The 72,089-nt window shown below is 35.5% G+C and overlaps 1 protein-coding gene across 3 annotated transcripts; it reads right to left on the bottom strand.

Annotated features, from left to right (window-relative positions):
* Window positions 1-17,537: 17,537 nt before the first annotated feature.
* On the bottom strand, window positions 17,538-68,577 carry EMC2 (ER membrane protein complex subunit 2). Of its 3 annotated transcripts, XM_025394889.1 has the most exons (11): window positions 68,468-68,537; window positions 59,147-59,260; window positions 58,581-58,645; window positions 55,937-56,022; window positions 53,147-53,204; window positions 35,302-35,387; window positions 35,091-35,150; window positions 29,310-29,391; window positions 28,375-28,485; window positions 26,124-26,228; window positions 18,438-18,847 (listed from the first exon to the last, which is right to left on the bottom strand). In XM_025394889.1, the coding sequence occupies exons 1-11, from the start codon at window positions 68,505-68,507 to the stop codon at window positions 18,761-18,763; spliced, it is 894 nt and encodes a 297-aa protein (XP_025250674.1). In that variant the 5' UTR covers window positions 68,508-68,537; the 3' UTR covers window positions 18,438-18,760. The 3 variants fall into 3 exon arrangements, with proteins under 3 accessions (XP_025250675.1, XP_025250674.1, XP_025250676.1); XM_025394890.1 differs by lacking the exon at window positions 26,124-26,228 and having other exon boundaries at window positions 17,538-18,847; XM_025394891.1 differs by lacking the exons at window positions 18,438-18,847; window positions 26,124-26,228; window positions 28,375-28,485; window positions 29,310-29,391 and adding an exon at window positions 34,058-34,363 and having other exon boundaries at window positions 68,468-68,577.
* Between the last annotated feature and the right edge of the window lie 3,512 nt (window positions 68,578-72,089).

Genomic DNA, 72,089 nt, shown 5'->3' with positions numbered 1-72,089 from the left:
TTTACTACACTCAAATTTCTCTACTTTCTGAACACAATAAGATACTGTTATTTTGCTTATCTTAGAGCTACACAAACACAGACTTGTGCACCCTAGTACCACTAAGCTTTATCTTCTGCAAAAACTTGGGATTAGGCCGTAACTTTCTTCCCCCTGAATAAATTTTTCTCCCTGAGTTAATATTAAAAAGAAAATGTAGAGCCAGCTAGATGCTTCAATAATGAAGAAAATTGTTTTGGTGTTATCCAAAGAGGAAAAAAGCCAGATTTGGAAACCTCAGGTCATTTTAGACCACACCCAGTCTGCAGCACATAGGCTGTGTGACTCCTTTTTGGTAACTTCCCAATCAGCTACATGCACTACGCAGGTTCAGCACTTCAGTCTTAAATATGTGCGGCCTGAGTTGGCTTCCACCAGCTGACTATCTTATTTCATGCAATCCAAATCATCCCTAACGTTAAACATCCTTCTAACTAAATCATACTCAGTACTAAACTGCCAGGCAAGCAAATGGCAGAAGAACAGGATTTTTAGCTTCACAGATGCAAGAACTAGTTACTGACTCATTTCAAAGAAAAAACTGACTGGATTTGTAACAAGGCTCCACTTGATTAAAGGGAAGCTGAATAATGCTAAGAATTCAGTAAACACCATAGCTAATCGGAGATGTACTAGTGATTTAGGAAGAGGAAATGATCAGTAACACTTAAAACACTTGGTAAGCTAAGGAGGTCATCTTTCACCATAGGTACAAATCAGATTCTACTTCATATTTCAGGTTCAAAGAATTTTGGAACCCTAAAGAATTTTAGGAGGAAAAGAATTTTGGAATTCCTTTTCTACTAATATCTTTGTTCATTGGGAATTAACATTATTAAAATTATAATGCTTTGTGGTATAGAATATTTTCTATAAGCACTACAATTTCTGTTACAGAACAATATATTTTATTTTGCCATATGGGAAAGTGAGGTTGTGCATAATTTCAGTGTTTTACTTTACTTCATTTACTCTGCCGTTCTAACTTACAAAAGTTTTCTGCCCTGTTGCTTATGAAAAACATGAGGCTCTTGGTTTACGTAAAAGTGGAAGGCAAGTATTTTGGAACATGTAATATGTAACTCGGGTCCTAAAAGACATTTATCTGTTCCAGATTCCCTTAGATGTAATTTGTTCCTTTAGTCTACCTGTATTTTAATGTGAAAAGAATCAGTCTGGATTAAAGTATTAAGAGAAGGCACATGCAAACGGGGCACTAGCTCCTACTCCCACTCTATAAAAACACAGATCTTATGCTATCCTTTGTTCTTTAGAAATGACGGTCTCATAATATTTTATATAGTAATATATTGACTCATTTTATTCATTTTCAAAAGCAAGGCTCTGATTGAACAAAGTGTTTCTAATTTTTTTCCTTACCCTGCATATAATCAGCTTTGTATTTTCCCAATTATATTTCGTTTCAGAGCTTTGTTGCAATGCTAATAATCTGATTCATTTCCTTGTTACCAGGATTCAATAATTTACTTTGAGCCATATTAAGTATTGCATCTAAAAGCTAAAATGAAATGAAACTGTTTATTAAGCTTGTAATAGAATGTCATCATTTACAGATGTGACACTGGCATTGCACATTGGTGTTGTTGCCTACCTTTTATTCAGTTTAATCTACTTGATAGTATTCTAAATGAAGTTAAACGTGAATATTCACAGATAGAATTTCTATCAATTACCTTTCTATCGACTCTGAGTAAGCGGCAGTGCCAAAGTAGAAGACATCAATCACTTTTCAGCATATATTTTCATGTTATTAAATGGATTTTTCAAAATGTTTTACATAGTTTTCTGAAAGAGCATTTCCATATGCCACAAAAACTAAATGTTAGAACGTTTTCACATAGGATAACATTTACATATCTGAAATGAGCTTCTTTATTAGAATCTCTAAATTTAAAACTGTGTTTACTAATACAAAATGGAAATGTTCAATGGGGTATGTACCCCTTCTAAGTTCTCTAAGTAAAATATAAATAAATATTTTTCTTATTTTAGACACCAACTGGAACTTAATATAATGGCTAGACCCTTATAATAACTGTATTTTTTAACCACATTTAAGGAAAATATTTTACCATGTCTATTATTACTATAGATAATTAATCAACATTTACTCTTGAGCTATTTTTTAAATTGTCTCCAAATTTTATTTTGTGATTTCAGTTTGGAGGATGGATGGCATTCCATATACAACTAATTGACTAATACAAAACTTCTTAACTCCACGTAGCACCAATTTGAAAAACAAATACATTTTCACTTTTTTTTTTTTTTTTTTTTTAAATCAAGTGCAGTGGCTCACACCTGTAATCCCAGCACTTTGGGAGTCCGAGGTAGATGGACCACTTGACCTCAGGAGTTGAGACCAAGACTAGTCCGGGCAACATGGCAAAACTCCATACACACACACACGCCAGGCATGGTGGCGCTGTGCTACTCAGGAGGCCAAGGTGTGAGGACTGCTTGAGCCTGGGAGGACGAGGCTGCAGCGAACTATGACTGTGCCCCTGCACTCCAGCCTGTGTGACAGAAAGAGACATGATCATAGCTCACTGCAGCCTCAACCTCCAAAGTCAAGTGATCCTCCTACCTGAGCCGCCACATCTGGCTCATTTTTTATTTTTATTTTTTGTAGAGATGGAGGTCTCACTGTGTTGGCCAGGCTGGTATCAAACTCCTAGGCTCAAGTTCTCCCACCTTGGCCTCGCAAAATGCTGGGATTACAGGCATGAGCCACCACACCTGGCCCAGAATTTATTTTTTAAAGTAGCTTTTGAAGCTCAATTTCAAAAACTTGTAGTAGATCCATGTGCTATCTCATGTTTATTTCCTATCAAGCTTTGTGTCATCGAGGCAGTCACATGAGAAAAACAGAATTTTTACTAGACTCCATGCTATCTCTTATCTAACACATCTAGTTCATCATCAAGTCTTAGTCCTAATATTTCTTAAATCTGCTCCTTTTCTCTTCTCTCTTTATCCTCACCATAGTTTCATTTTTTTTCTCACTTGGACAAGTCTGCCTACCTACTTTCTCTACTGGCTCAAGTCTGTTTTAGGTACGTCAACTACAATGCTAGTAAGATAATGGGTTCAATGTAGATAGCACTTTAGCAGACTTCCCTCATCTATGGAATAAAGTCCTAGCTCTATAGTGTAATATACAAAGCTGTTTGTAACCTGGCTATGTTCTGTTTCTCCATTTCAATTCTTACCACAGGCTAATTTTTATTTTAAAAAATATTTATTGAACTGCATTTGCCAGATAACTTCTTCTATGGATTATGCAGTCATATACTTTGCCCATTTTTATTGATCTTTTGAAATTCATAAATGTACACTGAATTACACTAAAAGACTTTTTCTTCATTGAAAAAAATGCTGGAATAAGCACATTTTATACAATAAATTATTTAAGATTCATAAGATGTCATCAATTTAAGATAGACCAAAATTTCTGTGACCCCACTTAGTCTAAAATTGTGTTTTTCAATGGCATTACTGACCCATGTGGCTACAATAGGAAGAGCCAGAGTAAGGGAGAGGTAGAAGGAATAATATTATTCTTGGACTCCAGAGGCCAATCCAAATGGTTTATTTTCCATCCAACTTTATTTTTCATCATTTAACATCCATGTTGTCTTTAGTTACTAACATCTTCAAATCATCTGTCCTTCTGTGGATCACTCCCAGAGTTCCATCATCCTTTGAATCTTCAATACCCATCAAGACCTTAAACTGGTCATTTCAAGTCTTTTTTGATCTGTAATCATCAATAGTCATGTACTACCAAGACCACAGTCTGGTGCCTGCTATAGGAAAATCTCTGTGCTTAGCAATACAAGGAAAAGTAATACACAACATTCACCCCATAATGCACCAGTACAGTGAGAAAGAGGTAAACACATCTACTTACCTTCAAAGAATGTGGCTTTACCTCTCCTGTATGCTAGACTCTGCCCTTCAAGGCCTTTGCCAATTCCAGTGATCTTCTCTGAAATATCTTTTTGCTTGTTCTCCCGGTCACATCTAATGCAGAGCTCTCAATTATTATATTTATTTAGTTAGTTCTCATTCCTTTACCATGTTTTTTACTTCTGCTTCCAACTTTCTTTTTTTTTTTTTTTTTTTTTGAGACAGAATCTTGCTCTGTCACCCAGACTGGAGTGCAGTGGCGCGATCTTGGCTCGCTGCAACCTCCACCTCCTGGGTTCAAGAGATTCTCTTGCCTCAGCCTACCAAGTAGCTGGGATTACAGGCGCCAGCCACCATGTCCGGCTAATTTTTGTAGTTTTAGCAGAGATGAGGTTTCACCATGTTGGTCAGGCTGGTCTCGAACTCCTGACCTTAGGTGATCCACCAGCCTTGGCCTCCCAAAATCCTGGGATAAGAAGCCTGATACTTTAGCCCCTTAACCTGCTCTTCTCTCTCTACATTCCCTCTTTTCCTTAAGAATTACATGGAAACCAATGCCTTCATCAGCTCCTATTTAGACATTTTCCAAATAGTAATCCTTAAGGGCTCAAGAAGTTCTCCTAGAGGATCACGATGTTAAAGTTAATAATAGTATCTGTTTCAGTACTTACTTTTTAATGTAAATAAAAATTATTTTTAAAATACTCATCTCAAATGGAGCATTTGGAGAGCCTGGGAGTGGAAGCACAGTGAAAATAACAGTAATCATCAGAAATCAAAGGAAGGTGCTCCAAGTGCAGTCACTGCCAGACTCAACAGAGCACTGCTGGTCACGACAATGGCATTCATCATTACTTCGTTTTAAATCATCTATTTCCGGTCCCTTAAGACATAATTTATATCCATAAGCAGTCAATGACTGAAGAAAGATAATTCGAGAAAATGTTGAAATATATGATAATGAGGGGTAGAAATAGGATAAATGTGCAAATTTGCCACAAAATGATCTTCCTTGGACCCATTAGCTTAATTTATCCGATTATAATTCTTTAAAAGTGTATCAATATTTCCTGTACTCCCCCCGGAAAACAATATTAATAAGATAAACTATAGTGACAATAATACCCAATATGATCTAATTTTAACTGGGAGTAAAAGCTACTAATATCTACTGTGTGTTATTTGTGAAGATATACTAATAAGTAGCAACCTTCTCTCATATGTCATCATATGAGAGTAAAGTATAATAAGTATAAAAAGTTTTTTCCTAAATCACTTTATTACATGCCATATAAAAATTGGAAAATAATTTTTATTTGGCAGGGTCATACATTATTGAGAAAGAGATCATTCATCCAAAAAGGTTGCAAAATAATGATAAATAGCAGTGGTCCCCAAAGTATATTCCTCAGAACATCAGTTGCATGAAGTTCTTATTTTAAGAATAATGCCTTTATTATTTTAGGAAAAACTGATGCACATTCAGGTTAGAAAGTACACTAAAAAGTGCCAAGAAAAAAACTCTAACAATCTACAAATATCCCATCACCTAAATATAGCCATTGCCAACTTTTATTAAGCATCTTTACAAATACATAGTTTATAAAAGGAAACCTCAGATGAGCAGATATAATTTAAGAAAAATTGAATCATGATTATTGTAAAAATAAAATTTAAAAATAAAAGGAAAACAATACTGAAATTCAGATAAAGTTTCACCTCCACAGGAGATATGGTTGCTAAATAAAGAATCTTTCTAAGGCTAAGAAAAAAATGTTAAGAGTCTTTGATGTCACTTTTGAAACCATGTGTTTTAACTTTAATCAGTCTCTTTGTAATGAAAGATTATCACACTCTACCTTGTACCTACCCTCTGCCCCACCCTAATTTTTGTTATATTTTTCTCTTTAGCTCATCAAAGGTTAAATTTATGTTTTGCTCATTTATATTTTATAACAATAGTTCCCTATTGCTTCCGCGCTATATTTATTTTTTACATAGGAGTAATAAAAATACTAGATAACAGGTATTTCGATTAAATGGGAATTATACAGAAATCTCTTATAAACTGTAAAGTGCTAGATAAAGATTTGCTCTAATATAGTAATATCTCCCACCCTTCTTTCTCTCTACTTGCTTTTTAAAATTCTTCATCCTAGTAAGAAAAATCTACTCAGTGTGCCTCTAAAAATTATTGTTTTCTCATCTTTAAGACTGATGCATAAGTTGCTCCCTCCACTGAGAATGCCAACACTCTTATCTAAAAGTATCTGACTTTTGGTTGGGTGCAGTGGCTCACGCCTGTAATCCTAGCACTCTGTGAGGCTGAGAAGGGAAGATTGCTTGAGCTCACGAGTTCGAGACCAGCCAGGGCAACATGGTGAAACTCCATCTCTACTAAAATACAAAAAATTAGCCTGGTGTGGTGGCGCGTGCCTGTAGTCCCAGCTACTTGGGAGGCTGAGACAGGAGAATCGCTCGGACCCAGGAGGCAGAGGTTGCAGTGAAGGGAGATCGGGCCACTGCACTCTAGCCTGGGTGACAGAGCGAGACCCTGTCTCAATAAATAAATAAATACTATCCAACTTTCAATATCAAGACCAAGCCCCTTCTCCTCCCTTGTCTTTACAGAATCCTCCAATCTTTAGTGGCATCTTCATCTGAAGATAAATATCACAAACATATTAATTCACTAGGCAATTAAAAGTCACTCTTCCAGCCTGGGTGACATGGCAAAATCCCGTTTCTACAAAAAATACAAAAATTAGCTGGGCATGGTAGCACGCACCTGTTGTTCCAGCTACTCAGGAGGCTGAGATGGGAGGATCACGTGAGCCCAGGAGGCAGAGGTTGCAGTAAGCCGAGACTGTGCCACTTCACTCCAGCCTGGCTGGACCCCATCTCAAAAAAAAAAAAAAAGTAAGACCCCATCTAAAAAAAAAAAAAAAAAAAAAATCACTTTTATACTGACCTACTTACTGGAAAGCTATAGGCTGATTATACTGAAATAATTTTCATTCTTATGCCTTGTCTACAAACTAAATTACAAGGTCCTTGAAGGCAAGCTCTAAGTATTAGATTTTTGTCTCCATGCAGCCTTCTGTTTTATACATACCAGGACCACTGGTATATTCATTTTAGAAGCTTCCAGAAGCCAGGGAATATAATTGTGTACCATAGTTAGAGCATATACAGTGCTCTACATTAAGTTAGTAGATATTTAACTAAACTTTGCCTCTGAGACTGCCATTGTTCAAAAGATAAAAAGAAATACACAATTACAATGAACATAATCTGCAAATCTACAAATTATGGAGAATATAATTTAATATGTGAGCATTTGGGAGTTCATTCCTCATATTTAGAACCAATACTAAGAAGGTGCTTCTATGTCCTCAATATTAAAAAGGCACTTCTCAGGATGACTGAGGATAATCTTTATGAACATCATCAAGCATTATAGGTCAATGTAGTAGATGCAGATTAATTTACAAGATGGGCTTGAGCTAAATGTGTAGTAAAACGAAATCTAAAACATATACTGAAAACATTTTTAAGAAGAAATACCAGATACTTATGAGTTTACTTTTTATTCTGTTTCTCTCATAAAAGTTGAAGGGACACAATTTTTAAATTAGTTCATTTAGATTTTCACTTGTTCTAATAAAACTTACATGATGGCATAGGTGATGATAGTTTTTCTTGAACTAAAAAGAAAACAAAAAACATCATTCTACATAGTTTAATTTCTCATATTAAAATTCCACTTGAAAACATGCCATGTAAACTGACAAAACATAATACTCTTTTTAACTTTTGGGTTTTAACATTATTATAAAATTTTATTATACTGCAAATGTAGTCAGTTATATGTAGAGTAAGTATGGCACACAACTGCAGTTGCATTTGGTGTTCTTGGAATATAATGATGCAAGTAACAAGAAGCTACTGCTTCGTTACCAAGAAGTTTAATTTGCTTTCTTTTCCCCTCTCTCTTCAACTGGCCAAAATACAAGTTCCACTGCAAATGCAACAACCAGAAAACACAGATGCCATCATAAATATATAATGCTGCCAAGTAGGAAACCCTACATTGACAAACAACAGAACTCCCCATAGCAACTGGAAGACATTCTAGGCATCATATTCAGTCTTGAGGCTATACTATAAATAAAATTTATGCATCCCTTATAACTGAAAAAAACATTTTTTGTTTTTTGTTTAACACCGACATTTACTGTTACCCAATGGGTAATTTTTCTGTCTGGTTCATATTCTTAATGGATTGAGAAATTTCCTATGTCTTTCATTCTGAACTGCTGCAATAGATAACTGCTATCACAAAGTTCCTGCTGAGCCTTAAATAAAATTGGCCACATTCAATTAAAAAAAAAAACCACAAACAACTTTCCAACTTTACTAACCAAATTCATAGTCTGATAACCTAATTTGAGTGTCAAAGTTTAGCAACTGAATGACACTCCTTACCATTAGCTGGCTTGGAGACAAAATATGAAATCAACAAATATTCATAAGCATTCACTGTGGGCTCAATATATGTTAGATGTTGTAGGGGAAAGGAAATTGAAGACAAGTTCCCCTCGTGTACAGGAATTTTTCTTCTAGCTTTTAGAAATTATTAACTCAGGACACTAATAAATCAAAGCAGTACTTCCTTAGAGAATCTGATCTCTTGTGGCCCATCTTGCAGGAAACATTTGCCTATAACTGTTCTAAAGTCTGAACATCTAAAAGTAAAAATTTCAAGCATTACATACCAACAGATATAAAAACCAGAAGAGAACAGAATCTTTTAAAGCAGGAACAAGATAAAGGCTGTTTACCTCTGCAAATAGCTTTGGTTTTAAATCCAAACAAAGTTTCACAATTTTTAAAATATCTTTCTCCATCATAATCACTATAACATCTCAATACTTTTTGACACTGCCTAGTTGAAGAAGCCTGTAGCCTTCAACATCTTATGCATTATCTTCTCAATAAAGATATTTAGGTCTATGGATAAATTATAAAACCAGTTCTTTCTAGATTTTTTCCTAAGAAATATGCATGTATCATGTCCACCTGAAAACCATAAGAAGCCAAATAAAAAGTTATTTTCATCCACAATTTATTAGCATTTGAAAAACGTTACCGGTATGTTCGGATCTCCAGTATTAAAGTTTACTCAATGGCTATGTCATCTGCAATTAAACTTCTTAAAAATCCATCGAAAACAACAAGGGTAACATACACTGTGATTGTATTTATATATATACATATATATACACACATACAATGCACTATTTATATCTTTCAAGTATTTATAATATTTTAATTGGTACAGACAACATATTAAAATTAGTCCCAACATCATTGAATCAGACTTGACAAATTATAATTCCTGGGCATGATTTATTGTCTATCTTATGTGGGCATATAGGTGAATTGTTTGATCCGGAAGTATTAAACAAAAATATTCTATCCCCTATATAGCAATCTCGAGAAAGTTACATGTAAAAACCAAGAATACATTTATGATAAGATTCCACAATTATAATAATATTTGGCTTGATTTTGATTAAAATATGCCTACTTCTAGTTTAAAATAACACCCCCCCCCCCAAAAAAAACCAAGAAACACCAGCCTGCAGTTTCTATAATTAAAAAAATTTTAAACTCTAGGTGGCGTACTACTACAAGCTTGTAGGAGGAAAATTATCCAATTGAAAAATCAAACTTTTTTATTATTTCTAATCAATGACTGTTAAAACTGAATTGAAAACTTGTCCACTGACATTTGAAGTTTGTTAATAGAAAAAATTAAGTACAAATTCATGGCCGGGCATAGCGGCTCACACCTGTAATCCCAGCACTTTGGGAGGCTGAGGCAAGCAGATTACCTGAGGTCAGGAGTTTGAGACCAGCCTGGCCAACATGGTGAAATCCCATCTCTACTAAAAACACAAAAATTAGCCAGGTGTGGTAGTGCACGCCTGTAAGCCCAGCTACTACTTGGGAGGCTGGGATGGGAGAATCACTTGAACCTGGGAGGTGGAGTTTGCAGTGAGCCGAGATCGTACCACTGCACTCCAGCTTGGGCGATAGAGCAAGACTCAAAAAAAAAAAAAAAAAAAAAAGACAAAAAGAAAATATTAAGTACAAAGTCATTAAACTAAAAAATTAGGCCATAATTTAAGCCACAAAATACCTAATTATGAGTCTTTTCAGACTAGTAAATATTTCCTTCTGGGGAAATCTTTATTATTTAGAGAATAATAAAGTAAAACAATGAAATATTTAGCAGTATGCACCCCCAAGTTAAAAGAAACAATATTGTCTTAAACTATTTTTACATCTTCAATGTTTGTATTTTCAGAAATTCTTTCTAATATTTGAAAGACTGCATTTGTGTAGGCACTGAAGTCCTTTCCAAATACATATATTTCATTGCTCTTAATATTTGAGAACAATTCTGCTTACATGAAAAGATAGCAACATTAAATCTGCCAGGTGACCGTCAGATTACTCTCCCCAGAGTCAGCTGATACCACAGGGCCTGTTTCTAAGTACAGCTGTGACTCCTGGGTATTACTTAAGAGGTAACCATTTGTTTTGTACCATGTCTATGTCCCAGCGGCTGCAACTTCTCTTAAATCATCGTATCAGTGGTGCTATCTGAAGTTCGTTTTAGTAAGACATTCTTATACAGTCTTTCCAAATGCTTTTATTTGGAACTACTCAACTTTTATTCCTCTCATAAGAACTATAGACATATTTATCTGTGCAGTTTGGTTTTGGTCAGAGTAGGTGGGTCATTAGAAAATTACCAGCCAATGGGGCTGTGTTGTCTCCTATGTTCTCTGGCATACTACGTATGACAGGTCGATCAGTATAGTGAAACTAAATCCAAAATCAGCTGTCATTTGAGTCCAACTCTTGAAATCACTGGTATTGTTACCACTCTGGAGACCTCCAATTTCATTTCAAACAGATATGATGCTGATTGTACACATTTTTACCTAGGGTTTTCAAAAGATGACACACATATGTTTTCACATAATTCTTACCCATGTTTTCATGTAATATTTAAGTTGCCTAAAAGGGAACTGAATTCACAATTAAAAGAAATTCTTAGTATTATATCTCTCAAATTAGTTAGGCATGAGCTCAGATTTCTTCAGTTATGAATCCATTCTGTCTGTTCGGAAATACTCACCATTACTTGGTCTACTGCAGGTAGATGTTTCCCCAGTAGTGACTTACTTGCAAGATTAATGTCTCCAAGTTTATTGTTGGTGGCAGCAGTTTGTTGAGCTGGAAACATTTTTCAGGGTTCTCATGATTTGAATATAAATTGTATTACTTATAATGTTTACACATTCTTATATGGAGTAGGAGAGATGTAATGACCCTACTGGAATTCACCTATTTATTTGTGGCTGCAAGTGGTTTATAGCAATATGCTTCTAATTTAACTTTTATTGGCATCCAAATCTAATTATTAATCAGTTTTTTGAATTAAAAAACAATCTGTATAAAAGTCTTTATATTAAGACACATGCACACGTATGTTTATTGCAGCACTATTCACAATAGCAAAGACTTGAAATCAACCCAAATGTCCATCAGCGATAGACTGGATTAAGAAAATGTGGCACATATACACCATGGAATACCATGCAGCCATAAAAAAAGATGAGTTCATGTCCTTTATAGGGGCATGGATGAAGCTGGAAACCATCATTTTGAGCAAACTATTGTAAGGACAGAAAACCAAACACCGCATGTTCTCTCTCACTCATAGGTGGGAATTAAACAATGAGAACACTTGGACACAGGGCAGGGAACATCACACACCTGGGACTGTCATGGGGTGGTGGGTTGGGGGAGGGGGGTGGGGGGAGGGATAGCATTAAGAGAAATACCTAATGTAAATGACAAGTTAATGGGTGCAGCACACCAACATGCACATGTATACATATGTAACAAACTTGCACGTTGTGCACATGTACCCTAGGACTTAAAGTATAATAATAAAACAAGCAAATAAAAGTCTTCATATTATTCTTGTCTTCTACTATGCTCACTATAATACAAAGTTCATACTTTCTGTTTCCACTATGGTTATTACAATTGGGTTCTAAAATACATACCAATATGCATATATGCATAGAGAGATGCATATATGAACATATGTGTATAGATAAATAAATGATTTCTTTTTCTAAAGACCACAGGCCTGGCAGGATGCAGTGCCTCACACCTGTAATCCCAGCACTTTGGGAGGCCAAGGCAGGTGGATCACGTGAGGTCAGGTGTTCAAGACCAGCCTGACCAACATGGTGAAACCCCATCGCTACTAAAAATACAAAAATTAGCTGGGTGTGGTGGCGGGTGCCTGTAGTCCCAGCTACTTAGGAGGCTGAAGCAGGAGAATCGCTTGAACCTGGGAGGCAGAGGTTGTAGTGAGCTGAGATCACACCACTTGCACTCCAGCCTGGGTGACAAAGCTAGATTCAGTCTCCCAAAAAAAAAACAAAAACAAAAACCAAAAAACACTGGCCCATCTTCACTCCCTTCTCTTAAGAATTGTTAAGTTTTTTTTTAAAAAGCTGTTGAAAGCAGTCAATACAAATCAAGTGAATTCAGCTTGGCTTCTGAGAAAGAAAATAATAGTATAATTCTGTGTACTAATTTTAAAATTATTAAGAGAAAGATATTCAATTCAATATACAAAACAAACATGTGTAACTCAGTTCTTTACTATAGCATCTAGGGAGAATATGGCTGCCTCCCCTCATCCAAAAAAAATAGAATAGGAGATGGGGAAAAACATACAAATAAGAATAGGGGATAACTTAAAAAATGCCACACACAATCATAACGTAAGAAGCAAAGTAACATGCAGATCTCCACGAAATCATTTGCTTCTTTCAATCACTGTTTTCAAAATACAGTCTATTTGACACCAATGGTTCTCAAATTTTAGCGGGCCTCAGAAACATATGACAGGCTTGTAAAAACACAAAGAGGACCCCACTCAAGTTTCTCATTCAGTAGATACAGGGTGGGATTCAACAGTTTTCATTTCTAACAAGTTTCCAAGTGACCAGACTTTGAGAACCACTAACTAGACCTTTCTATAGTCCATCAACCTCTCTCGGCATTCACATAATCTTTAGTCGGGAAAAACTGGGGGCTAAGAATGCCTCCAGTTTGCATTTCTCAAACTAAACAAATTTCTAAGAATTATTTTTTCCTATTCTTTATGTGTTTTATATATAAGATCATCTTAGTTGTATTACTGTGTTGTTCATGATATGCAGATTAGATTTTGTTTTGTTTTGAGACAGAGTCTTGCTCTGCCACCCAGGCTGGAGTGCAGTGGCGTGATTTTGGCTCACAGAAACCTCCATCTCCCGGGTTCAAGCAATTCTCCAGCCTCAGCCTCCTGAGTAGCTGGGATTACAGGCATGGGCCACCTTGTATTTTTAGTAGAGACAGGGTTTCACCATGTTGGCCAGGCTGGTCTCAAACTCGTGACCTCAGGCAATACACCCACCTCGGCCTTCAAAAGTGCTGAGATTACAAGCTTGAGCCACCACACCCAGCCTGCAGATTAGATTTCTGAAGTGACTTCCTGATTGCAGTTTCTTTTACTAGAGAACTAAGTGCAGACGTAGAATTAAGCTACTTCTGCAAGTAAGGTTTGTTAAAACTATACTTAAATGTGCATAGTATTTTTAATTCATTCAAATACATACCATATGCAAGCACCATGGTAGAAACTAATAAGGTAAACATGGCCAAAAACATACAGGGTCTCTGCCCTCATGCAATTTAAGAATCTACTGAGGGAGACAGATAATCACCTGAAAATATAATTAAAGTGATAAATGCTCCAAATGAAAGGTGCATGATAGTTGTAATATAAAAGTGTATGATAAACTGATTTCCAGGGTAGCTAAACCTGTGTAATAAGTAATTCAGTAACTCTTATAGCTGTCTTAGTTTCTTTTTTTTTTTTTTTTTTGAGACAGTCTCATTTTGTCACCCAGGCTGGAGTGCAGTGGCGTGATCTCAGCTCACTGCAACCTCTACCTCCCAGGTAGCTAAACCTGTGGTGGAAATTTTACATTCTTTAGAATCAGAATTATTCAACAAAGAATCCTTCTGGGATTTTTATAGGAATTGTATTAAACCCATAAATCAACTTGGGGGCAACTTAGTTAATATATTGTCTTCCAATTCGTATAAATGGTTATGCTTCAGACTCTTTAAGTCTAGACATTTACAATCTATTATCTCTCTGAATCTATTATCTCTCTGAAGCATGTTATCTGGAGGATTCATCTGCATAAAACCTTGGTCTCTACAACCCACTATCCCAGACATCCCTTTCTACTGATAATAACCGACTGCCAATCAGAAAATATTTGGATTTGTCTATGACCTGGAAGTCCCTGCTTTCAGTTGTCCCACCCTCCTAAACTAAATCAGTGTACATCTTACCTGTATTGACTGATGCCTTACATCTCTTTAAAATGTATAAAGCCAAGTTGTAACCCAATTACCTTGGGCACATGCTTTCAGGATCTCCTGTGGGCTGTGTCACAGCCCATTAGTCACTCACATTTGGCTCAAAATAAATCTCTTCAAATATTTTAGAGTTTGACTCTTCATCAACAAGGTCCTGTAGGTGTTTTGTTGGATTTATACTTAGTATTACATTTCAAAACTGTAAATGGTGTTAGCATACAGAAACACAATTTTTGTGTGGTCGATCTTGTATTCTGTGATCTTATTAAATTCACTAGTTCTTGTAAGTTCTTGGAGATTTCTGAGGAATTTATATGTAGAAAATAATGTTAAATGCAAATATAAAGTTTAATTTTTTCATTTCCAATCTCTGTGCCTTTTATCCCCTTTTCTTACGTTATTGCACTGGATATCAAGTACTACATTGAATAGGAGTGGTGAGTGTGCATATCCTTATCTTGTTCCTAATCTTAAGAGGAATGCATTTAGTCTTTCATCACATTATTTTGTAGATGCTGAATGTTTGTGGAAGAAGGAAGTATAACAACTTCATGCACTTTAAGTGTAGCTGAATTCAAAGTGTGGGAAAGTGGAAGGACATTGTTTACAATTAAAGAAATCTGAATTCTCCCCTTGATTCTGATACTATACAGATCCTCGAAGGCCAATAAATGGAAAACAACAAGAGTTTTAATGGTGGGGGCAGAGGGGGAGGGAGAAAAATGGCATTATATTATATTCTAAATATTTCGAAATAGTTCTCATATTGAATGTAAATGAAATAATATCTTAAATAATTTAAACACAATTTAAATTAAAATATAATTTACCTTCTTATTCAATTAAAAATTGTTTTATAAATCAGAACATCTGAATTATAATCCCTGATCTGCTAACAAGTTATGACCCTTGCATATAACTGGCTCTCATTTTTGTCACTCTAAAATTGGAACATCACAAGATAGCCAGATGCAGCAGAGGATACCAGAAAAAATGCTGACTTGGAAACCCCCGACATCCTGGGTCTGGTCCATGCTCTGTAACATAAGAGGTTAATTTATCTGAACCTCAGATCTCCTCATCTTAACATGAAGTACAACAAAATCATCTCCAAAGTCCTGTCTAAAATCCTATGGTTCTATGAAATGAATTAAAATGAAGTTACTTTGACGGTAAGTGGGCTACAATATATAAGACAAAAAGATTACTTGAAATATTTATCAATAAAAAGTTGAAGTATATGCTTGCAGCATATTAAAATACTGGTCTTCCCTTTATATTTTTCTCTACATCCTCTTGTGCCCCCAAATCAGTATTATTTTTATGGTTAAAGCTGTGTAAACATGTCCCTTTTTCACCTCTGTTGGCTCAGAATGCTAGGTGCTGAGCTGCAATAAGACATTACTTCTTTTGTTATACGCAATTATCTGCTTGCTTTAAATGATTCAATTCTGAAATAGTATTCCTGACATGTCTAAAATAAGAATTTTACATGTTAAAAAAAGTTGAAGAGTGGATAAGCAGATATATTAGTCAGAAACATACATGGCTGAAGTAACAGGAAATCAAACAGTGTCTTAAACAATCAGGAGTTTATTATTTCTCATGTAATAACTGGGGAGTCTGGCAATTGCTCATCTTAGTTTGGGTGTTCAACAATTCCATCAGGGACCCAGCGGAGTTTGGCAATTGCTCATCTTGGTTTGGGTGTTCAACAATGCCTTATCAGGGACCCAGGATCCCCTTAATCCTCCTCCAGTTCCATCTCTGAAATGTAACTTTCATTCTCATATTTGCTGTTTCATGGTTATTTAAGATGGCAGCTGCACCTTTAGGCATGTTGTTGGTCAGAAAGAGGAGAAAGAGGCAAAGACTGTTTTCACACAAAGCTCTGATTTTTTAATTTGAAAGGAAAGCCCTTCTCAGTAGGGTTCTGTTCATTTCATTCAATTTCTCAATTGCACTGGCCACATATCAAGTACTCAATATCACATATGGTTAGTAGCTACCACAACAGACAGACAGAATAGATGGTTGATTTCCTTCACTGCAAAAAGTGCTGCCTTGTACTAAACAGACTATATGGAATAAAACTACCACTTCTGGTTCAGATCAATGAAGGTGCAGCCTCTGGAGTTGGGGTAAGGTCCTAATGTCTTTGAGGAAAAGGGATCCTTGCCACTATCGGATCAAATTAGGGTACTGTTAAACAAAGAAGAAATAAAGGTAATAGCTGTAGGCAACTGCCTACTGTAATGGGATTATCAGTACATTTAAGTTGAAGTTTATAAATTACTACGGAATGACAATGTGCTTAACAAATATAAAATCTTGGCAAGAAGTTATTAAAATTTTGAAAAAATAAAGTGATACTGGCCAGGCTCAGTGGTTCATGCCTGTAATCCCAGCACTTTGGGAAGCTGAGGCGGGTAGATCGCTTGAGGCCACAAGTTCGAGACCAGCCTGGCCAACATGGTGAAACCCCGTCTCTACTAAAAATACAAAAATTAGCCAGGCATGGTGGCACATGCCTGTAGTCCCAGCTACTCAGAGGCTGAGGCACAAGAATCGCTTGAACCTGGGAGGTGGAGGTTGCAGTGAGCCGAGATCATGTCACTGCATTCCAGCCTGGGCGACAGAACGAGACTGTCTCAAAAAAAAAAAAAAAAAAGTGAAACTAAGGCAGACAGCTATAAGAGGCACGGAATTACTTATTACACAAATATAATTGCTAGAGTAAACACTAATCCATGACTGATGCGGAGGAGGTTTGAAGGGGAAAAGGCAGTGAGACAACGTGCAGGCACTATTTTCTTTACAGAAAATGTAAATTTCAAATGGTTCATCATGTTGAAAATGCAGTTACTAATTTCATGTGTACAAAGAGTAGATCTTTGTTGTAACAAAGATTAGCAGAAAATTACCTTCATATGAAAAGAGTTCTTTCATGGAAGATATTAATTAGCTGCCTATTACTCATGGCAGAATAAAACAAAAATGACTGTAATATGAAAAATTAGACTAGATATGGAGAATAACTTATTAGCAGAACTATTCAAAAGGTTAAAAGCAGCTGATATTGACAATACTTTTCTTTCTAAACACTTCCAGATTGTCAATTCCTCTACAATCCCCACTTGCCCAAAGTGGTAATGGCAAGTCTGTAGATGCCTCTGTATATTTTTAGTAAAAATAAATTTAAATATATTTATTATAAATACCATAAATATTTGCCATGAACGGTTGCCATTTTAAAACCTGATTTGTGTCTAAATGAAATTTAACTTTCAAAGTCTTTTCTATTTTACTGAAACATGTCAAATACTGTTGAAGGTAGCCTAATGGTTGTTTATTATGAAAAGAGAAAAATAAAAAATTCTAACTAAGGTAATGATAGAACAGGAAAATTTTAATATTTTCATTTCTAAGAATAGTTTTAATTTTTCTTATTTTTTCAAAATTAAAAATAACTCAGCCACTAAAACCCCTTAATCCCTACTCTATATGATTCTTGAATATTCTTTCAAATAATTTACTATTAAAGGATTCAATAAATATAACTTGCATAAAAGTTAAATTTAAGTGTCATAACATATTTACCTTAAGGCATTTTATATGTAAAAATCTCAATTATGTCCTATATCAAAACAAAAATTTTACAAAGAAATATTGCTGAACTTTGGAGAATGACATGTTTTAAGCAAGATTCATCAGAAGGATATTACAGCAGATAAAACAATTCAAATAGTCCACTGGAATGTACAGCAAAATCCAATTGAACAATATAAACAAAGTCAAAATAATCTGCTTCTGTCAGCTACATATGCTGTGTCTTTGCTATCACCAGTAAGGAGTTAACTAGAAACTGAGTTCTTAAACAATATATCCACTGTGAGTATAATAAAATGAAGTTAGAATCTTCATACGCAAGTTTAATAAATCATCATGGTTTATTTAACAAGGTTATTCTACATTAGAGTTTTATATATATATATATATATGTGTGTGATATGAAGAGACTGATGTACAATCAATAAGTCTTAAATCTCTCTTCCATGGATTTCCCCCATCTTCCCACTTAGCAGTAAAAGGCATTTTTAGGTTTATATAAACACATTCTTTACAACTGCCTTCTTAACAGAAAATCACTGTAGTATATAAACAGCACTGGGCATTTAGTAAATAAGTTACAGGCCAATAAGTTCAATTGTGCAGTTGTGAAATCTAATGTCAAAGAGTTTTTGAAACCTTAAGACTGGGTGATCTGCAATGTTTCCAACATGTCTTCGACAGCCTTAAGAGAATATTTGGTTTCCTTCTTACTTCGACCTGCAAACTAATTAAAAAAAAAAAAAGCTCAATTAGGCTCAATTTCAATGGCAGGTTCAAAATGACAATCTTACCTTCACATTGCTAATGAAACTTAACATTGACTATTTTATAACTAGTAGGAAATCAAATATATTCTTTGTTATTTTCAGTAAGAATAAAATTTGGGTATTAAGGACATTTTCCTTTAAGGTCTTACCTTCAGTAGAAGTGTACAGAGACTTCACTGCACACTTGGCCAGTTTAAATGTTTACGTAGTATAATAACCTATAAAATCATAGATTTGAAACTATCCTACTCAGATCAAAAAAACATGAAATAAAAAGTATAATTTTAAAATGCAATTTAGCTTACATTTATGTAGGAATGTGAACCATTTCTACTCATCTGATGTCTAAACAGATTTTTACAATTTCAAACAAAGGTACAATATAAATACAAGTTATTTCACTAAACATTTTAAAGTTGCAAGTACTCTCTAAAATTATTTAAAGTAGCTCATAATTTAAGTTTCCAGATTTATTAGTTAACTAAATGATACGGTTCTGCAAACAGCTGTCAAGTAAAAACCTACGCTACACATTAAAACAACGTAAAAATGTTTTCAAGTATGCATTTCTACTTTATTAATTGTAATTTACTTACATTATAAAACTAATTGGGATTGGATTTTACTATGAAAACAAAATATAATACATCAATACATACACAAAATATACCCTATATTTGTGTATTTAAAAGCAAATCCATGGCATATTAAATTCAATATCGTACACATAATCGCTGGAGGGAAACACTGTTGAATACCACATGCTGATTTTAAAATGAGTTTGTTAACTGCATTGACAATTCCCATCATTTATTAGTCTGATTTAAAACAAAAGCTTTACTAGATAAGCAAGTGTTCCTTGTTGGAGATGGGAGAAAGTTTGTTTTATATATATATACTTTACCCATTTTCCCCCTGGTTAAATATGATTAAAATACTTGGTATTAGCAACATCTAGTGTTTTCAAGTTAACATCAAACCACTCAATACATTTTCAAGTGACTGATCATTTCTTCAAATAACAATGCTGTCTTAAGCACTTAGTACTTGATTTACGATGTGTTCCTTGTCTTTTGTAATTACCTTAATTTGGAAAACTTCTCATGACCTGTTCAGAAAGATTAAGTGATCAAGCACAGGTAACATCATAGAAGCAACAGGCTTCAGGAACTGGTAACCTGTCTCTGACCCCTCTGGCTACAGCTTTACATTATGATTCCCTCACACTTCCTACACTCTAAACCATTAGATTAGTTTCTGTAGTTGAATCCTGATTTGAAAAAGTAAATAAAGGATGTTTCTAGTGGAAATGCCAGAGGAAAAAAAAAACTTCTCATAAAAATCAATATCACCTTGCCTTTCAAAAGGCATCACGAATTTAAGGAATTCATATGTTAAATACGGTAACAGCAATATCACATTTAAAACTTTGTCCTTTTATAATTTCCCCTGAGGACGAAAGGCTGTGGGGCATGCTTACTACTTTTGCTACCCAGTCAATAAATTACACAATACACAAGGATTTACCAGAAATAGAAAGCTTTTCCTTTTATCACCATTTATGAAATATAAATAGGAATGGTCCTAATCAGATACTTAAAGGTCTGATTCTGAGAAAATTAGGGGTACAGAATAGGACATCACATAGTAACATTACCACATAACATTTATTCTAATTGCTTTTAAATAGCAAAGTAAAAATAAAAAAAATTCTGTAGAGCTAAAACCATAACATGTATTTTTAAATACAGTATTTTTCTTGGTTTATACTTAAACATAAAAATAATACAGTGTGATCTTTTAAAATTAGCTAATTTTAAAGAGTCACCTAAAATGGTGTCAACATTACTCACAACCAGTGCAATTTGGAAAAAACCAAATGAATTTACTTGTGTCAGAACAAATAAAAGAAAGTTGGAAATATAAATCTATCACTTCAAATTTAATGTGACATGCAATTATTCTGTCTATTCCAGAATTGTATGGCAATTTAACTGATTAAGTCAGAATCATTTTTTCTCCCAAATCATGATTTAATTTTCTGTTTCCCAAAAGGACAGTAACAGAATCACCGCTGCAATCATAAATAACATATAAATCACTAGCACAGATTTAACTGTGCACCAAAGAAGCATTTATCTGGAAAATCATTGTGAGTAAGTTCACATTAAAGTTTTTCATGTGCATTAATCAAATGTGTCTGCTTCTACTGAACATGTTAAATCAATTACCTAATTGAAGAGCAAATAGTAGCCATATTCTGTTTCATCATTAAGTGGAAACAAAGAAAGAAAAGCAGTTCTTGAAACCTAATATTCCCTAATTTATAAATATCTAGAAAAATCACATATTAAATATCATATACTCTATACTGGTTTACATGCTTAGATACGATTAAGAAATTCTCACTGAGATCCCAAAGATTTACCTAGTTATCAAAAATGTCATTCTCTGAAAGTTATACTCTTCTACATGATTCACAAATTCTGTATTTTTGTTTTCATACAGTTAGATTTTGCTTAAGTAAATCTTTCAAAATTCTCTGTAAGATCTACAAGAAAACTCACCAGAAAAAACACAAACACAACCAAATAATAAAAACTTGCTTATCAAATTCAGAGGTCAGTGATTCATGCATTGTAATAACTGAGATACTTTGCTTGGTATCTTTATATAATTTGTGGAAAACACATGGGTAGACAAAGTAATAGGAAAAATGAAATGGATTGTAAATGAATGAATCTCAAAAACATGCTGAGTGAAAGAAGCCAGACACAGAAGAGCACATAGCCTATAAACTCATTTATACAAAGTTATAGTACAGGCAAAACTAATGTTTGGTGATAAAAATCAAATCAGTGCTTGTTTATCTCCCAGTGGGGGATGAGGTTGACTGCAAAATGGCAGAAGGAAGCTTTCTTGGGTGATGAAAATACTATTTGGAGTCGGGGGCTGGTAAGGGGGTATACATATTTGTTAAAACTCAGACTGTATACTTAAAATATATGCATTTGATTACATGTAAATTATACCTCAACACACCTCAAGGGGGTCTTGTCACACTGAAGAGACAAGGAGAAGGAAAACCAAAATAACTTATGTTTTAACTTCTTTAATTCTCAGAGTATTTTATTATGGCCATCTTGCAGAAGAAAAGATAAGCCAAGAGATGTTAGGTAATTTACTCAAGTTTGCATAGCTAATAATTATATCAGAGTCAAAATTGGAACCCAGACAACATGTGTCCAGCATCTGTAATCTTCTCTTTAACTACACTGAACTAGCTTCCATGGACAGAACTCATGATAGAATACAAGATGGACAGAAACACTAGATATCCATATGGGGAGCAACTGACCCCCTATTTCATATCATACATAAAAATCAATTCCAGGCCAGATGCAGTGACTCATACCTATAATCCTGGCACTCCACTGGGAGACTGAGACAGGAGGATTACTTGAGGCCAGGAGTTTGAGACCAGCCTGTACAATACAGCTGGACCTCATCTCTACAAAAAATTTAAAAATTAGCTGAGCACAGTGGCATGTGCCTACAGTCCCAGCGAGTTGGAAGGCTGAGGCGGGAGGATAACTCAACCTGGGTGGTTGAGGGCAAAGTGAGCCATGATCATGCCACTGCACTCCAGCCGGGGCGACAGAACCAGATTCTGTCTCAAAAAAATAAAAATTAAAAATTAAAAATAAATCAATTCCATATGGGTTGTGGATTATATATGAAAAGTAAAATAGAAATTCCGAAGACACACAGAATTCTTTATGACCATGAGTAGCAAAAGATTTCTTAAACAGAACACAAAAAACACAAACAAATAACTGAGGCATTTGAACACATTTCATTTCAGAACTTCTATTCCTCAAGATCATATGAGCAAAAAAGTAAAAAGTTATATATATTTGCTTATATATATAACTAAAAAAGGGCTCAAAGCAAAAAACTAAAGAAATAAGTCATACAAATACTAATGAGAAAAATATTTCATGAAAGAGGATATCCAAATGGAACTGATCATCAGGGACATGCAAAATAAAACCATGAAGTACCACTCTACACATGTACCAGAATGGCTATAATTACAAAGACTGACAGAACCAAGTGTTGGTGAAGATGTGGGACTATTAGAACTCTTACCGCTGGTGGGAGCAAACTAACTTGGAAAACTGCCTTTAACTACTAAAGTTAAATATACATATATTCTATTGACCCAGTATTTTCACTCAAAGATATACAGAACTGCACATACAGTAAGAACTGCACATACATGTCCACCAAAAGATCTGTACAGCAATATTCAGTATAGTTTATTCAAAATAGCCCAAACAGAAAATATTCCAAATGCATAGCAATAACTGACTAGACAAAGTATAACATTCATACAATGAACTACAGTAGAAGAAAATGAATGAACTACAGACATAAACAAGGATAAATCCCATAAACTGAATGATAGAAATATGCAAGACAAAAAAGAATACATATTGGCTGATTCCATAAACTACAGGGTTATAAGTGAGTACTCTTAAGGAAAACAAGAGGAGAAATTAAGAGGACTTACCAAGAGGGCTTTGGGATGCTGCAGTGTTTATATTTATTAGCCTGGATATATTTACCTTAGATTAGTCACTGAAAGGCACATTTATTACTTGCATCCTTTTTTTCTGTTATAATTCTTATTTCTATATTGTAATTTAGTAAAAATTGATTTTAAAATAGTTATGTCAAAAAAGCACTCTGAAGAGCTGTTTCTCATAAATGTCTTAAAAACGATTATGTAGTATGCACAGCATTACTTTTATATTATACAAATCTTACCTTTAAATCACACACTCCCACATACTCCCAAGCCTACTCTGTGTGGAACTCCATTACAGATCTGAGCTATCCCAAACTACATTTGAAGAAGCACAGTCTCGCTAATATTTATAAATACGCTGACTTACAATGTGCCAACAAAACTAACATGCTCTGTAACAGACAATAAAAATACAAAAAGGTGACTTTCGATGATGTGATTATGGAGGCATTACATTTTTTAAATCTCCTCAATTTTCTCCAACCAGAAGGGCAAAAACGAACAATAAAAAGCCAGCACCAAAACCAACATAATAGAACCCAAGCCCACAGACGACATTTCCAAAAAAACTAGGTGTCAATTTTCTAAACCCTAGAATGTGACTATGGCATCAAGGGCAGCACGACCTACAAAAGATTAACAACTGTGTAGTAGGAGAAATAGAAATAGAGGACAACCTACTACTCTACAAGAAACCAGAAACCAAACAAATCATGAATTCTTAATCCACGAAACAAGAAAACCTGAGATGATGCATCTGCCAAGGGCCTAGAAGTCTTCATAAGCTCCAAAACAAAGATAAGTGTAAAAAACTATTCACAAATGTGAGATTAGACAAGTCTAACCATCTACTATCTTAAAATCTCTAAAATATCTAGCAAACATCCTCTTCCAGAAGGACAAAACTTCATACCCTGAAGAAAAACAATTAAAAACTGAAACCAAACCTAACAGGACAGAAACACCAGGGCAAGGAGGAGAGATGGTTCAGATAAGGAGAGATGAGAAAAGGAGCGATGCCCAGAGGCAGCAATCCCAGAAAGAAACAAAACAAAAAGGAAGAAACACAAACTGTAACAACAATATGTAACATTTAAAGCTGACAGCAACACTTCAGAATTCAAGATCTTGAGGGCTCTAGAAACAGAAGAGTGGGCTGAAGACAGAAAATCTTTCCGGGTCACACTCAGTTCTAAGACAGACTCTCCATTCACACTCAGTTCTAAGACAGACTCTCCATTCACACTCAGTTCTAAGAAAGACTGGCTACACAAAGAGGTCATATTTGAGTTCTCTTTAGCCAAAAAAGGAGGTAGCCATAGAATAGCCAAGCTGGGAAAGCTACCCTAATCTATCTCCAACTTCCTGCCATTCCATAAACATCTCCTCCTAATAGTCCAGGAACACTACCTCATTTAAACATTGAGGACAAGAAAAATATGAATCAACTTCATAAAAAATTATGGAGAAAACATAAAATACAGAAAATGACAAAATAATTTGAAGGAAAATGAATAATAAAGGACATACAAAAATGAAGTCTAATATACTTGTAACTGAAACCCTGAAAAAGAAAACGAAGCAGAGAAAAAAATACTTGTAATTCTATAAGCAACTTTTCTCAACTAAAAGGGCTAAATTGATGTACTAAATGGGTGTACTGTGTATTTGGGAAAACTGACCCAAGAAGAATCAATAAAACAAATCGTAGTAAGACTACTGGATTTTAAAGATAAAGAAAAAATTCCTTTGGGTAACCAGACAAAAAGTCACTTATGACAAAAAGTAAGTCAAGATGGCATCATACTTCTTGACGGCAACATTTTATTCTGAAACAGAATGAAACAGTGGGGCATGGTGATGCCTGCACCTGTAGTCCCAGCTACTTAGGAGGCTGAGGTAAAAGGATCGCATGAAGCCAGGAGTTCACTGCCAGCCTGGGCAATGTAGCAAGATCTCGTCCATATTAAAAACAAACAAACAAAAAACCAACTGAACAATATGCTTAAGATACTTAGGTAAAGGATCAACGGGTATATAAAAAGCCAAACTGTCCTTTAAATATAAAGGCTATAGACAAATAAGGCTAAAGATATAAGAAGATGTGTTTTCCCATGAGTAAATTTCTCATGAAAAATAATTTCCCAAAAATCTGCTAAGGATGAGCTTTAGAAAACGAAGATACAAATGGAGAAGTTTCAGTAAAAGATCTGAAGTATAAGCAGACTGCACAAACTTTGTTACGCAGTTTGATTAGTTTACTTTAAGGCTTTTCTTCCTTCTTTTCTATTTCTTGAGATACTTATGATTAAAAATATACTCACATACCCCATCTGCTTCTGAAATGCGACATATTTATTTATCCTGAGTTTTTAGAATTAGTTTGCGTTTGCCAAATGCAGAACCACTGAGATTTCCAGATTGTAAGGTCAATTATGAACTAATAATACTAAGAGATTCCTCTTGAGGGGATAAAAAGGTAGTCTTAAAATCACAAATTAATTCTACACAAAATACATTTCATAAAGCCCCAAAGGCATATAAGTCCAATGCCAGACATCTGACTTTGTAGTTTGTAGAAACAAAACTAAGAAATACATTAACTGACCTACATAGCAAAATGATCAATAAATACTAACCTGATAAGCTCTGTTTATTTGACTAGCTGCCCAACTAGCATATTTCATGTTGTCCTTTTTCGTTTTTGCACTTGCTTTTGGATTAGAAGCAATATGACTTGCCGACTAAAAACAAACAATAACATCAAAAGCAAAATTCCTTTTTTGCTAGTCAAGACAATCAAAAACATAAGGGACATGGTTGCAATGGGATGATAATAAAGAATTTTTAAAAACTGTACCAAAATAATTTTTAATATAAACATAAAATTGAATATTAGTGCTTAAAAATGAAAATACATTTTAAAATATAGTATAAATCCAAAATAGTGGAAAGGGAAAATATATTTTAAATAATACCTAAAATTATTTAATTATGTATCTCTAACAGCTCTTAAAGGTAAAACTCCGTATCGTTTAAATAAAGAAGCTATAGAAGAACACTTTATAAACCAAAAGCACTTTACCACTGTAGGATATTACTGGTATTATTTCTTGTTATTGAATTACATAAGCTTGCCTATGTCAGAATCACATAATTATTGAATATTTATAGAAAAAGGAAACTCAAAAATAATTTAGCCTGACATCCTACATTAATAGATAAAAGAAATTTAAGTCCAATAGGAGAGATTTAACTTGACCAAAGCAAAATAATGGGTCTTTGAAATAAAGAAGATCTTTATCTCTAATCCATTTCTCTTTTCACTATACCATGAGTTTTCAAACTGTGTTTCAGAGAACCAATTAGTCCCTGCAATTTGATCCACCCTCTCCTTTTTAAAAATGTATTTAAATGAGCAGTTCTTAATCTGGGATCTGTGAAAGAATCCATAAAACCCCAAAATCATATGCTAATTATTAAATGTATATATTACTGTGAAGAGTAAGATATAACTTTAATCCTATTCTTAAATATATTTTACTCTTAAAAGAATCTGACCATGTGATTCAAAAAAAGGTTAAGCCTTTGTTTTATGCCAGGCTGTGCTATAGGCTCTTTCACCTATGTCTCCGTCTCTGTCAGTGAAGAATCTATATCCCCAAATCTCACTTTTATACCTCTATGACTTTAATGTTACCTTCTTCTTATGAATTTTAGTAGATGCAGTGGTTACGAGAAAAACTATGGAGTTAACTTCCAGGGCTGGAAACCCAACTCAAATCATTTAGGAGCTCTGTGCCCATCTTTGGGCAAATTAATTAAATCCGTGTCTCAGTTTCACCACCTGAGAATAGTATTGAGAGCACCTACTCAAATACTTGATGTGAGGATTTATTGATTTAAAATAAAAAATACAGGTCAGAACAAGGCCCAGCACATAAAGTGCTATGTATAAACTATTATTAATAATATGTTGTATATTATATAGTTTTTAAAATCAGTATGTATTTGATAAAGAGATACTTCTACTATAGTATATTTTCAAGCCATTGCAATTCGCTTTGCTAGAATCCAGGAAAATTTTCTTGAAATACATTTGAACCATTTTCTAATCATATTTTGCCATTCCTTTTTAAAAATTATTTCATTTTTATTTCTTCCTATCTCCATTTCTTCAATCCGTTCTTTTTCACTGAGCTGCAACTAGAAGACACTTATCAAGAAGTCTGTCAAAAGAACAGGATAAATAAAAAATTCAAAGAACTAACTGACTTAAAGTTTATTTTTCCCAGCCTTTCTTATTTTAGAGAGGTGCTCACTTTATATACATGTCTTAAAGGTCAGCAAATTATTCCTCCATTTCCCATACTCTTATTAATCGACTTTTCTAAACTCTGCATTTGGCATTCCTAAACAAGAGATCATTATATACTTCCCACAATTTACAAACTGTTTTTCTACACCATAAAAAATGTTTTAATTTTATATATTAGGGATTTTATTTCTAATGTATTTTATTGGCATAGTTTAAAAATACGTCATACAACTATAATTTAGGGAAGAAATACAATAATGTTGGGCATAAACCCAAGAATATCAAAACAAGAAATCATGTTTTTTTTCCTGTTACTATTTAATTTTATAAGGGCAGATTTCAATTCTGATACGATAAAAGATAGTTTACAAAAAAAAAAAGTCAAACAGGCTGTAGTAACATTCAAAAATAAAACTGGCTTACAAGCTATTGCTCAGAATTAATTACAGAAAAATATTATATGATTATCAATAAAATACAAAAAACAGGAGAGGAGTGATTGGAGGGGATATTTGAATGGATTTTAAGTGACAGATTTTTAAAAATAACATTAAACATGCACCGCAACTCACCATATAAAGCCCAAACAAAGCTCTCATATTTCTGTTGTTCAGTTTCAATGCCTGTGCAAAATACTTTCTTGAAAGTTCGAGGTTTTCAAGTCCACCTTGGGTATATTTAACCTGTTAAAAATTGCAAAGTGCTGAAAACCGTTTATTTTACTACTTTGAAATATAGCATGGTTTCATCATACCACAGGCATTAAGTAATCGAAACAGATATTCTCTCTAAAAACAAATACAAGATGTTAAAAGAATTCACCTAAAGGTTTTTAAAGCTAATCTAAAATTTCAAACATAACCTTCCCCCAAAAAGCTATTCTGTTCTACGAACATTGAGATGACTGAGTAGTTTTTAAAACAAAAATGCTGCCACAATAAAAAGCCAGAATAATTTCTATTTCAGCTGCCTCACAAATGCTTCACTTCACATTGTATTTTCTATTACTGGCATTATAAATGTGGACTTAAATATTGAATTGTCCTTTCATAATCTGTACGGACATTCTTTAATAATGAATCCCTTCTAGCCTTATAGCATTCAATTGTACTGCTATTCTTAACAGTATGCAAATTAAATAAATACTTCCTATGTCCCAACTGGCTTTAATACAAATTTCCCTGAATATGGATTTAACAATCATAATCACTATAAATGTCTCAGAAGCCATTAAGTGGTGGCAAATGTGATATAACTTATAATTAGGAAAGAAAATAGTACACAAATATAAAAATACAAGGAATTTCACTGTTTTAAGTATGTCTTAATTGAAGTCAGTATTACCACTGCAATGTTAAAAAATTTAAACTTTTATTCTCACAATGTAATGTTCATCAGATGTTTTAAACATATACTTGCTTAACATGAAGGAAATATTCTTAGTTCCATAATAATACCGAATAGCAACCAAAATAAAATTACATGCCATTGTTCTGAAAACACTTACTTCAGCATACTGCTGACAGTATAAGTGGTTGTGTGGATTAGTCATCATTAGTTCCTCTAAACAAAACGCTGCTTTTGCATAGCTAAAAACACATCAAGAAGAGAAATTAATTTTAAAAGTCACAAATTTTTATTTTAGTTAAACCTTGAAATAATTTAAAAACAACTTTAGTGATGTTAAACAATTTATTCACAAAATAATTTACATAGCTTTATTAATAAAATATTTGTCATCTGACCTTCATAAATATCAATGACATTAAATTTTATCATGAAATTAATAAACACAGGCTTAAATCTTAAAGCAGCCTGTAAACAATCAATAGATACTGCATTTTAAAAATTGGGTCACTCCTACTACATCTCATCATTACTAATAAGAAAGGCTTCAAGACTTTGGATCAAGTTGTATATAGAACAACTTCTGGAAGTTGACTGATCATTTAAAAAAATATTCAAACAGCTAATGTGTAAGGAGAAAATAAATACTTTATTAAATATTCTCTACTCACTAAAAATTCTTCACAGGCATATATTTACCAACATATTCTATTACAAAGATTTCTCTCATTACTTAAGTTTACTGTCAAATGCCAAATTATAATAAAGTTATAAATTTCTAAGCCCATGAAAAATAGATCAAGTTGGTTTTGATATACACTGTGCTACTATTTAATCTTGTGGTAGAATAAACAAAAATCTTGCTGAAAACCTAAGGAAAGAGAACTGCCAGAAAGAGTTCTGGAAAAACGTTTTAAAGCATGTGACTATAATTCACTAAATATATTTTAAATGTTTAATGCCATGTGACTATCCTCACTATCTACAGGAAATCCTAATGAACACAGGTGTTACAAGATTTCTTCCCAGTGAGGAACTGATGACACTACCCAACAAAAAGAGGTTACCTAAAGTTATTTTTGGCATTTGTTACCAACATACAAAAGTATCTACCTTGACACTAATGCCTGATATACTTTTAAAATTATTTTCCTGTTTCACACAAGTATAAGCTAAGTTTTAGTAATTGTTTATTAGGTGTCATGCATTTTCTATGTGTGTTACATGTATTAACTCATTTAATCCTACCAAAATCCTAGGAAGAAGGAAATTATTATCACCATGCTAGAGCTGAGAATACTGAGGCACAGAGCTGTAAACTGAATCCCAGACTGTGCCACTCCAGACAGTCTGTACTCTTTAACCACTACATATGCTGTTTATATGCATTACACATAACATTGAAAAACTGAAGATCTCAATGGTAACATGAAAATGTGTACAGCAGTCACACCCAAAGGGACTGAGGAGAAAAATACACCCTGCAGATTACCTAATAATTACAGCATTTTAGATTTATGAAGGACCATATATATATACTCTCATCTAAGATCATGCAGCTATTTAGCCCTTTCCATTTTTAAATTCAAAACCTAGCATTGGTTCTTGACACATGATAGGTATTTAGTAAGACTGAACAAATGACTAAATAAATGTCTAAAACAAATGTATTATGACTACCTACTTAATATCTATTTATCACTCTAAAATAAAAGGGAAAATGTGTCTCTACCTTAAAACACTTTATCAAAAGACAGTTTTCTTCTAAACGTGTTCCTTTAATTATAAAGTATGATACCAAAAATTCATGTTGAGACTAAGAATAAAAGTTCTTAGAGCTTTAAATGGGTTGAGCACAACTGTGACACTGGTGCATAAAGCAAGATAAAATGGGCAGGTAGTAGTAGCTCTTAGGGTAAAATGAATACCAAGATATTTTATCAAAAATCAATTAGCATCACATATGAGAAAAGGATTCCTTCCCCCAATTTTACAAAGTATGGTATCAAACTAATTTTGTGGATAAAATATAGAATTAAATAAAATTAGGGCTAGAAGGATCTCAAGATATGGTCTAGTCCAGCTTTTCTAGGCCATTGTTAGGCCACACAAAAAGTGACTATTTCCTCAATCTTGTCAGGGATAATACATAGCCAGTACTATTCTAGGTGCATAGAAAAGTTAATTCATTATATACAGTGACTCAACAAGACTAAGAATAGAGAAGTGAAAATAATTTGAATCTACTTAAAACAGAATAACAATTGTTATTACAATGTTAGAGTCAGTACTAGAACTAAATAAAGTTTCTTCTCTTCCTTACAAAAGTATATATAACTAAAGGTTACAGTGTTTGGTACTGTGTGTTACTTTACCAACATCACGATTTTTCCTTACAGAATTGTGGTAATTCCCTTTGATAAGGAATTTTAAAAGGCTGGACCTATGAAAAGGAACTATAATCACAATCATAATAAATGTATTATACTAAACTGTTCCTTGCTGTACAGTATCTAGTTTCAATTACAAATCGAGTAAAAACATTTTGTCTTTCATAATGTGAATGTATTTTTGCTCACAAAGGTTGAGTATCCCTTAACCAAAATGCTTGGGACCAGAAATGTTTCAGATTTCAGAATTTTTCAGATTTTAAAATATCTGCATTATCTTACTGGTTGAACATTCCTAACCCAAAAATCCCAAATCCAAAATGCTCCAATGAGCATTTCCTCTGAGCATCATGTTGGCACTCAAAAAGTTTCAGATTTTGGAGTATTGTGGATTTCAGGTTTTCAGGTTATGGATACTTAACCTATAATACATATTGGTAGTGCTGACACACAAAAAATTAACTGTAGTTTTAAAACTTTAGAACAAGAGTCTCAATATGGCCAATGGGTGTAACATATACCCCTGGAATAACTAAAAACAAACTATAATTTATAAATCAGAAACGAACTTATAAAAGTAACTTAAAAATATAAAACGGTTATGTGGCATAATTCTATATCCCTTTTTCTCTCTATAAAAACATTAAATAGGGCTATATGAAAATTATACTACAGATATTTATTTGGAGTTAAAAATTCCAGAGCTGGGCATAGTGACACACCCATAGTGCCAGTTACACAAGAGGCTGAGATGGGAAGAGCACTTGAGCCCAGGAGCTCAAGTTTAGTCTGGGAAATGTTGTAAGAAAACATACATCTGTCTCTTAAAGAAAAAAAAATAGTTCTAGATCTAGGCTACCAAAGCTGCCTGTGACCTATTATACTTAAGCTTATAACTGTTCATATGCAGAAAAGAATATCAAATGTTAAATATATCTAACATTTTGAAAACTGCTACATTTTTGCCACTGTGTCCACGAGACTGGTGCTAAAACTGATATCCTACGATAATTTAACATTCCACCAAAAAACTCCTCCTATAATGACTTGCTCAAACATGTCAAATGAATCATATGAATTGACTGCAATTTTCAGTTTCAAAAAATCTGTAGATATGTATTTCCACTCACCTAAACATAAATATTCCTTCTATGTGTTCAATTAGAAAAAATAAATGGTCATTTTGTAACTACCTTCAAGACCAAAAAGACTTTCGTGATACTAGATAAAAGGGTAGGCTGACCATAGTTATCATTTCGTCTAAAAAATTTTTTTCAGGTGCTCCTACATCTTTGTATTTCTTGATTTTTTGAGATTTCTCAGTTCATTTCTCTTAAGTGTACATTCACCTCTATTTTAATAAACTCTTTAGATTCAAATCAAAGCAAAACTGAACATGGTGCCACATGGTGAAACAAATAAATAAATTTAATGGTAGGTTAAAAATAAGGTATAACCTAAATTTGATGATGAAATAAATATTAGAAATACATGCAAAAAAATAAAATTGCAAATGAAGTAGGGGAAAAAAGGTGATATATTTTTTAAGCTATTAAAGGATAGCAGACATGATAATGTTAAAAACTGATGAATCTGATTTTCTAAAAATGTAAAGTTTCTATAATTTTAAGAAGTCAGTATTTAAAAAGCATATAACAAGGATATACTTTCGACATACGGTTACTCTCCTTTACAAAAAGAGCTCTTAAAAATGAACTAAAAAGGTAGAACCAATTTCACCTATCAAACTTGTAAAGATTAAAAAAGAATCACAATATCCAATATTGTTAAGGGACTCTAGTAAACGCTGGTGTGCTGGTAAACTGATGTTAACATTCTAGGGAACAATCAGGAACTATTATCAAAACCACAGAAAACATACATCTTATTTAATCAAGCAATTTTAGTTCAAAGAAGGAAACAAAATAAAAATGATCACTACAGCATTATATATAAAAATATAAAAATACCTTTATATCTCCCTAGGAAACTGGTTAAAAATACTAGGGTAAACTGGTAAGATGAAATAATATAAAACCATTCAAAACACACTGCAGATTGTTATAGTGACAAGAAATTTTTGACAAAATATAAGGGAAAGTATAAACTACGAAAGATAGTTTTATTTTGGGCTTTTGTTTTAAAAGGTAAGGAAGGACAAAATTCAAACTATAGTTAACTTAGGATGCTGGAATTACATGTAATTTTTGTCTTGGTCTTTATGCTTTACTGTGTTTCTCAAATTTTCTGCATTAGGCATTCCTTTAACTTGAAAAAAAAATCCTTGTTAATTTGAAATGTTTAAAAATGCTTTCAGTTAGAAAAGTTTTAAAAAGTACAAAAAAATGTTAAATGACCGTCAACTGTTTTCGAAACAAAATAAAATTAACGCTAATTATTTTTACTATATTCTAAAGATTCAATTTCATGTATTTAAATATAAGTATTATACACTGCCTCACATGCATAAGAAATCATATGTTTACATATGTGTACAAACAAGCATATCATCTATACTGAATGTGATTCAGGAAATAATTTCCTAATCAAAACCAGAGTATCTGTTTTAGAGTATAGCAGAGAACTTCAAAAATGTTCCCAGAATATAGTATACATTCATTAAATCACAGCTATTACTTTTATTTTAGCTCCCACTTTTCTTAGACTTATGCAAATAGACTTCAATCCTCTCTATCACATTATATATATAGACCACAGACAACAGACAAATGTCTTCATTCTATTTCTCATCAGTTGTTTGTAGTATGAGAACAAGGTTAAATATTCATGCACAAGAAAATGTGCATAAGAATCTGATTCTATTCTGTCAAAAAAGAAGGAAAAGAAGCAATGTCATACTTCAGATTCAGAACTAAGAAAAAAAATAAAAAACATGCCTCTAGATGGAGGTTAGCATTAATGCTGTAATATTAGCAAACTTGCACTAAGACTCTGGACTAATCCTCTCACATTGGGATTTCCTCCTGTCACTACAGCAATAAAAAAGCTAACAAAAACATTAAACATCCAATAAGCAAGATCCTACAGCATTCAACATTCTTGATTATTCTCAGTTTTTTACCCAGGCAACAGAATGCTTCTACTTTGGAAGAGTTGATTCTCTCAGTACTAAGGCTAATACATGCATACAATTGACAGAATTTTTAAACAGCAGGGAGTATAATACTCTTTGTATTATAAGAACAATCTGAACTCTAAAAATTCACATTTTTGATTCACCAAAAATAAATTTAGCTTAGCAAATGCAGGCCTTTTTACTTCCAAAGAATGTCATCTATATTTGAAAGAAAAACTTATTTCCTAAACATAAACAATATGGCAAAACACAAATGACCCAGTTAAAGCTATTCACATATTATGACCAGCAAATTACTGATTTATTTTCATTTAATTGTTGATTTGTTTTGTTTTTCATTTCAAACAACATGATTCACACCTTCTCACCAATCCTCTGGAAACCACAGTGCTTTCTGAACTTACAGTGATGAAAACTGCACTCAACAAAATGTTAAGTGTGTTTAATAACTTACTCATGTTCATTGATGTAAAGTTCTGCAAGTTCATGCCAGGCTTCTTGGTCTCCAACAAATCTGGTGAGAGGAAAAGAAAAAAAAAGTAAGTGTATAGATATTCTGCAAATGAACAGCATGAAGACAAACAGGAAAATCAAATGCAAATTCCATTTTAATTAAAAAAGATTTATCAGAATAACAAAACACGATCCTCTTGTAAAACACTCACTGTTCCAGATACTCATTCAGTTCCCGAATGGCCTCCACATTTTTCCCCTGGGCTTTTCGAATGGCAATCTTACGCTTTCTTGCAGCCTGTGGGTTGACATTAATAAAGGATTAGGCCCTCATGATTCCTTGGGGTTTTGTAAAGAAGGTAATTTGACTGTGCAAATTATTATCTCAATGCCAGAGAAATTCCATTGTAGAACTACTGCTTAGTGGGAGTTTATAAACATACCCCATGACATCCCACTGGGGAATTCAAACATTCCTCTAACAATCACATATGCTTTACTTTTGATGCACACAATGTATGCACCGTTTCATCCAAATAAATAACCATCCAGATTCTGATAATTACTAGCCAGCAGGGAATCCTAATCTTTATCCAACTTAAAGTCCTTTACTCTGTCTCATTCATAAGATCTGTATCCTAAGAGGTGGAGGAATGGTGGAGATTAGGGGGAAAAAAATCCTCACCATGGCATGGCCTTTGCATATCATTATATAAATATGGCTTCTGACAACTTTTTCACAATTTTAAGAGAAAATCTACCCATGAGTCTTTCACAAGAATAATACAGTCCTGAAATAAAAATTGTATAATAAGTAAAACAATTAAAAGTTGTATTCTAAAGTTTTTAAAATGATAAACATAAAAATCAGTGCCATTTATTGTGCATTCATCAAATATGTACCAGACTTCTACTGTTTGCTAATATTGTGCTACACAATGAAAATATAAAGATAAAAAAGAAATGATAATTCCTTGCAGAAGCTCATTCTCATGACAAAAACATATCAAATAAAAAATTTAATGCAGTAAGAGCAATGACAGAGATATCTAGGGTGTTATGAAAATAAGGAAGAGATCCTGACACATGCTGTGGCAGAGTGGACAAAGTGGAAAGACAGAAAACAAAGACGGTCCCACACGTGATACCCGTACTGAAACAAAGAGTAAGTAGACATTAAAAATCAAAATAGGAAGTTATTTATGGAAACTCGTGTGCATAGTGGGAAGAACACACGAGCAAAGGCCTTGGAGAAAGCAGTACTGTATGTAATCCAAGACTACAAGTTTGAGGCTGAGGTAAACAGTCAGGGACCGGAGCACACTGTATAAATTATTAAATTTACATCCCCTCTATGTTTGCTTCAAATACAGAAGGATACACAATGAAACATACTATAACTGAGGCCAAGCTAAACTTATTAATTATGAATAAAATTTCTTATTGTTTTATATAATATTCCACAAGATACAGACAGAAGTAAAATGGATATGGCCTCTTTAGAGTATCAAGAGCTACTCATTACGGGGTGGCGAGTGAGTGATTTGGCTCTGAAGAAATGAAAGTAAAAGTTTAGAGAAATCAAGAGACTAATAAACAAGGGTCAGAGCAATGTTTATAATAATTGTGGTAATATTTGGGTAATTAAAAATGATGTCTTAAGAATATATATCCTTAAGCAAATCCTGAGAGTAAAAAAAAAATGAAAAAAGAATCTATATCCTTAATCAGGTCATGCCAAAGGCCTTAGTGCAATGCCTGTCACACAGTAGGCACAGGCAAATATTTTTAATTTTTAAATTTATTTATTTTAATTAATTAATTAAATTATTTATTTAATATTTTAATATATTTTAATTTTTAGAATTTTACTAAGTAAAACAAAAATGTACCACAATAAATGAAAAGTTTTAAAAGTCTCAAGAACTCAGAAGTAAAAGTAAAGCTCTGAAAGTAACTCAAACCCTAAAACCATTAAGAATTTTAGACTTAAAATGGGAGCATTGTCCCTAGTCCTCCCAATAGATGAGGGATAAATTAACATGTAATCAAGAAACTTTCTTTTGGCCATATCTGATTTCACCAAAATTTGAAACATTAATTTAATCTTTCATTTTTCATGACACTACTTCTTCCACAGACAATATGCAGAGCAAAAAGTCTGTTTTGAAATCAAAAAGACAAGAAACTGAATCCCAACTCTTATCACTTACTAGCTTTTTTAACCTCTGCAAACCTCACTAATACTATCTACCTTCAAGCATCAATATAAAACAACTAACACAGCATATAATAATATTAAATAAATGTTATCTTCCTTTTTTAACATTTGGTTCCAGGCTTAATGTTTATGTGTTAAATCTTGCCACAAAATTCTAACCAAACAATATTTAAAGGACTGGAACAGACTTGCTTTATTTGATATTTATATCTTGTCCCAATCCTTACAGGATTTGTAACAGGAGAGATGAGATACTGTATGCAGTGAAAACTTGTTGAAAACAATTGGATTCACCTGGGAGCAGTGGTGCATGCCTGTCATCTCAGCACTTTGGGAGGCTGAGGTGGGAAGATCACTTGAGCCCAGGAGTGAGAGACCAGTCTGGGCAACATAGTGAGACCCTGTCTCTACAAAAATAAAAATAAATAAACATTTTTTTAAAAAGAAAATATTGCATACAAATGCCACAAATCAAACAAAAAAATCAAAGTATAAATATGATAGCAACTAACACATCTATAGTAATAAGTGGCATGAACACTGTCCTGGACACTTAGGTACAATAAGTTTCATGAAGGTGGACTGAAAACACCTAACTTTGACTCACTGTTTCAGTTATTTGACCACAGAATCATTCCTCTACTGTTGAACACATACAAACATAATGTTTTCAGGTCAGCAGCTTTCTGCAGAAAACAGTTTGTAAAGCAATATTTTAGACTGTTTCAAAGATCATTAATCTTTAAAAATAACTTTTAAAAGAGAATTCTTTTGAAAATGATGGAAAATAGATGTGTATCCAACTAAAATGTGTCAAGAGAGAGAACTAGGGTATCTGAAATTTCTGATTCTCATCCTAGATTCTTCTATAAGACTTCCTAAAAGAGGCTGTGCACAGTGGGTCACGCCTGTAATCCCAGCACTTTGCAAGGCTGAGGCAGGTGGATCACTTGAGGTCAGGAGTTCGAGACCAGCCTGGCCAACACGATGAAACCTGGTCTCTATTAAAAATACAAAAATTAGCCAGGTGTTGTGGCGCACATCTATAATCCCAGCTACTTGGGTGGCTGAGGCAAGAGAATCACGGAACCTGGGATGTAGAGGCTGCAGTGAGCAGAGATTGCACTGCTGTACTCCTGCCTGGGCGACAGAGCAATACTCTGTCTCAAAAAAAAAAGACTTCTTAAAAGAAAGAAGCAGATTTCTTACAAAGTAAATAATTCATTATTATTTTGAATTATGTCCATTTGTGGTGGCTAGCATGACTCTAAGAATTAGGCAAAAAAGAAATTTAGTATTAATTTTGTAATAACCAATTCCATCTGACAAAAACTTCAGGAAGATAGAAGACTTTAAATACTAGGCTTGGCCAGACACGGTAACTCACGTCTGTAATCCCAGCACTTTGGGAGGCTGAGGCAGGAGGATCAATTGAGGTCAGAGGTTCGAGACTAGCATGGCCAACATGGCGAAACTCCATCTCTACTAAAAATAAAAAACTTAACCGGGAATGGTGGTGGGTGCCTGTAATCCCAGCTCCTCGGGAGGCTGAGGCAGGAGAATTGCTTGAACCTGGGAAGCGGAGGTTGCAGTGAGCCGAGATTGTGCCACTGCACTCCAACCTGGGTGACAGAGTGAGACTCCATCTCGAAAACAAAAATAAAAGAAAATAAAAATAAAAATAAATAAATACTATGCTTTATTAATTAGAGAAGCATGTCCCCAAATCCCTAGTGTATGAGCAATATATTTCTCAATCATGTAAAATCTAAGATATAGCGTTTTATCTCCTACTATTCTAAAATTTTAAACAAACGTTTAAGTGGTAACCATTCAGCTATGCAAAGCCAGTCTTCCTAATTAAAATATACATGGTAGCTTAAAAAAAAACCCTACTAAACTATCATTACCATATGAGCAAAGGTATATTATTAAGTCACAAACTTTTTACTAAATAACAGCCTTTTACAGGTTAGTTCTTCTAAAGAAAATCATACTATCCTGACATAAGAACCAATCTTTATCATAATTGTATTAAATTAAGCAGATAATTTAATCCTGGCCAAAAAGACACAACAGGACCAGATTTACTCCTCCTGCCTTAAGATATGGGACATTAGGCAATGAAGGGCAGTGACTCCTGAGAGGTGGGGAAACAAACCAGGTGAGTCCCATTTTTATTACCCTGGCTCACTGCTTTGACAGTTTCAAGGGTGCTGTGCAGGAAGGGGAAAACCAGGTTGAGCCAAGTTCAGGAGTTCAGGAGAAAGAGCTGAAAGTCCATGATGATCAAAGAGGCTGGACTTCATAGGACAGAGTGCCAAAGAGAGAAAAATATAGAATAAGGACTCTGGGGCTCTGCAGTGGTCCCCTTGAGTACTTAGTTTTGTACTGATCAGTGCATGTGGGTGAGGAAACTACCCAAGGCCAGGGAAACAAACACCAGAAAGGGTTAAGGGGAACAGTGCACAGCACTGATACAGGGCTGGAAACAGTCTCTTCTACCAGTCAGCCTGGAAAATGTCATGATTCATGGGCACTGAATAGAGTATCCAGAAGGATCTTGCTTCAGTAATGGGGTATAATTAGCCCTGGTCTAAACACTGTTCTGGATCAGGTCTAGCAAACACTCAAAGGTTCAAACTATTTGCAAGTAACTTAACTGCAGCCCAGAAGAAAGCTCAAGAATATAGGAATACAAACGTGGAAAGAGAGGCAAACATGGCTGTTGAGTCTCATTTAGAGCACACTTTAAGCATGGCTCTGTTCACTATCTTGATTGTGGTGATGGTGTCACAGGTGTACACAAACATCAAAACTTACTAAATTGTACACTTTAAATATGTGCCGTTTATTCTATGTCAATTACATGTGAAAGCAGTTAAAAACTAGTGCTAAGAAGACTACATGTTAATAGTCTTGAATATTTAACAACTTTGATTTTGCATTTCTTTTTTTTTTCTTTTTTTTTTTTGAGACAAAGCTTCGCTTTTGTCCCCCAGGCTGGAATGCAATGGTGCTATCTCGGCTCACTGCAACCTCTGCCTTCCAGTTCAAGCGATTCTCCTGCCTCGGCCCCCCAAGTAGCTGGGATTACAGGCGCCTGCCACCAAGCCTGGATAATTTTTGTATTTTTTTAGTTAAGATGGGGTTCCACCATGTTGGCCAGGCTGCTCGAGAACTCTGACCTCAGGTGATACACCCGCCTTGGCCTCCCAAGGTGCTGGGGTTATAGGCATGAGCCACCACGCCAGGCCGATTTTGCATTTCTTTCTTTTACTTTTTCTCCTGCCAAAGTTCTCATTTTTTCTAAATATTTGGTTTGGATCTATCTTTACAAAAGTGAATTAAGAGTCTTAAAAATGAAAACTTCTGCATAAGTGATTCTAATATTTGGAGTTAAAATCTATTATAAAGTACAAAACTTCAAAAAGTACTCAGTATGATATAGGATAAATTATTTTTTAAAAGCCATTTAGGGCTGGGTGTTGGGCTTATGCCTGTACGACTGTAATCCCAGCACTTTGGGAGGCCAAGGCGGGCAGATCACCTGAGGTCAGGAGTTTGAGACCAGTCTGGCCAACATGGTGAAATCCCATCTCTACTAAAAACACAAAAATTAGCTGGGTGTGGTGGTGTGCACCTGTAATCCCAGCTACTTGGGAGGCTGAGGCAGGAGAATCACCTGAACCCGGGAGGTGGAGGTTGCAGCGAGCCAAGACTGCACCACTGCACTCTAGCCTGGGCGACAGAGCGAGACTCAGTCTCAAAAAAAAAAAAAAAAAAAGCTATTTCAAGTCTTAAAAGTTTTGTCACATAATTCAAAGCTTATGTAAAATTTTAAACAACAATATACAACGTATCATACATAAAAAAAGCAATTATAATAACAAAAACACTGGTTCAAAAACCTAAGATAAAAATAGAAACACACATCTTAGTTTCTGTGCATTCATACAGAGCAGTAATGGGCACTGAAGGAAGTATACACTGCAGTTTGGTAGCTATCTGCAGAATAAATGAATACATCACAAATTTTACAGCTGGAAAGAAATGAGGAGCAGGCAGTGATAATTATATCTCTTCACTTTATGTAGACAAAAACCAAAGCGCAGTCTTACACTGCAAATCCTGGGGCTCCTGAATCTGTTCATGTCTCTTTTTTGCCATAGTCTCTTGCTCTCTGGACACTTACTACTCAGTTGTACAACTCCTTATTCATATAATGTCTAACTGTGAATAGAGTCAAGCAGCATATCTCCCAAAAGCCACACAAAACCCTAGGTTTTGAGTGATTATCAAGCAACCAGAATGAGGCTCAACAAGGCTTCTTGTGGCTGTTGAGTCTCATTTAGAGCACACAAAAAACGATTTTAACAAAAACCAATTTTGGCCAGGTACAGTGGTTCATGCCTGTAAACCCAACACTCTGAGAAGGCCAAGGCGGGAGGATCACCTGAACCCAGGAGTTTGAGAACAGCCTAGACAACACAGCAAAATGTTGTCTCTACGAAAAATTTTAAAAGATTACTTGGGTATGGCGGTATACGCCTGTAGTACTAGCTAATCAGGAAGCTGAAGTGGGAAGACTGCTTGAGCCCAGGAGTCAGAGGTTACAGTTAGCCACAATCGCCTCACTGCAATCCAGCCTGGGCAACAGAGTGAGATCCTGTCTCAAGAAAAAAATAATAATTCTATCATAGCTTCCTTAGCATAATATTCTATACAATAAAAATTATGCTTAGATTTTTAAAACTAAAAACAAGTTATTCATCTTCACATACTCTTCAATAGTGGCAAGTATAGTCTTGTTAAATGACTAAATTTAAATAATAAAATTTCTGTAGGAGTAACAGCTGGTTGTCATGTGTTAACTACCTACTCTCAATTCCATTTATTACCATTGCTTCTTTCCTCATGATAAAGAGCCTTAATTTCTGAAATCAAAGTACCTATCCAGAGTTTCTTACTAACTGTACAATCTCGGGCAAGTCACTTAACTTCTCTATGATCTTGTGTGCCTATAGAATAAAGACAATATCTGAAAGGATTATGATAATAAGATAATATATGTAAAGTGTTTAGCTCAGTGATGGCCCATAGTAAATATTTGATAAACATTACCTTTCTTCATTATCACGTCATCATCATTTTCTTCAATTCTACCACTCCTCCTTTCACCATTTTCCTCATATTTATACTCTGCTTTGTAGAAAGCTGCAGCTTTTTCTCAGTTGTAAAGTAGAAAGTAAATCTGGATGATCATATAAGCTGTTCTTTTAACTGAACATACTTTACTTAAATGTTTTAAAAAATTCACAAAATCAGAGCTCGCTAAACAAATTATATCATCCCTTAATCAATGCTAATAATTACATTTTTTGATCTCACAAAGTTTAGAAGATTTTTAGCCAACACCAATTCAAATAATTTGTCTGCAGCCCTAATTGATGTTCTGAATAAACAATCTTGAGATATTAAGAAACGCAACAATAGTTCTGAAGAACCCATGTATGATAGTGAAAAACATGCTACTAAAAGAATACCATGAATCACAAGCAATGTACTCCATTATCCAAAAGTAAATCAACTGGCCAACAACATGGATCCTATTCTATTTTCTTCAAAGAGCACTGAATACATAAGGTTCAATCCCTGGCTTCAGAGAATTCACATTCTTTTATCTGAAATCTGTGTTAAATATAATATAAATAAAGCTGATAAGGAACAACTGAAAAGTACTGTATTGTTTAAACTGTGGAATGAGCATAAAGGTTATTGTGATGTTTACTAAAACAATCAAAGGGGATGTGGCTACAGGACAGCTAGACCCTGAATAAAGACTAGAATTGGAAGAGTCATGCTCCTGTAAGATTTTTCCAACTGAAGATATATATATATACACTAATGCCAAACCATAACTGGAAACCTATATAATTTGTTTCAAACTTTTGAAGACCATGAATAAATCTTCATCCAATTGGCTACATGCCTTCTATAATGTTACACAGAATAGGGCCAGTTAGCAATTTGTTTTGAAAGACATACTTTTTTTTTTTTTTATTTTAAATAGGCTACCTGGGGGAAGAGATATTACCTAGAAAAGGATTAAAGGATTAAGGCAAAATACAATCTAGAACCTCCCTCTTGCCTCACTCCAGACTCAGTGACCCAGAAGGAACTGGACAGTTGACCAGCAAAAGGAAAGCAGAATCCAGGTTCCCTGCCTCCAAGGTTTATACCTAGAAGCCTGAAAAATGTGGCATTTTAAAACCATCTTCCAGAGCAAGACACCCTCTCAAGGTAACTGGTCTTACACATTTATTGTTTATGGAACAAATGTCTGACTGCGTACTCGGGTGTATTCAGCAGCATTGTTGCCTGCAGTTCCCTGTGTTCACCAGAGATACTGAGCTCAAAGAAGAGGTTTTACTCTACTCATCACTGCAACCTGCACATTGATCCACAGTCACACAGAGGCCTGTGTTCTGTTCCCTGTAAATGGAAACATGTTCTGAGCCTGTCTGCCTCCCGCGGCTGCACCTGGTCCTCCATACCAACCCCTGGGGGTGTCCACAACCACTTGGGACAGAAGAAGGTGGAATTTCAGACAGGAGCTTGATTGGATCTTCAATGACAGACTTGGACTAGCTGTGGCCCAGACACTGGCCCCGCCCAGAATTGCCAGGAGAAAGCTTTGCTGGCCCTGGAGGTAACGCAGGGCCCGCCTCCCTCTGCTGAGTCCAATAGGCACAAGCAGGCTGGCATATGGCCAGAGTGTGTCAAAGCCCTCTGATGCCTTTCCTTTACCTTTTTTAAAGAATCCCAAATAACTCACTGAAATGACTCAAAGGCGAAAAAGTTTTACCAAAATGAACCCTTTTTCAGTTAACTACTCATCAAATGGATGTATTCGGACCCTCTCAAGTTTCTTTCCCTAGTTATAGTGGGGAACTGGCTGAGTGTTAACTGTGGGATTCACTACACCATCTTACCCTCAAGACACGAGAAGACGAACAAGATGAAAATGCAACCTGCAGAGCTGGGCTTAATTCCCACGTCACAGTCTAGTTCCTGCTACAGGAGGCTACCCTTCTCAGACAAGAGATTTAATAGGGAATTGAAGGAATAGTTAGGGGGCCAGGGAGATGTGACTGACACTGGTTTTCAAGGTGAATGAGGGGTTGGTGGAGGGTCTGGTACTACAGCTAGTCAGGACATTTGCAAATTCAAATACATTCCTGTGTGAGGCATGTTACCATTTATCAGTTTTTGTGAATATGTGTATTTTAAGCAATAAGATTTAGCTGGTCAGACTTTTCTAGGCAGTCTCAGTGGTGCACTTCCTGTGTTGTGACTGTTCTGAAGACAGAGCGGCTCTAACAACTGTGAGAAGCCTGAATAAAAATCAACCCCCTTCCCCACCTCCCCTCACCAAAAAATAAAAATAAAAATAATCTTTACCCTTGGCACAGAGAAAATTACAACTAATTCATAAATAAAACTACAAATATTTGATATATCACAATAGGCAGAGTTCACAATTCAGGACAAAATCTGATCTTTCTGAGGTATGAAATCAACTAAAAAACAATAATTACTCTGCTTTCTGAAAGGCATTCCTTCAACAAGTATTCACTGGAAGCCTACCAAATGCTGGGCACTCTCCCACTCAATGGATACAATTTTTTCCCCTTAAGGAAGATTCAAAGTATGAAAAGTCAATCATTTTCAAAACGCAAGCCGAAAAAAAAAAAAAGTGCAAAACTGGTACTGGAGTAATATAAATAACAAAAGTTGTCAGTAGCCCAGTCCCCTCCAATTCCACCTGTCTTAGTTTTAGATTCCCATAATCTCTAGCCTAAGAACAGCCTCCAAATTACTTATCTCTTCTCATCTCCTTCAAAATATATCCTATTTCGATGACACATTATCTCTAAAACTAACTGATGGTATTTACCTAATCAAAATTTGACTTCATACTCCATTCTCTAAGAATAAAAATTAAAAATTACCAAGTTGTTAACAAATATAGACCTTCTTTCTGTACTTCTAGCTACTCTGTACAATGAATCAACTCAGAGGTATAAAATACTATCTTCCTCAGAAGTAAATCAGCGGAGGAGAAGAAGGTTAACTAGGCAGAGTACCAGAACTTTGCCCTCTCTTTATCAGAAGAGAAATGAAATTTGAAAAAAGTGTAAAAGGAGACAGCTCAGAAAGAAAAATACAAATGGTGGTTTAAGATTATTAAAAGATGTTCTCACTCCTGTAATCCCATGGCTGTTTAAGAATACTAAAAGATCTTCTCACTCCTGCAATCCCAGCACTTTGGGAGGCCGAGGCGGGTGGATCATGAGGTCCAGAGATCGAGATGATCCTGGCTAACACGGTGAAGCCCTGTCTCTACTAAAAAAATACAAAAAAATTAGCCGGACGAGGTGGCAGGCGCCTGTAGTCCCAGCTACTTGGGAGGCTGAGGCAGGAGAATGACGTGAACCCAGGAGGTGGAGCTTGCAGTGAGCCAAGATCGCGCTACTGCACTCCAGCCCGGGAGACAGAGCAAGACTCCGTCCAAAAAAAAAAAAAGAATATTAAAGGATGTTCAGCAGTACTCATAATGCAAATTAAAACAAAGTAACATTTTTAACCATTTAGGCAACTATTAAAAGGAAAAAGCTGATAATATACCACGTGGCAGTATATGGGGAAAGTGGCACTCCCATATGCCACAGAAAGTGAGTACAGATGAATAAAAAGCCTTTTCAGAAGGAAATTTGGTAACATCAATCAAAATTTAAAATCCATGGAACTCCTGACCCAGACATTTTACCTCTAAAGATTCATCCCACCAATGACATCCATGGAAAAACTGTTTCTGAGAGGAAATACCAGAATCATCCTAAGGGTTCACCAAAGGGACTTAGTTAAAGAAACTTTTTCATTAAGACAAGGGAATATGGCCGGGCGCGGTGGCTCAAGCCTGTAATCCCAGCACTTTGGGAGGCCGAGACGGGCGGATCACGAGTTCAGGAGATCGAGACCATCCTGGCTAACACGGTGAAACCCCGTCTCTACTAAAATACAAAAAAAATTAGCCGGGCGAGGTGGCGGGTGCCTGTAGTCCCAGCTACTCGGGAGGCTGAGGCAGGAGAATGGTGTGAACCCGGGAGGCGGGGCTTGCAGTGAGCTGAGATCTGGCCACTGCACTCCAGCCTAGGCAACAGAGCCAGACTCCGTCTCAAAAAAAAAAAAAAAAAAAAAAAAAAAGACAAGGGAATATATATCCACGCAATGCAATCCTACTCAACAGGATAATGTAAAGGATGTGATGACATGCCATGATCTTTAAACTATACTGTTACATAGACTATACCACATTTGCAATTCTAGCCATTCTCCCCGTCAGAGGAATACACACACACACACACACACACACACACAAGCACACCTATTTGTGCATGAAAAAATATATCTGAAAGATCACATAAAAAAATCATTAACAGTGCTTGCCTGGCTGGGCGTGGTGACTCATGCTTCTAATCTCAGCACTGTGGGAGGCTCAAGCGGACAGATCACTAGGTCAAGAGATCAAGACCATCCTGGCCAACATGGTGAAACCTCGTCTCTACTAAAATACAAAAACTAGCTGGGCATGGTGGCACGCACCTGTAGTCACAAGTACTCGGGAGGTTGCATTAAGCCGCAGCCTGGAGACAGAGCAAGACTCACTCTCAAAAACAAAACAAAACAAACAAACAAAAAAAAAAACGGGGCTTCCCTAAGAGAAGGAGTACCTGAGCTCAGGGATAGAGGAAACCTGAACTCAGCGATAGAGGAACAGACTTATTTTTTTTTTACCATATCATTTTATATTGTCCACAATTTTTAACATGCGTATGACTTTCTCAATAGAGTATTTCAGAGCTTTCAAAAAGATGGGGAGAAGGTATGCCATTCCACCATTCTCTCAAATAAAAAATTCTGGAACTTCCATTCTAATTACCTTATTCTTTTTTTCCTAAGCATGCCTTGTACTTTAATAATGCTAAGGCTTATTCATGTATTCACTTGGGATACAATGTCTTTCTATCATTTAAGTCACACTCATTCCTTTAAGGCCTTCCAGACTCAAAATTCATGCAAGTCACCAAAGAAAGAGAATAAATCAGTTTCGAAGTCTACAGCATGTTCATCACATCATGCTACCTCACCAGAAGCATAGAAAAGGCTTATTCATCCTTGTGTTTGTACCCACTACCATGCACACTGCAAGCATAACAAATGTTCTCTGAAAGAATAATGAATGCATGTGAATAGGAAGCACAGCTGCTTAAAGCTTCAATGAACAACTTCATTTCTATACTGGATATCCAGAAACACAGAGGCATAAGACAAATAAAAGGTCACGTGATCACTTTTTGACAACGCAGAGAACAGTAAATGAGAATAAAACTGGACTTTCCCGCCTTTGAGATACTAAGTTGCTTTGGAGAAAGAAACGGTGATGTCTTCTACACAGTAACTTTAATCGTTGCATATTAGTGAGCCTACTTATAGACTTTATTAGTTCTAGGTCTTTTACAGCTATGTTTTCTCCTTCAATGTCTAGCACAGTGCTTCCTAAGGACACAGGAACAAAAACAGTATCTCTACTCTTAGTAAGGGCAACTCTTTGATGGTTCATGAGAGGTATTCAATACATGTTTACAGAAGGAAAGAAGGGACTGAGAAAAGACTAGATCATGTTTGATTAAAAAAAATAATACATTTAGCAAAGCTGAATTAAGTCGCCTTGCTCTCAAATGTTTACCTACCGGTAGGGGATTTAGTTACTACAGGGAGTATCCCTTATACAAAATGCTTGAAACTAGAAGTGTTCCACATCTCAGATATTTTCAAATTTTGGAATATTTCTGTATACATGAGATATCACAGTGATAAGGATCCAACTCTAAACACAAAATTGGTTGACATTTCCTATACACCTTATACACATAGCCTGAAGGTAACATTTTATACAATATTTTAAATAATTTTGTGCAGAACACAAAGTTTTCATTGTGTTTTGACTGTGACTTATCACACGTGATCAGGGGTGAAATTTTCCACCTGTGATATTATTTCATTCTTCAAAAAGTGCTGAATTTTGAAGCATTTTGGATTACAAATTTTCAGAGTAAGGATGTTCAATTTGTACCACTTCACACATATTCTATGGGAGGAAACATTTGGATTTCTCTTTCAGCCAGTTTTAAAAGTCACAAAAAGCAATAAAATATGAAAGGTACTACAAAGACAGAGCAATAATTATATATTATCTTATATTCTGAAGAAGTGAAATAACTTATTAAAAATTTCCAGTGTAAACTGAGACAGAATTAAAATACTGTATTCCTAATTCCAAAATTAAATTATATTGATTTTTAACCTGGGATGAGAAAAATAAAATTCAGAAGCTGTTTTCAAAAACTTGATTTCAGTTTTTTCAATCTATGGCTAAGTGAAAAATGAGTATCTTTGAAACCACAATGAAGTCTTATAAGTGAAGAATAAGTACATGAGAAAATCTTCAGAAAAAAAAAATGGGTGCTTTTTCTAAGAAACTGTTGAACTAAGACAGATGGTAAGCTATTAGAATTATAAGATTAGGAAATTATTCAAAAACTTTCCAATTTTAACTTTTTATTCTCAGTATCTATATAAGCTTATAGAAGCTATTTCTTATTTTTATTTTTTATTAGACAGGTTTGCAGCTGTCAAAAGTTTTCCTTGAACTTTCTATATCCTGAGAATCTTCACAAAATAATGAAAGTTCTCAGCAACAAAACAAACACATCAAACAACAAAACAAACACATCACACACATACACATTCACACACACACACACACACACACAGACACACACACACACATGGTTTGGCTGTGTCCCCAACCAAATCTCATCTTGAATTGGAAATCCCACAATTCCCATGGATCACGGGAAGAACCCAGCGAGGTAACTGAATTATGGGGGCATCTCTTTCCTGCACTGTTCTCATGATAGTGAATGAGTCTCACAACATCTGATAGTTTTTAAATGGGAGTTTCCCTGCACAAGCTCTCTTTGCCTGCTGTCATCCATGTAAGATGTGACTTGCTCTTCCTTGCCTTCTGCCATGACTGTGAGGCCTCCCCAGCCATGTGGAACTGTAAGTCACCTTTTTCTTTGTAAATTGCCCAGTCTTCTAGGGTATGTCTTTATCAGTAGAATGAAAACAGACTAACACAGTAAACTGGTACCAGTAGAGTGGGGCGTTACTGAAGGTACAAAAATGTGGAAGTAACTTTGGAACTGGGTACTGGCAGAAGCTGAAACAGTTTGGAGGGCTCATAAGATGGGAAAATGTGGGAAAATTTGTAACTCCCTAGAGACTTGTTGAATGGCTTTGCCCAAAATGCTGATGACACAAACAATGAAATTCAGGCTGAGGTGGTCTCAGATGGAGATGAGGAACTTGTTGGAAACTGGAGCAAAAGTGACTCTTGTTATGTTTCAGCAAAAAGACTGGTGGCTTTTTGCCCCTGCCCTAGAGATGTGTGGAACTCTGAACTTGAGAAGGATGATTTAGGGTATCTGGTGGAAGAAATTTCTAAGCAGCAAAGCATTCAAGAGGTAACTTGGGTGCTGTTAAAGGCATTCAGTTTTAAAAGGGAAACAGGGCATAAAAGTTCAGAAAATTTGCAGCCTGACAATGCAATAGAAAAGAAAATCCCATTTTCTGAGAAGAAATTCAAGCCAGCTGCAGAAATTTGCATAAGTAACAAGCAGCTAATGTTAATTCCACAGACAATATGGAAATGTCTCCAGGGCATGTCAGAGGTCTTCATGGCAGCCCCTCCCATCATAGGCCTGGAGTCCTAGAAGGAAAAGGTAGTTTCATGAGCCAGGTCCAAGGTTCTGTGCTGTGTGCAACCTAGGGACTTGGTGCCTTGCATCCCAGCCACTGCAGCTGTAGCTGAAAGGGGCCAACACAGAGCTCAAGCCATGTCTTCAGACAGCGCAAGCCTCAGGTCTTGGCAGCTTCCATGTGGTGTTGAGCCTGTGAGTGCACAGAAGTCAAGACTGAGGTTTAGGAATCCCTGTCTAGATTTCAGAGGGTATATGGAAATGCCTGGATGTCCAGACAGAAGTTTGCTGCAGGGGCGGGGCTCCCATGGAGAACCTCTGCTAAGGCAGTGTGGAAGGGAAATGTGGGGCAGGAGCTCCCACACAGAGTCCCTACTGGGGCACCACCTAGTGGAGCTGTGAGAAGAGGGCCACCGTCCTCCAGACACCAGAATGGTAGATCCATCGACAGCTTGCACTGTGCACCTGGAAAATCTACACTCAACGCTAGCCCGTGAAAGCAGCCAGAGGATGTACCCTGTAAAGCCACAGAGGTGGAGCCGCCCAAGACCATAGGAACCCACCTCTTGCATCAGCATTACCTGGATGTGAGACATGGAGTCAAAGGAGATCATTCTGGAACTTTAAGATTTGACTGCCCCACTTGATTTCGGACTTGCATGGGGCCTGGAGCCCCTTTGTTTTGGCCAATTTCCCCCATTTGGAATGGCTGTATTTATCCAATGCCTGTACCCCCATTGCATCTAGGAAATAACTTGCTTTTGATTTTACAGGCTCATAGGTGGAAGGGACTTACCTTATCTCAGATGAGATGTTGGACTGTGGACTTCTGAATTAATGCTGAAATGAGTTAAGACTTTGGGGGACTGTTGGGAAGGCATGATTGGTTTTGAAATGTGACATGAGATTTGGGAGGGGTCGGGGCAGAATGATATGGTTTGACTGTGTCCCCACCCAAATCTCATCTTGAATTGTAACTTCCACAATTTGCACGTCATGGGAGGAACCCAGTGGGAGGTGACGGAATTATGGGCGTGGGTGCTTCCTGCACTGCTCTTGTGATAGTGAGTGAGTCTCTGATAGTGAGAGTTGATGGTTTTAAAAATGGGAGTTTCCCTGCACAAGCTCTCTTTGCCTGCTGTCATCTACAGAAGATGTAACTTGTTTCTCCTCACCTTTTGCTATGTTTGTGAGGCCTCCCCAGCCATGAGAAACTGTAAGTCCAATAAAACTTACACACACAAACACACAGACACACATATCCCTACACAAACCCCCACACACCCACTCAAAACCCTAAGAAATTTCCACAGAAAATCTCCCTGGGGTGGGAAAAGATTAAAAGTAAGCAACTATCATTTAAGAAACATATCAACTACTGTAATACGTAAGTATTATTACAAACTATCAAAGGAAATAAGCAGAGATAGGGGATTTATGATCAATGCCTGAGATAAATGTGCTCTAGAAACTACAGGCATCGAGTTACTGTTGTTCAATTACTAAGCATTTTACATTTTAAAATCTACAGTCAGACATTATATAAGTTTTTTTAATGTCTATTTTTAAAGAAATACTTGCCAAATAAGAGAAAAACTTCATGTATCTTTATTGTGTTAATATAACAATTTCTCCTCCTATAAAAGAAAAAAAACTCAACCTGGTTTTTGTTTAAAAATTTTAAAAATACTTATTTTCTTTTAGCAGGCATATGTGTGCATGGAAATAATGACATAAAACATTAAAATGACTGACATATTATCTAAAGTCTCTCTGTAACTTTTTAGTTAACAGGTTAAGTCTGAGGAAAGCTATTATGGCAATAAACTATAATGTTCTCAACATTAAAAACAGAATTCACCAGGGTATTTTTCAAACACATACTACTATATAGGTACCTTTAGAACAAATAATTTATCCAATAAACTAACATACTTGTTCAAAAGTACACTAAATTAAAAGGGTATGTTTCTTCTTATTCATGTGTAAGACAGAAAAAAGCAAAAACAAAATAAAATGCCTTCATTAATTCCATATACTAATTACTGAAATGGCTTCTTTTATTTTTCATTAAGACAACTAAAAAGTAACTGCACAAATTAAACAATTTAGTATTTCATAAACTTCAAAATATTTTATGCAAACACATAGTCTACTCTTTCCAAATCATAACTAGCCCCTTTTCTAATAAGATATCTTCTAGAAGTTTTTTGTTGTTGTTGTTTTTTTTTTTTTTTGAGACGGAGTCTGGCTCTGTTGCCCAGGCTGCAGTGCAGTGACCGGATCGCAGCTCACTGCAAGCTCCGCCTCCCGGGTTTACGCCATTCTCCTGCCTCAGCCTCCCGAGTAGCTGGGACTACAAGTGCCCGCCACCTCGCCCGGCTAGTTTTTCGTATTTTCAGTGGAGACGGGGTTTCACCGTGTTAGCCAGGATGGTCTCGATCTCCTGACCTCGTGATCCACCCGTCTCGGCCTCCCAAAGTGCTGGGATTACAGGCTTGAGCCACCGCGCCCGGCCGAAGTTTTTTTTTTTTTGAGGTGAAGTCTTGCTCTGTCGCCCAGGCTAGAGTGTAGTGGCGCAATCTCAGCTCACTGCAACCTCCGCCTCCCAGGTTCAAGGGATTCTCCTGCCTCAGCCTCCTGAGTAGGTGGGATTACAGGCGCGTGCCACCACGCCTGGCTAATTTTTGTATTTTTAGTAGAGATGGGGTTTCATCATGTTGGTCAGGCTGAGAAGCCAAATTTTATTGGAGAGTCTTAAATCTATATAAAATAAAATGTGGCCCATCACGTACTATTTAAAATTAAAAATAAAAATATCTTTCAATTAAAAATTAAAAATATAAAACCTAGTTCCTTATGTATCTTTCCGTTATTTCCTCAATTAATTAATTTTATCTTTTAAATTAAACTTTAAATTTTTTTCAAGACAATCTGCCAACTTACAGTGTTAGTTGGATCTTCTTGTAAAATCCTATCATATAGCTGTACAGCATCATCATATCTATTTAAAAAGAAAAAGAAACACCTACAATTATTACCTTAAAAATATAGTGATAAATAGTAAATACAGAAAAAAATTAAACTGGCTTTAATCTTTTAATTTAAATGCATTTATAATTGCTTTAAACGCATCTATATATCGTTACCAAAGTCTTCCATCTTCATATAACAGTAAACGTTTACTACAGTTTTATTTTGTTAAGTAAAGCAGATCATGTATATAGTACTTACAGAAAATTTCCCTTAAAAAAATACTGACTCAATTTGTCCAAAGTACAAAAGTAAAAACTAGCCACACATAGCCAAACTATGAAGAGACATAACAAGCACCAGGAGACCAGATGTAGATATGGTAGAAGTATTGGCATAAACAGACCAGGAATTTAAACAACGATACGTATTTTCACGACTCTAATGCAAAAAGTAAACAAGATGCAAAAACAGATGGGTAATGTAAACAGAGATGGAAACTCTAAAAAAGAATCAAAAGGTAATACTGGAAATCAAAAACAATGCAAAGGAAATGATGAATGCCTTTGATGGTCTTGGGCTTATCAGTAGATTGGGCATAACCCAAAAGAGTCAGGAGGTTGAAGAATTATCAATACAAACTTTCAAAACTGAAATAAAAAGAGAAAAATAATAGAACACAATATCCAAGAAGTGTGTACGATTACAAAAGATGTAACATATATGTAATGGAATACTAGAAGGAAAAAAGAAAGAAATATAGAAAACATTTGAAAATGTTCCCAAACTTATGATAGACACAAAACTACAGATCCAGTAAGCTCTAAGATCATCAAGCACAATACCAAAAAATCTACACCTACACATATTCAAATTACAGAAAATCAAAAACAAAGAGAAAATCTTAAAAGATGCCAGAAGAAAAAAACACATTACTTATACAGGTACAAGGATAAGCACTACATCAGACTTCTCTTCAGAAACCATGCAAACAAGAAAAGAGTAAAGGGAAATATTTAAAGTGTTCTGAGAGAAAACCAACTTAGAATTCTGTATCCTGAGAAACTGTCCATTAACTGTGACGGAGAAATATACTCCAGACAAACAAAAATTAAAGCAATTTGCTGTCAGCAGACCTGCCTTTCAAGAAATGTTAAAAGCAGCTCTTCAGAGAAAAGGAAAATAATATTGGTTAGAACCTTTGGAAGTTTCTAATATATAAAAAAAGAAAGATCATTAGAAAATGAATAAATAAAGGTAAAATAAAATTTTTTTCTTATTCTTAATTGATCAGATAAGTTTTCTCAAAATAGTAACAGCAACAATGTATTTGGTGATTATGATTTATGAATAAGTGAAATGAATGAAAGCAGTGCTACAAATGACAAAAGAGAGGAATTAAAAATACTCTGTAGTAAGGGATTTGCCCTAACTGTGAATCAGTATAGTGTTACTTAAAAGTGGACTTGGATAGTTCTAAATACACACTGGAATCTCTCAGACAGCTATTTAAAAAATTTAAAAAGAAGTATAACTGATATACTGAGAGAGAGAAAATATGAAATTCTATAAATGCTCAATTAAATCAGAGAAGGCAGAAAACAAATGACAAAAGAAAAAATAAGAGCAATCAATAGAAAATAGTTATGAATATGGCAGATAATGAAACAACTATATTAATAATCACTTTAAATGTAAATGGTCTAAGTATACCAATGAAAAGACAGAGACTATCAAAGTGGATTTAAAAACATGACCCAACTAAATGCTGTCTACACAAAACCCTCAAAATACAAAGATACAACAGAATAAAAATAAAGGGAAGGAGAAAGATATGCTGTTAACACTAACCAAAAGAAAGCTCAGGAGCTATATTAATTTCACACAAAGCAGACTTCAGAACAAGGAAAATAAGTAGGGATATAAGAGGGGCATTACATAATATAAAGGGCTCACTGTCAAGAAAAATGCAACAACCTTTAATGTTATGTGACGAACAACAGAACATCAAAATATGTGGGGCAAAAACTAATAGAACTGCAAGGAGAAATAGATGAATCCACTATTAAAGTTGGAGACTTCCATACTCCTTTGTTAGTAATAGACATAATAGGCAGAATATAAGGACACAGTTGAACTGTACAGCACAATCATCCAGAAGTACTGAAAATAAAATTTTAAAAGACAGCAAAAAGAAAAATTGTCTGAAAGCACTCTTACGAACTAAAAATAATCATAATTTAACTGTTCCTACTGTCTAGAAAACACTACCGAATATTGTTGAGATATTAGAAAACAATTATTGGACAGGACAAAAGAATCACTAACGATTAAAAATACATGATAAACTAAACTTCATCGGAATTAAAAACTTCTCTACTTCACAAGGCACCATTTAGAAAATAAAATATTCAAGCAGGAGAATAGGGAGAAATATTCACAGCGCATATATCTGACAAAGTTTTTATCCAGAATATATAAAGACCTCCCACAAATCAACAGTAAAAAAGGTGAAACAACCCAATTTTTTAAATGGGTAAAGACTAAAGAAGATATTTCAAAAAGAAGTTATTTGAATATCTAAGCAGACATGACAAGGTTTTCAACGTCATTAGTCATCAAAAAATGTAAATTAAAGCCATGAGACAGTATTTCACACACTCTAGAATGTTTGAAATAAAAAAAAAATTAACACCACCATGATTAATAAGCTCCATGCCTGCCAGTTTTAATAGGATCACACTGTTGACAAGATTTGGTTACCTTTCCATGGCTTCAAATCTCATGCCTGTTAATCGCTTGACTCTGTGACTGCCAGGGAACTGTCTTCTTAGCTCTTGAAGACAAAACTGAAAAAAAACAAGAGTTGAGTAGTAATTACATTATTTATACTAAATGGGCTATAATGAGTGGCCTATATAGTCTTCAATGTGTTTTCTTGAATAATTTCATTAGTGTCATCTAATAACATGAAGTAAAATTAATCAGTAACAATGGATTGAAAGAAGAACTACGACATTACAGTGAAGGCAACAATCAGTTTAGAAACTGATCATGCTCTTAACCAGGAAAATAAGCAGATTATGAGAACCGCTAATAACTCTTCAAGTACTAATATCATATTATTCCTCCTTAAAAACTACTACTATGTGTCAGGCTCCTACTTAAATGATAACAGCGCTTGGCATTTTCTTCCTAATTGCAGCATAAGCATTCTACTGGTAAGAACTAAGTTTTTTAGTAGTCATCTCAAGTTCCTAGCAAATAACATTAAGTGTTTAATTTTGCCCTGTTGAAATTTTGTATTAATCCATAAAACTTCCTTTTTTTTTTTGTTTTGAGATGGAGTCTCACTCTGTCACCCAGGCTAGAGTGCAGTGGCACGATCCTGGCTTACTACAAAATCCACCTCCCGTATTCAAGCGAATCTCCTGCCTCGGCCTCCCAAGTAGCTCGGACTACAGGCGCCTGCCACCACGCCCAGCTCATTTTTGTATTTTTAGTAGAGACGGGGTTTCAACATGTTGGCCAGTCTGGTCATGAACTCCTGACCTCAGGTGATCCACCTGCAGTGGCCACCTGTGGTAGTCTCCCAAAGTGCTAGGATTACAGGCGTGAGCCACTGCACCCAGTCAATCAATCATCCTTTCAATCAACATATCCTGATTTGGGGGTCAGAAAATGCAGACACTAAACGGATGGAATACCAATTTTTTTGAACAAGTATCCATAACTGACTCATCAACTTGACTAAATAATCAAATATTTACTGAGTAACTACATTCTCTGAAACATATGAAGGATTATAAGTTTTGGAAGTCCTAGAAATGTTAAAGATTATACAAATGGTCCACTGAAGCATATTAATGCATGTGTGACCAAAATAATGCTATTAACTACCGATGAAACTATTAACTGGTAATAAAATAAGTTTTAATATGAATTGGAAATACAGCTTCAAAGTTTGTGGCTGAAATTTGCCACAGTAAGAAAAATATTCAAGTTAGTCAAAAGTGAAGATATGTTCATTTATTTTTTTGATATCAAGCAAAATCATATTACTTGGTCAATCAAGCAAGCTAACTGTATAAATAATCTTAACCATTAAAAAGTTACTGTTTAACTGGATATACTGCTTTATTAATCAACAGTGTTTTCTAATTTGACTTCCTACTTTATTAAGTGATATTTGGCTATTTCAAAAAAATAAAAAATAAAAACCTCTCAAGATATAAAACTGCCACCTCTATGAATACTCAAAAGACTATGTCTCATAGGTTCTGAAGGTAATCCAACAAAGGTTTTGTGGAATGTTTTCACCACTAACAGCTCCACTAGATTTACATGTATGGTCAACCCAACCTTGAAAAGGATAATACTAATTCAGATGTGAATTTTTTTCAGGTATTTCAATTTTTTGTTTTTGTATATTTTCTTTCAGTTTAAATACAGAGGCAGCATGAAGTGGTACTTAAGAAATCAAGATGATAGGAACAACAGAACAGACGCCTCTACTTTCTGATTTATAAAATAAATATAATAATAACATCAAACACAAATCAAATCAATAAATAATTACGAAGGCTCAATAAAAGCATGAAGTAAAGCATTTAGCTTCGTTCCTAGCACAAGTCCAAAAACACAGCTATCATTACAGTGTTATTTTAAAAACTATAGTATTAGGTTTGTTTGTTTTGAGACGGAGTCTTGCTCTGTTGCCCAGGCTGGAGTGCAGTGGCACAATCTCAGCTCACTGCAATCTCTGCCTTCCAGGTTCAAGCGATTCTCCTGCCTCAGCCCCCAGAGTAGCTGGGACTAGAAGCATGTTCCACCAAACCTAGCTAATTTTTTGTATTTTTAGTAGAGATGGGGGTTTCACCACATTGGTCAGGCTGGTCTTGAACTCCTGACCTCAGGTGGTCCGCCTGCCTCGGCCTCCCAAAGTGCTGGGATTACAGGCGTGAGCCACCTCACCTGGCCAAATATTATTAGTATTTTAAGTTATGTTCTATACATCAGGATTTTCTTATGTCAGATATGTTTATAATATTGTGTAATAGTATTGAACATTACATTCTATGAAAGTCATTCAGTAACACAAAAGATAAAATTGTTTTAAACTTTCTTACTTTAAACTCTGTAAAATAGGATAAGTTACCTACTAAGCAGACAAATTTCAGTAACTAAATCTTTTCAGTAAAACTAGGATACTAAACAGCTACTTCTCAGGACTAATAAAAAGATTTAAGATACTTTGTCCTAAAATACCCAGTTAGTTCCACTTACTGTTCAGAGTAGCACTCAAAACCAGCTATAGAAAGCATTCCATATAAGCCATACATTAAGTCTTAACTACGGTATACAATTCATGAAGCAAATTAAATACATATTTCATTTAAATACCTACCAATGCCAAGTCATCCCGACCATAGTCTAGTGCTGCAATCATCACCTGTTCATATATGATCCAAACTAGAAACATACAGAGGTGGGAAAAAAACTAAATTTAATATTAAAAAATAAAACAAATGGAAATTAATGAATTCTAGTTTCTGATATTTCTAGAAAATATTACTTACAACTGAAAATTGATTTATTGTATTATCTCTGAAACTAAGGAAAGAACGCATTCTTACATGTTTCAGCAGTGTAAAATATGTTAATATAAGATTAAAATCTCCAATGATTTAATACTTTTACTGTTCTACAAGAGTCCTTAGACAATACATTTCGGTCAGACATTTGGCAGCCCTTTGAGCTTTAAAACAAAATGCCTATTTGATAGCTTACTACTACCAAGCAATTATAAATCCATCTCAAAATAAACTATCATTAAAAGTCTTGGGACGAAAAGTCACAAAGAAGATTAACATGACAAGTAGAAAAATCATAAATGAAAGAACAGTTAAAAAAAAAAAAAAAAGGCCCATAAATGAGACATGTACTGAGCCTGAATGTAATAAAAGAACTTACTATCATCTCCCAGCTTAGAAGCATATTCATTAATTAATTCTTCTCCAACTTCTACAATTTGCTCACTATTTCGTGAGTTTTCTTCTCTCCATTTTCTCATTTTATCTCGCATTTCTGAAAAAAGTAACATGACATTTAAGTGTATATGTACCCAGACACACGCATACACACCAGATAGATGTCAAAAACCTGACAAGACAAAAATCAACTTTTTAGGTAAGGAAAATAAACTCACAATCATGTAGAAGTCTGTGGTAGCTCAAATTTGATAAAGTAGAAAATTAACTGAACAAAGGCAACAGATCCTTTAGAAGGCTGAAACAGCATTACAACTGGTATTACGACTATCTTTAGAAGTGATGAATGGGCCAGGCATGGTGGCTTATGTCAGTAATGCCAGGACTTTCGGAGCCCAAGGCAGAAGAATCACTTGATCCAGGAGTTCAAGACCAGCCTGGCCAACATGGCGAAACCTTGTCTCTACTAAATATACAAAAATTAGCCAGCTGTGGTGGCAAGCACTTGTAATCCCAGCTACTCAGGAGGCTGAGAAAGAATAGCTTGAACCCAGGAGGTGGAGGTTGCGTGGGCCGAGATCGTGCCACTGCACTCCAGCTTGAGTGACAAAGCAAGACTTTGTTTCAAAAACAAAACAAAACAAAAAAACAACAAAAAAGAGGCATGATGGCACCTGCCTGTGGTCCCAGCTACTCAGGAGACTGATGTGAGAGGATCACTTGAGCCTGGAGGTTGAGGCTGCAGTGAGCTGTGATTGCACCACTGCACTCCATTCTGAGCAACAGAGCAAGACCCCCGTCTCTTAAAAGTTGAAAAACGACAACAGGCAAATAACAAAGTAAGTTATCCTACACAGAAAGAACTACTGGTAGTTCAGAATTAAATAAACACACTAGGATCGGGAAATGAGTGTACAAGAAGGTGAGTGAGTTTCTTGGAAGACGTTTATTTTATACTAAAGAACTTTTTTGGGAGGCCGAGACGGGCGGATCACGAGGTCAGGAGATTGAGACCATCCTGGCTAACACGGTGAAACCCCATCTCTATTAAGAAATACAAAAAACTAGCCGGGCGAGGTGGCGGGCGCCTGTAGTCCCAGCTACTCGGGAGGCTGAGGCAGGAGAATGGCGTGAACCCGGGAGGCGGAGCTTGCAGTGAGCTGAGATCCGGCCACTGCAGTCCAGCCTGGGTGACAGAGCGAGACTCCGTCTCAAAAAAAAAAAAAAAAAAAAAAGAACTTTTAAGTTTGTTTTTAAAGGTACATAACAACTAAAAAATACTGAGCAAAAGAAAAGCAACACAATCATAGCTGTCTGACAGGAAAATCATTCTGATGCAAAAAAAAACAAAAAAAAAACCAAAAAACCTAGAATTTTATATTTTATGTGTCAATTTTAAAAATAAATAAATTTGAAACAAGAGCAAAAACAAAAAGCCCCAAAAGATAAACTGGAAAGGAGTAAACAGCTCAAAGAAAAGAAACCGGTGGTATTAGTCAGTTTTCACATTGCTGATAAAGACACACCTGACACTGGGCAATTTACAAAAGAAAGAGGTTTAACTGGACTTGCAGTTCCACCTGGCTGGGGAGGTCTCACAATGATGGCGGAAGGCAAGAAGGAAAAAGTCATATCCTAAGTGGATGGCAGCAGGCAAAGAAAGAGAGCTTGTGTAGAGAAACTCCCATTTCTAAAACCATCAGATCTTGTGAGACCCATTCACTATAATGAGAATAGCATGGGAAAGACCTGTCCCCATGATTCAATCATCTCACAGTGGGTCTCCTCCACAACACATGGGAATTATGGGTGCTACAAGATGAGATTTGGGTGGGGACACACAGCTAAACCATATCACCGGTCATGGAGGACGTAGAGTCTACTGGAAAGAACATGGACTTGATACACTTGGTTTGAATCTAAACTCCATCTTTCACATGACCTTACATAACTTACTGAATCTGTACTTAGTTTCCAATAACAATGAATAGATAGTATTACCTTTAGCTCAGGGATGAGCACTTAAGATTACATAAAATATACATATATATAAAGTTGCTTGGTTAGTACAAGTTTGGGTATGTTTGTTTTTCAGTTGATTTTGATTACCCTTAGATAAGGGTATATACACTTACCAGTTCTTCATAGGCACCACTACTGTCTTTCACCCAGCTACATGTATTTTCCTCATCTGCTTGGCCTTTGAGTTTAGGAAACCAAATACTAGAAAATTCATGTAAAGCATTTTATAAAATGTGAAGTCCTACAAAAATTCTAGTCATCTTTATTTAAAAAAAAAAAAATCTGATAACTGTTTCAGTCTCTCAAAAGAAATAAAGGCTCTTCCCTCACTCTTTCCTCAAAGGTGGCTTAAAATTTTCATTTTACCCTTTCACCCTCCTGCAAAAGGCCTGCTCCTCAAAGCCAAGGTCATTTTATTACATACTATGTAAGTAAGCTGCTCACTGCTTGCTTGTACATTTTATTAACTACTGTGCAACCCTGTGGGATGAGCTAAAGGTCAAAGGTTAAGAGAGTGGCTATGATTGTTCTGTTTATTCCTTCCATGACAACTTGCATGAGGTGCCACTGCAGTGAGGTGACCGCTGAAAGATGGAAAAATGTCAGCTACTTAATTCTGCTGATTTCTTTAGTCCAAAACTACTTCCGCCAATCCTGTATCTTTTCCACTTCATTTTGTTATATATTCAGAAATACCACTTACAGATTCGTTTACATAAACCAGTATATTCTTTTAAAAGGTTGATAACTACAGGATAATAAATTCTAAATTATTCATAGTCCCATAAAAGTTTCTAGTCAGATTGGCTGCAGGCTGTTGGGAACAGCTATTCTAAAAGGCAATCTGATTTGAAAAAGGAAAGCGTTATTTTAATGCACACAGAGCTCCAGGAGAAGTATTTTTCAAACTGTGTATTACAATCCATTAATAAGGTATAAAATCAATTTAGTGGATTTCTTCCAGAATATATTGGTAGGGGAGGGGGTGCGGGGGAGAATGAAACAAAATGAACAGAATGCAATACTCATAAGAATAGTTTGTAAATGAAACTTTGGTTTCAGTTTATACATACACTCAAAGATTCATGTATATGTATACTTAATTGAGTACGAGTTAATTTGTAAAAGGTATTTCTCATTGTGGAAAAACACTCTTGGAGGAAACAGAACACTTTTTTAAAGTATAACTTCTAAAAACAACAGTGTGATACACAGTCATAAACATATTAAAATATAATAGCTGAACACAAAACAAGAAACACTGTTTGTGTATGAAAATATAACTTTTACAAAACAAGCAACATTTTACCTATAAAACCTTAAGCTACATACCTTACTTAGCTGACCCTGCCACACTCTTGAGTGCTGCTATAATAAATACATTTGTTGCACTATTAGTCACATACTATTTTTAGAAATGCCTTAAGTACAGTTATCTAAAAAGTTATTCATAAAAATAAAACTGTCTTGAAGAAAACACGTTTTCACCTTTCATAGTTCATTACCTCAAAATCACAGCATCCGAAAATCAAGTCATCTTCAATTCCCAAAAATATGGCTTCCCTTCCCAATGTTCACATTTCTGTTAATTCTACTTTCTGTTAATACTACCTGACATTCCACTTTTGAATGTTGTTTCTGACTCCTACTTTGGTTATCTAAGTCCTGTGGACTCTTTTGAAGTATTTCTAAGATTTACATCTTCTAGTCTATTTCCACTGCTATTATCCATGCCCAGGCTTTCATCACCCCATGCTAAAACTGCTAGGATAGCTTCCAAACTGATCTCTCCACCCGAATTCAATCTGTAAATTACTAGCAGACATTTCTAAAGATTTACTTCATTACAATTTAAATTCTTAAGATACCCAATGATTTCTACCTTCTTTGAGGCAGTATAGTGTATGACTGGAACTTTACTTCATTATTCAACTAATACTTACTTCTTGGAGTAAATATTGTTCTTCTTCATTCAACTAATATTTACTAAATGCCTACTACGTGTCAGGCTGATCTGGGCATTGAGGATAAAGAAAGAAAAAGATATCCTATATACTCATAATGCTTAGAGTCTAACAGGTAAAAAGATGAAAATCCACATAACTTCAGATAGTGAAATTATACAAATAAAACTAAAAGACCATTATGATAAAGTTAGGAGACTGGGAGAAAGGAGGAGCTTTTGGAAAGGGTGGTCAGAGAAGGTTCTCTAAGAAGGTCATTTTCAAGCTAAGAGAGGAATGAGAAGGAGCCAACCATAAACAGCAAATCTATATTCTGGAGAAAGAAACTAATCTGGCATATTCCAAGAATAACAGAATGACAGCCTAGGTGGAAGAACTTAATTAGTTAATAACTCAGTGGGGGAGAAGTGTATAAGAGCAGCTCAAATCACAGGACTCCCTTTTACTAGCTGTGGGATATTAGACAAGTCATTTCACCTCTCGCTTGCTTCCTCATCTATAAACTGGAAATAAAGCCTATTTCATAAGATATGTGTGAGGATTAAAAGAGACAATGTACACAAAATGTTTCATATACTATTTTCATTATTATTACCATTACTACATACACTAGTGGGTCAAACTTCAAAAACAAGCTTCATGTCCTAGCATTCACCCACTGAACAAACGAGCATTTACTGAGAGCTTGTTTTCTGATTCTCACCACTATGGCTGGTCAACGGAAGGACTGAGAAGATCTCTGTGTGTAAAGAACGTAAACAAGTAATTAAAATATGATGGAGAGATTAATGAGGTTCAGTAAAAATTCTCTTAATCATCTTCCGGTTAGAATCAACTCAAAGAATTGCTTTCTGCAAAACTTAATAATCGTGGCCACTAAGATTTTAGAAGCTCTTAGCTAATAAGTCATATCAGCTAGCTCTTGGTTAACTGTTTCCAACAGTTATTACATTTTAAAAATTTAGCTACGTGTATCCAAACCAGTTCATGCCAGTTAAATTTAATGTAATTATATAGTATAATGAAATATTATAAGCCAAAGAAAACTTAAGTGCGAAAAGAGACTGGTTTCTAAAAAACAAAGTTGGATCCTTTGAAAAGACTCCATAAAAGTAAATAGCTCTGAAAAACTGCTGTCATATTAAATATGGAGACTTAATTTAAAATATTATGAGAAAAATAACAAAAATCTAAAAGATTTATGTACTGAAGCTTCTATATTAGGGACTTTATGTTCCTGCTCCACATTAAAGAAAGCAAAACCAAACATGGTTTATTAAACGTGACAACGAATTTCAATCAGCAGATCTCTACCAAAGAAAAGGCCCTGTTCTGTATCAACATGCAAAAGTTTAATGAAAGGAGCCATTGATTTTTTTCTTTTTGAATTTAGGACCTTGCCTCCCATCTATATACAAAAAAGAATTCTGAACTCCTTAGTCTAGCATTCAAGACACCAACCTACCTTTCTAGTTTTTACCTACCTTTCTAGCTTACCTAGAAAGACATTTTACTGGAAACGTCTAGTGACGTTGCAAAGCATGTACTTCATTCCCATACATATCTGTACTTTCCAGGCTTTGAAGTCTCATAGATCTATATCTTAAAAGGTGAGCAGAAGTTGTTTTATGAATGAGGGGAGGTACACAGTGTTATCTACATTTCTAGGGAAAATGCAGAAAAGAATTAAGTGGTGACAGCAGTGATGTTGGAGGCAGAAGGCAAAAGGAAGATGATGAGTTCAGTTTTGAGTTTTGTTAATTGTGAAACATCCATTACATGTGCCCTGTAGAACACTGGAAATATGGATCTTCAGTTTACAAGTGAAATTTCAGGGTATGTCCCTCGAAATCTGGGGCCTTGCCTGTCTTACTTAGCACTATACCCTCAAGAACTACAACAGTGCCTGGTGCAAAGTACTCAAATACATGTTTAATGTGTTATTTACTATATAGGCTAATTGATAGCTAAAATTGGATGTGGATAAGATTGCCCACAGATACCATTTAATCTATTTTAGGTATCTTCAAAGCTAATGAGAACTTTGAACCATCTTTTCCCAGAACTATGTATGTTTACACATGCACTAAATTTTGCACGATTTCATCAGATCATATGACACTTATGCTTGCATCAATTTAAAGTCTATTGATCTCAAACTTAAAAACCACCAATAACAGATTAAGACGATGACTAAGAAACACTGAAACACCAAAAAATGAGCAAATGGATGTAGAGAACTCAACAAAGGAAAGGCCCAAAAAGAAAGGAGAAAACAAGAAGAATGTCATTAAGAAAGCAAAGAAAGAGTTTTCCACAGAGGAGTGATCTACAATAGCAAAAGTAGTAGAAGTATACAAAATACATGTTATTATTAGGTCTCCTAGAGATCTTAGTGGAGTGGTAGGGCATGGAAATCAAATTGAGGTTGAAGGTCTGAATAAAAAGAGAGGAAGTAGGGGCAGTGAACATAAACAACTAAATTGCTCTCAAACATTCCTCATACATTTTTTGTTTTCAACAAATACTCATTTAATGCCTATTATGTGCCTGGCATTGTTCTAGGCATCCTATCCATGTCCTGCCCAAATATCATATTCTCAAGAAACTTGAATATACTCTCCTTACAAGTCTAAATTCTCTTTCCCACCTCCAAATGTCTAATAACTTCCCTACGTAATAAGTATTAATCACTTTCAACTGGCTGAAGAAACAAACCAAATAGTCTATTAGTAGAGTCTAACACAGATGTGGAAGTGTTAAACTTACTACATAGGTCTTTTATAAACAAATGATAAATTTTCCTATCACAAGAATTATAGCACTCTGAACTAACCAATTCACAACACTGCTCAGTGGAATTCCTAAGGACACACCTCTGACACACACGCCCCCAAAAAATCTGAAAACACTATCCCTGAGAATCTTTCCATCACCCTTCTTCCTAAAAATTTGTTATCATAAGTCTCTGAAATAAAAATCTAGAATACTCTTTTCTTAAAAGTCCCTTAAGTTAGAATTTTAATTCTGGAAAGGTCTAGACCTTCACTTTACTAGTGAGCACACTGTATCCTATTACTTAAGCAAGTTGCCTAATTTCATCTAAGATACTGAAATCTTTATCTAAGATACTAAAGAAATTATTTCAACGCTAGAAAAATGGTTTATAATATTTTCTGACAATGTGTTAGCGTTTATTATTAATCCCACTAACAATTCATTTAGTCAACAAATAATTACTGAGCTCCGTCCCCATGTGTCAGGCTCTAGGGAAGTGACAGTGAAGAAACAGGCCTGATCCCTTTCATCTTAGAAGAGACAAAATTTTAAAAACACAATTGGGTAAGTGCTTCAATAGTATGAGAACAGAATATATAATCGAAGGATTACAGGTGTGTTTTGTTGCTTGATTTTGTTGTTTGGGTTTTTTCTTTTTCAATTTTGGTGGGAGATGAGGAAAGGGAATTGGGCAGTAGAGTGTTCAACTAAGGCTTTTTTGTACTAGGTGAGCTTTGTGGGGAATTGATAAAATGATAAAGTTTAATGGGGGCAAGAGTGAGGCAAGGAGGGAAGAACACTCCCAGTGGAAGGACTAGCATGTGCCAGCTTTAAGAAGCAGCATAGCAATTTTGGGCATTCAACAAAGGCCAGCATAGGCAGCTCACAGAGAGAGAGGGAGAATGGCTCGAAATAAAGGTGGAGACACGGACAACGGCCAGATCACAGAGGAGGGACATAATCATATTAGTACTAGCTAATAATAACACCTCCTTTTATATAGCACTTAACAGTTTACGAAACACTTAAAAATGTTTCTCTTTTATTCCTACAAATTTGTGTAGTAATTATTTATTCCAAATCAATTACATCAATCCTCTTTAGAATGACCACAGGGTAAGGTCCAAGTTACTCAGTTAAATCACCTTGTCTGTTGGTAGCATACAGCTACTCGCCCCTCAGGATTTTACATATGCTACTATCATCTAGGAAAGCTATAATGAACATACCTTCATAATAGCACTTTCTAAAAATTATATAATATTTAAAACAGTTTTTTAAAAGCATTAAAAATAACAGCCATTTATCTACCATCCAGCTTACGGAAGATACCCTGACACAAGCCTTTCAAAACTGTGTTTATAGGTTTGTTTTCTCCATTAGATTGTGAATTCCTTGGAAGTATGGACTGTGTGTTGATAGATCCAAGATTTTGCACTAAGAAATCAACACTGTTGTTTAATATAATGGAATCCCTCAATTCAGGTATAAATACTGAGATTCACAACGTGCTAGAGGCCGCAAAGCCAACAAATCATTTAATTCAGTTCAAGTATAAAGCTTTATTTGTAACGGATTTACAACTTTATAATACCTGATACATTTATTCACGATAAAACAGAAAATATAACTTTCACGTTTTCAGGTCATTATTAAAACATCCCAAGAAGGCATTCGTTGAACAAACTAGCTACTGAAGTCTCCTGTATTATGCTAAATGCTGGAAATATGAATTCCAATTACACAAATTCTACGCCTTAATGAAACTCAAGTTTCTTAAGCACACAGAATTGATCCAAGGTTTGGCTGTTCCCAGATTCAAAGAATATATCCCACTCTAGATCAACTAAGGATAGGGAAAAGTGACCATCACACGTAAGCACGTACGTAGACCAGAGTTAATCAGTTATTTTTCCCTTCAGAAAAAAATCTACTAGTAGGGAGTAAGAAGGAAGCTGTGTTGTGTGTGTAAACGTGTTTTGAGATAGAGAGGGACAGAGACTAGACTAAAAGGAAAAGAAACTGGAAATCCAGGTTTAAGGAGAAAACTAAATGTAGAGTGGCATATGAGAATCACATTTGTTCACGCAACTTCTACACAGCTTTTCTGCAAAGAGCTGTAATCCTCACATAGCACTTAGTAAAGGGCCTTAGAGGCCCTGTGTTTCTTGGCTCCAAAGAAGCTTCAGTAACCACCTATTCCGCCTCTTCCGCACCGCCCAGCAACCACGCTTAGAGTGTGACAACCCTAGCCCCAAGTCCCTCCCGCCCGCCTCATAAATAAAAGCGGCCCTGGGCCGCTGGACTGGCGCGGAGGAGGGCAGGTCAACCGATGAGCAGACACCGTGGGAAACGCCGCGGAGTACGCGCCCGGGCCAAGGAAGGGGTCAGCCTCAGCCTCCACCTCAGCTTGGCCCGTCCACTGAGGGCTCTGGTACCAAAAAGAGACCGGCGAATCCAGCTCTCCGAAGGCAGCGGGTACTCCCGAACGGCTTCCCAGCGCTTTTAGTCTTTCCGCACCCGTCCCCACCCGAAGTTACCTTCCCAAGTGACATCGTAAAGCTCTGAGACCTTCGCCATCTTCCCAGAACCTAGAAGCAGCGGGGTGAGAGGGCGGGGAGACGCAGTCACGTGACGCTCCACCGGGCGGTGGAGAGTTACGTTGCTTTTTCTCATTGGCCAAGAGAGCTGTGGGGGCGGTATCTGCCACACACGTGCACGCGGCTCTGCGGAGGGGCTTTCGCGGAAGGGGGCGGAACAAGATGGGCGGAGTGAACTGGACAGTGGGCGGAGCGAGGTGGGCGGTGCGCGGTGCTCCCGGAATCTGAGAATACTCTGGCTGCCGGCAGGGCGACGGTGCTGGCTCGGCTTGAGGGGTAGGGGTATGTGTGTGTGAGTGTTTTGTTGTGTGTGTATGTGCGTGTGTGTTTTGTTTTTGTTTGTGTTTTTTGCCGTGGATTTTTAACAAATGCTGGGTTTTTAGTGTCCGCCAATCCTGGCTTTTCAGTTTTTTTCTACGTAGGCGTGTTCATTCTCTTCACACTCCTTTAAGTACCCTTATTCTCTTCTTGGCCGGCCGCAGTGTAGCCTTCTGCACGAATTCCTTATTTGTCCCCAACTTTCCTCCTTCCCTAATGGGATTTGCTTTCCGTTCACTTTTTAATCGACTAAACGGATAAACTCCAAAGTTTTGAGGGAGTAAGTGGGATTCTTCCTTTGAGCTTTGAAGTTCCCTTGAATGCCCTCGTGCTAGCTTGTACCCTTCTTTAACGCTCCTCGTGCCTGTAATTGCTTCATCCATGTCTCCATGCCACACTAGGTTTGAAACTGTCGCGAGTATGTAAGAATGAGACCTTCACAGTTCCTGAACTTCGCTCCTCATTACTCCTGGGTGTATGGGGCAGCCTCCTTTCCCACCAGACTAATTGCTTTTAGGAAACTTTGAACGTCATCTCCTAGACTTAAGGAGAAGTGTTTGGACAGGAGGCAAAAAATTTGAGGATGATAAGCATATATTTAGTATTTGAAGCAAGGGGGACATGAGATTGTAGAGGAGGAATATGTAAGCTGAGGAAAAACTAAAAATCACTGCAATGCAGCTATGAGTTATGGGTCAGTGAAGAAGGGGCATTTGATTTGAGAAGTAGAAATAATCGTATCCCACAAGTCAAAAGAGTAGAGGGGTTTTTTCCTCAGCTTTTTTGAGGTATAATGGACAGAAATTGTGCATATTTAAGGTATACAAAGTAATGATTAGATGTAAATGTACATTGTGAAATGATTACCACAAGCAAGCTAATTAACACATCTGTCACCGTACATATTTCCCGTACGTCTGTGTTGTGGTGAGAACACTTAAAAATCTCTCAGCACACTTCAAAGTGTACAATACAGAATTATCACTATAGTCACCATGCTGTACATTCGATCTCCAGAACATATTCATCTTACAACCAAAAGTGTGTACTAGTTGACCAACGTCTCTCCATTCCTCACCTGTCGGCTCCTGTCAACCACAGAAGTTTTTTTGTTCGTTTAAAAAAGGAAAAAAAAGACATCAGGTCATCTACCCCAGAGAAGTCACTTAACTACAGAAAAGACTAGTGAATTTACACACTTGGATTGAATTCTGAATGAGCTGGCATTCTTTCTAAACAGACTTTTTAAAAATCTTTCATTCAAAAAGTTAAAAAATACTCTACTCAGAAATTCACATGTTTTAATGCTCCAATAAAGCAACCTGGTGCAACAGGAAGAACAAGAACTCCCAGATCTGAATCCAGGCTCTACCTTTTAGTAGCTGGGTGACTTTCAGCTTGTATTTCTCTCTAAACATCAAAAAGGCTCATATATAAAAATCTAATATTATCTGTATAAAAAGAAAATAATGACCTTGTGTTGTTAATCAAGATGAAAACAGATGCTGCAGCTAAAGCCCCAGCGTGGCACTCTCATGGAAGTACCACCCTATGTCTAGAAATACTGTTTATATGCTGATCAGTCCCAAACTGATAAACCTTCCCAAAACCTAGTTTGGTTGCTTGACATACTCAGATGGCTAGCTGATACGCATCTCAAAGTTAACATAGCCCACACAGAACCCTGGATTCCTGCTGTTACCTTGCACATTCCCACCTTGCTTTTCCCCGTCATAGGTGAGGAAATCATTTACCTAGTTGCACAAGTTAAAATTATTGGAAGTACCTTTGATTCCTTTTTTTGACACCACTCCCCATATCTAGTCTATCAGCAAATTCTATATTGCACTTCCCAAAGTTCGTCTGCTTTTCATATCTATTGCTACTACCTTAATCTAAGTCACAACCATGTCTCTCCTGAATGATTGTGATAGTTTCCTAGCCACCTTTGTTTCATTCTTGCTGTGTAAAATCTGGTTTTTTAATACAACAATGCTACTGGTCTTAAAAAAAAAAAAAATCAGACTACAGAAGTCCCTTGATGATAGGCCTCGAATGGCTCCCCATGGCAATAAAAATATACTTCAAACACTTTACCATGGTTTACAAGGCTTTACTCAGCCAGGTGACATCTGTCAACCTCTCCTACCTCATCTCTTACTATTCTATCTCTCCTCACTAGCCCGCAGCCATTCTCATCTACTTCCTATTCCTCAAACAGACCAAGATTCTATCTGCCTTGTATCTGGCATTTGCCCAGCTGTTTCCTTTTCCTAGAAACCATCTTCCTTTTGTCATTCATATCTCAGTTTTAAATGTATGTACTCATAGACCTCTCTTGACCATCCAATAAAAAGTAGCCCTTAGGTAATGCCTATCCATCATCATGACACTTATCACTATTGGATTTTTTGTTTGTTTACTTGCTTACTTTCTGTATTTTACACCACTTTAAGCTGCTTCAGAGTACCAACTTTGTTATTTTAACCTTGGAACATCAAGCCTAGAAAAACACCTGGAGACAGTAAAAATGTTTTTTGAATGAATGAGTCAGATTAAAAATGACAGCTTGTATTAATGATTATTAAGAATAACATTTCTTAATAGTACACATATGAACTCTAGTTAAGCATAGGATGTTTTCTTTTTATAGCCAATACTTTCCTAAAAATTATAAATTCAATGAATTCAGCGACCATACCAGTTCATTTTTATATCTCTCAGTGCTTACTAAAATATGTTGCGTACAAGAGCCACTTAATATTTTCACAAAAGTATTGACACTTAACATTTTGTAGATTTGTTTAAGGGGTCTAAAGCCTCTAGGAAAGCCCAAGGAGCTCTTTTTTAAAGCCTTGCAATGGTTTTTAAAGGTTACAACTAATTGAGGGAATACATATTTTCTAATCACTTCAACTAAATATCCCATAGCTAGCTACTATTGTCTGTCAAGTGGTAAGCCATATGACACTGAGTTAAAAGTCATCATTTTCAGAATTTCTAAGCTGGAAAATAGAGTAATTTCATTTTTAAGTTAGAATGGGCTGATGATTCTTGAGAACAATATTTTTCAAACTTCTTTTTCCTGCAACTCATACTAAAGGAATATGTTTTGCATTGTCACATAGTATATGTACATGTGTTTAAAACTGAAACAAAATTTACAAACTAGCTTTGTCATGTGTCTTGTCCTCTACATTTTGTATTCAAATTTTGTCAGCTACATTTTATTTTATAAAACTAC

This window comes from Theropithecus gelada, chromosome 8 (genome assembly GCF_003255815.1).
Source record: "Theropithecus gelada isolate Dixy chromosome 8, Tgel_1.0, whole genome shotgun sequence".
Classification (NCBI taxonomy): domain Eukaryota; kingdom Metazoa; phylum Chordata; class Mammalia; order Primates; family Cercopithecidae; genus Theropithecus; species Theropithecus gelada.
The sequence above is the reverse complement of the archived record's forward strand: the minus strand, read 5'-3'. Positions and strand labels throughout refer to the sequence as shown.

What these genes read in the sequence shown, in the direction of transcription:
- EMC2 (XM_025394889.1), bottom strand. Translation starts at nt 68,507, where the DNA reads ATGGCGAAGGTCTCAGAGCTTTACGATGTCACTTGGGAAG. An exon ending in AGATTTGAAGCCATGGAAAG is followed by an intron (nt 53,205 to 55,936) that starts GTAACCAAATCT and finishes CTTTTTAAATAG; the next exon opens with ATATGATGATGCTGTACAGC. An exon ending in CTTTGTTTGGGCTTTATATG is followed by an intron (nt 26,229 to 28,374) that starts GTGAGTTGCGGT and finishes GTTTGTTTTTAG; the next exon opens with TCGGCAAGTCATATTGCTTC.